Source organism: Thunnus albacares, chromosome 1 (genome assembly GCF_914725855.1).
Source record: "Thunnus albacares chromosome 1, fThuAlb1.1, whole genome shotgun sequence".
Taxonomy (NCBI): Eukaryota; Metazoa; Chordata; class Actinopteri; order Scombriformes; family Scombridae; genus Thunnus; species Thunnus albacares.
This window is the reverse complement of record NC_058106.1, coordinates 11,387,021-11,459,109: the sequence shown is the minus strand read 5'-3', so window position 1 is coordinate 11,459,109 and position 72,089 is coordinate 11,387,021. Positions and strand designations below refer to the sequence as shown.

Below are 72,089 nucleotides of genomic sequence, written 5' to 3'. Positions count from 1 at the left end.
CTGGAGGACAATCTGCAGCTCACAAACACACTAACTACCTGCTCTCCACATGTTCAGAGTCACATCTATCATGCATGTTTTAATAATCAATGCTGTGTGTTGCATGGAAGCATCTGAGCAATTGAAAATATATTGTTATCAATTTGAAAAAGTGTTGTCATAAAGTGCTATGAGCTTTAAGTGGTTAGAAATTAAGGAATTAAGTTTTTATTGCACCATAACCAGTGTACATCACAGTTTCATAACTGCTGCTGCCATGGAAACAAGTACAACAGAGTGGTTTGACCTCACAGCTGTCAACATTTACTAATTTGTAAGTCATGTTAACAAGCTAAGGTTGGGCTGATTATTAACTAAAAGGAGGAAGCGCACATTTGTTTTGGAGCTCAGTGGATCTGATGTTCAGCAAAACATGTTGGAGTCAAACAAATGAACTGCTCATTCAACTGTTCTGTAGTGCTGCTCTCTTTCACTCAGTAATAATTTTGTGGGAAAGATAAGAACAATGAACCTGAACAAATATTTTAAAGCAACATGCGACATCCAACAACCTCTGCACAAGCTTAACATGCAAACAACGCAGTGCTTTTCACAGGGGAAATGCTTGAGCAGTGCCAATCAACAGCAACTCTGGAGCATGTTAGAAAAGATTACAGAAGTCAAATGGCCTTTTCTTCCATTGTGACTGTTAAACTGATCTTGACAGCCAGTCATAGACGTTGCGGCTTGGCGCTGCCTTCACCGCCCACCAAATCTATAAACTAAAGCAGGAAAATCTTTGAGGTGTTGGTCTGAAAGTAGTGGCCCTGAATTTCTCCCTAATCCCACCCCCCCTCCTATTCATAAGAATCATAAAAGCCATGCCTCAGTACTGCACTGCATTATCCCCTTCTTTTTTTTAACCGTGGTGGTCATTTGTCGTGTGATTAGCGATGAAAAAACGAGCCGAATGTGAATTAAAGAGAAATAACAGCGTGGTGAATGACCTGGATGTCGGTCAGAGGGAGGAAGAGGGGGCCGGGTCTGTTCCAGGCAACCATGCTCACCAGGACCCAGACAATGGACCCCATCGGCCCTGATGCGGCTTGACAAGTGAATGACATGCTGAATGGTTGCCATGGGAACAAATGTGTTGAATTTTATGCATGCATATTCTGTTTTGATTTTTCCCCCTCCCCCTTCTTCTTTTTTCATGGCTGAGGAGATTTGACTAATGGTGTGCTGACTCTAAACAGTGCGCTAGAAAGGCTGCACAGGGAGCCCCTTTTTCCACAGCTCCACCGGACATTGTAGCCCAGCTTAATGTTAACGCCTCGGAGAGTATTAGCTTAGTGCTGCTAGAGCTCAGGAGGAGATGAGTCTGTGTGAAAAGACATCAGTGCATTAGCTCCAAGAGGAAGGGGGTTTCCAGTGCTAATGATCTAATAACAAATTCTCTGGCCCACTTTGTTGGACCTCATACCCTTTGGATTGCTGTGGATTTTTGCCACAAACAGCTGCATACTGTATGCACCATAAACAGCACTGTTGGGACTTTGTGATGCATTCCATATTTATGCTGCATCTTCCTGTTAAACACATCTGACTGTGCAGGTTCAGCCAGTACATGTTAATAATCATCATCTCAAATGTATATTTATGATAAATTTATATTCTGCAGGATCATCTTTTTCAACAACGCAACAATGTAATGCAAAGCAGGAACCGCTGTGGTATTTTTGCACTGCATTTCCAAGAAATTACCCGTAACTGTAACAGTATATGGAGTAGTGGAGTCTTTTGTGAAGTCTGTTTTTTTTAAATTTAATTTCATAATGGTGTTTCTGTCGGTGGTACTCTTTTATTTAACAGTTCAATGATAAATATCACAACATATAGTAACTATGGAGTTCCTCCTCTGTTGAGTTTGCATAAAACACATTACTTTTAATCCACCAGAATTTTTTCCCACTGAAAGGTCCCATCAAACACTGAGTGTGCAGTAAATGTAAAAATCTCAAAGGATAAGGCTGGTTTCATTCTATATATTTGTTATTGCTTTGTCTGTAGCAATCCGCCCCAAACCAATTTGTTTCCACTAAAATCACAAATCTCTTAAATTGGGTGATAATTATATACTTTTATTTTTAAAACAGTCAAAATAATTACCTCAAACACCTGGGCACTGTAGCTTTTAAGAAACAATAATCAAACATTAAATAATGTATTTGTTGGGGATTATTTTCAGTCATGGATGTGTGAAAGATTCAGCAACCTAACTGATCTAATCTTCTACTACTGAACTATTGATTTCAACCAGTAAATGCTGAAGTGTTTGCTGTAAAATGAGAAATGAACACAAATGTGTGTTTTGTGAAACCATTCTGTTTTAAAAATGACAGTTCCTCTTTATTCGAGTGTTGCACACAAGTGTTGAAACCCCAGAGTGTGAATGTTGGTTAATATGTAATGTATTCTGTGGCCGGTTATCAGTAGCCAGATAACCTATCTTAATACTGTGGTATTTTCAGCCTCAAAGTTTGGTTTGTTTCCATTTTACATGTCAGCACAAGGACAGAAGCTAGGTTTGGTGAAAAGCACAGATCCCCTGCCTGCACTGACTCTGGGTTAACTCATCCTGAGAACAGATTATATGCTGTGTCGGCCCTCACAAAACCCTGCTGATGAGAGAGGAGAATCATCACAATCTTCAACAATACTTCGATCAGACACCTAACACAATGAAACTGAGCATGTGTGCAAAATAGTCCTGCTACGAAATTGACATCTGAAACATTTTTCCCCCCAGCACCAATTTATCATTTTCACTCCCGGATAATAGAAAGCAATCTTTCAACCCATGATTACACTTCTCAAGAAATCATATTTCATGTAAGGTAAGACATGCTCTGCTCAGAGAATGAATATCTAAAGTGCCAATCACAGACTGTACACACTCAAAAGTCAATAATGCAAAAGGATACATGACAGTGCATCCTCTAGATTCACTGAGGAGAGAATAAATATTCTGTATCAGCAGCAAGATACACATATCACAACATAGCAGTGACCCGGGGAAAATACATGTCTATTGTTGCAGAGCATACACCTCACCATGTTATGCTCAGCCCACTTCACAGATAATGCTACAACATGACAATTTTAGCATGCTTCTGTAGATGAAACTACATCATTTGAAAATATGACATCAGCTCTACACATGCATTAACAGCTACTATTAAATGTTAAGGTCTGTAACCATTAGTATTTCTGAAATATTGATGATTGAACATCAGACAGCAATTTCTGATGTGCAACTTTCAAATCACAAGGCCTGCATTTTTAATGTTTTCCAGTGTCTTTGAAAGCTGTAGTAAGAGACAGTTTAAGTCACTGACCACCTATATGACTGGCTATAATGGCAACTGTCGCCTGCAAATGTACTCAGCTGTAGCTAATTAATGTTAATTCTGTGAGTACATTTTGGCTGTTTCCGGGTTAATGTGCTCTGTGCATGCTGGCGTCTGTATTATTTACATCTGGTCAGAGATGTTTTGTGTGGAAGAAAAAAATGCTGCTCTTTTATTTTTGATGTTTGAAAAAATAAGCAGAGAGCTTTGTCTTTTTGCTGCTAAAGCTAACATTAACATTATGTTTTTGTTATTTGTGACTATTACTGTAACTGGCCAACTATATAGCATGTTATCAGTAAATGTAACACTACTCTTGAATATCCTGATTATGTTTAAATGTTACTGAATAATGTGAAGTATGCCACTGTATCTTAATAATTTATAAATGTGAGCCAATGTAAACTGCTCATTTTTATTAGTTTACTAAGAAGTTGACTTTTCTTTAAAAGAGAAGAAGGACCTTAATAATGTTGTACAAACAACACAAGTTTGTAATTATTCATGGTAAAATAATAACTTGTATAAGACTGTGTGTACTGCAAATACAGGCCTGTAGTTAAATTAATGGAAAATGAATTGCAGTTTATATTACAGTCGCAATATTGGTCAGAAAAATTGCGATTAGATATTTTTCTCAAAATTTTCAGACCTATTTTCTAACTAAAATGTATATATTTTGCATTAGACATAGTCTGTTTGAAATGTATATAATGTATAAAGTATAAATTATATACTGCTTGTTACTTTGAAATAACTTTGTTTTACAAAATAATAATGATCTGATGTCAAGGTTAGTAATTAGACACATCCACACATTTTTTCCTTTCATTCAGTTGGTCATTTTCATCAAGTCCCTTGAGACTAGCTATTCAAATTTTGCTGCTGTATATTTAGGTATATTTCTGCAATCAAGGACTGTTTATATCCTTATTCATTACAGATGTGTGTTGTGTTTATACAGACAGAGAGGGAGATAGAGGGAAGGAGAGATAGAGAGAAATATGGGGGGAGGGGGAGGAGGAGGAGAGAACACGCCACTGAATGTCCCAAGCCATTAGAACAAGGGATATTTCTGGTTGACTGAGCAATTCATTCTCGACATGTCACATTGAATTTCTTCCATTATAAAACACTGCTGCCTTCTCCACTCCAAAGGCAGATTGCCTGCACCTATTTCACCCAGTGAAATATTGCTTCTCCCCTCAAACAATCTTTTTCATCCCAAAGTTGTGAAAAAATGTTTGAATCACTGATTAGTCTATGCTCACAGTGCACAGGATATTCTTAGGGTGTTTTGTACTTTTGCTGTCAGCACAAGCTTATACTTTATGATGGGAGTTCAACATGCAAACATGATTCCTTAAAGCACCATACATACAGTATAATGTGTGTATATCATCATCAATTGTGATGTGCCCTCATATTCACTGTTGCATGGTCCTTGCTTTTCATTCCATTTTAGGTGTCATTGATGTGATATTAGAGAGCACAGAGACAACAAGAATCAATTCGTTACTGTCAACCTGTATGGGGCTTTGGTGCTGAAGTCAGAGTTTTACACTAAATCTATCTGGTGACACACGATGTAAAGAGGACGATGGAGTCTTTTTGGCTGAGCCAGTTGTATGATCTCTCATCCTCAGCTGCATCTTGTGCTTAGCTATGGCACTTCACAAAGCCTGATACGGGAAGCCTGACTTTGCTCTGTGCCTCCGACAGTTCTGACAGACCGGCAACAGAGATTGATGTTGCCCAGATAGAAAATAGAGGAAGAATGGCAATTATGTCAGGCTAGGAGAAACATGTGTCTGTGCGCTGCAATACAAAAGGCCCTTGCTGCATTGTTATCGTTCTCAATAACCCAAGGTGTGTTTGGGAGTAAATGGATTGTCTGCAGAGAGCATTTCATCCTTTGTAACTCCTCTTCTCTTCTCTTCTCTTCTCTTCTCTTCTCTTCTCTTCTCTTCTCTTCTCTTCTCTTCTCTTCTCTTCTCTTCTCTTCTCTTCTCTTCTCTTCTCTTCTCTTCTCTTCTCTTCTCTTCTCTTCTCTTCTCTTGCGGTTTTTTAATTTCTTGTCTTACTTTTTTCTGTGTAATTTGTTTTGCAAGCATTTCCCCTTATTCAACTGTATTTTGTAATGCCTTTAATTTCAGGTGTACTGTAGATCGTAACGTTGCTGATTCAAAAGATCCAAGAGGGTAAAACTGATATGAACTATATGTAACTATAACATCTATAATTTATACTTAAGTCCAGCACTTGCAAGAATGCATACATTTGTCATATGAAGTGAACTGAATATCATGAATATCTTGAGGGATAGCCAGGCTTGAGTAATGCATCGGCTCTTTCATAATCAGCCTACGACATACAACATATGCAGGCCTTATGGCCCACATGCTCCAGACTGAAAATTATCCCAAACCTATCATTATTGTGAATCCAGATTCCAACACTCAAGAACACATATTGGACAAGCTCCAGCTTGTAGCCCATAACTGCTCTCCATAAGCCCTATTTCACATTCCAATGAAAGGTACAGCATTATAAGAAACTTCTCCATTATATACTGTATACTGATTTCATTTACTAGCACCGTGGAGCCATTCATGCTTCAGAAAACACAGCCATTTATGAAGAATTTAACGACACAGTCCAGTGCTTGTCCAATCGAATAGAGTTGGAGGGGATGAGAGAGTTTGTCAGGGCCATGGTGAGTCTACACTAATGGAAATGACAGTTTTGGAGAGAGACAGTAGAAGGGTCATGGCTCGGATCCAGCCACCCCTCTGTTTCTCTCCTATCCAAACTGGTTGCCCTCCTGAGCCTCGTCTCGCACAACTTAATACGGTGCTCTACTGGAAGCGTGAGTCAACTGAAAACACTGCATTTGTCCTGACATAATTACACTGTGGAAATCAATTTCCCTGGAAAAATATCAGTGGTGGAAATCATTAAACTGGTTGTCACCAGGCACCATCAGCAATTTGTTTTGACTAGTTATCTGACTGCTCACGTTTATTTAAGCGATCCTCTGAAGTTGTGTCGTGTTTGCTTTAGCTTACATTAGCAAATGGTTTACTTTGAAAGGTTGCGTGACATGCCATTTATTTGATGGTGGTGTATTCCTTTTTCCTCTGAATGGCAGTCTGGGAAGCAAGAGAGAAATTACGGCATGGTGGATTTGGATTGAAATTAACTGCTTGCTGCAAATCAAAGATGTGTCACTCAACCACGGACAGCCCCTAGTTAATTTATGAGTGCAGAGATGAGCCTCTTTCTCCTCCAGACTCATCAATATCAGCAAATGGCACATTTATATTCAGCCGAATATGAGGTTACATTTTGTTTTACACCTGTGTTGACATTTAATTCAAAAGACAACGGCCAAGAGGGCAAGGCTATTCTCAGACCCAGTTTAATGTATTTCAACATTCAGCCATCATAAAAATGAGTCTCGATTTTATTGTGATAATGGAAAAGTAGACTGGAAAAGTGGATTTGGAATTGGTTTGCACATAATATCTTGTGCTATAAAAATGAGATTTGCAGCCATAGGGGAAAACAAATCAAGATCCTTTCTTCAGTTATTGGACCATGGAAGAGAAAATGCAGTTATTTTAATGTAGCTGGAAAACGATGCTGTGTTCATAGTGCCCATGCACTGTGTCCATCTTGGTGCTAAGAGCATGATGTGATTGTCAGGCAAGAAACATTACACTGTACAAGCACAGTTTTGGAGGAATTAAGAAAGTAAAACATATTTTTTTTGCACAAAAAAGCTTTGCCCAACAACAGAAACGTGTGCGCATACCCAAATGAACTGGTATCTTTAAATTTGAACAGACCAGTAGATTGGAGTAGCCTGCAGTTTCAAGCCTGTAGCACTTTGTATGCAACGAGCAATATGTAGATTTAGATTTCTGTCTCAAGGCAAACAACCCTCAAGCAGTGCTGTATTTCATTTCATGCTGAGCATTCAGTTGCAGTGGGTCATAAATATTCATGAGGATTCCTCCAAACCCATGATATAAACATAAGAATATGGCCAGTGACAGGCATTAGTGAACGGTCACATTGGATCAAATAGAATAACCTGTCTTTGATGCTTCGGAGGTATCGACATTATTACTGTGATTAGAGGACATACATGAGGCAGAATAGGACTTGTTAAAACATCTTTCCCCTCGTCATGCCTGCTTCTGAATCAGTTTTGCCATAAGCAAGCTAGAGTTCAAATGTGCTGGGATGATTAGAGCTATCTGTGCTAATGGCCATAAACTAAAACATAAAGTACATGTAGTAATTACTGACTACCACTGACTTCAAAAAGTCTTTAACTCCAACTTGAACCTCATTCAGAAAGAGTCTTCTTCTCTTTGACAAAAAAGTCAGGTATTTTTGTTGTCAGTTGTATACATTGCTTGTCACACATGTCAGTACTAGCCCAGGGATTACATTCATATTGGCCGTACAACAAGAAGCAGTGTATCCTGTGGCAAGGTAGAAGGTAAAGGTATGGAGGTGGTGACTGAAGGTATTGCACCTCTGACTCATGCAGTAGACAGGACCTGCAATCAGTATTTGCCCTTTTATTAACAGTAACTAACCCCAAACCTAATCATGATCTTTCTCTAACCTTCATCCTACTTTAGTTACCTTATGTAGATATTGTAGAAAGTGAGAATTATGAAAACCTTGGCATTGGTTGCAAAGAATATTCATATTCCAGGTTTTTAAAGAATTATCTGATATCAATGTTTTTGTCATGTTGGTCAGTACAAATTTTTATAGTGTTTTGGTGGACCAGAGCTGGAGCTCCAAAGTGTGGCTAAGCTATGCAAAAGACAATAATGCAGTGAAATATAATCTCTCTCTCTATTTGCATCCTGTTGGCCTTCTACTGTCCACCATCAAAGGCAAAAATGTCAGAGAAAATACTTCAATAGAAATTGAATCAATCTGCAAAAATAACTTCCTGCAATAGAGGAAGTCTATCTAACATTACAAAGCATTTTGCTGCTGCACAGCATACAAATGCAATGTTTTGATGTTCCCAGTCACATTCATGATGTCCCAGAATCAGCTAATGGTATTATTAGCAAGTCCAGGTCAAGTAGACACAAGTGTAAAGGAATATTGTGTGCACCATGAAAATGAAAGCTGTTTTCTTTACAGTATGTTACCTTTTTACCTAAAAGATTTGCAAAAGACAAAATGACTTATGACAAATGACTGTTTATGCCAACCTATGTCTGTTGAATATAAAATTGTTTTTTTGCTTTCATAATAGTTTGGTTTCTTTTCTAACTCAAATAATACAACAAAGTTCAGGACTAAATAACAATGTTAATAACCACACTCATTAAGCAGAATTGGCACTGAAATCAGGATTGATAAAAATTTAAGAATCCCATTTGACATCAAACATCATGTGCATTGAGTCACACTGCATGTATTTACATACATGTCATTTTCTTATTCACTCCATACCTTCACAGTGTTTTGACACTCACACTGTGCTGAGAATAGGTTATAATCTGTGTGACAGATGACAGTTTCCCTTTTCTTTGTGTGATAAGGTGACAATTACCCTGTGAACAATGTAATTTACATGTGAAGCAAAACAAAGCGCTGCTTCTTCTCTGTTAAGAGCATAAGACAAACAAAAAGAAGTTTGCCCCAACATGTTACAGAATAACTGATTGCATTCTACAAATAAGAGCCCAGAGCTATTCATCATCACGCATTGAATGTTCATTACAAAAAACTCATTACACTGGACCATTTAGAATATGTACAGTGCTATGGGAGACATTTATAATATTTTCTCATGAGCAAACCTTTCTGGAATAACAGATGTCCTGTCAAAATCTACAGTAATTAATGTTTTTTGTGGCATACTCTCTGCACTGAATAAATATTTTAAAAGACAGCAACAACACATGGAGATTCAAACCTCTGCATAACATGCGCTTTCATTAAAGCCATGATTGTTAAATCACCATTTAAGACAAATAATAAAATAACAGAAAAGCCCTACATCACAATTTATATGGGACTGATAATGAAGTTCATTTAGTTTAATGCAGTTTAGTTTAATTTCACCCAAATCACAAAAAACACAATATATACTACATATACCATATATACCACAATATATGTCATGTTATTTACCAAGGTTTTGAGATCTCTGCCTCTGAGATGTCACCTGCCACACCAAAACAATGGAGCTTAAGGGAATTTGGTTATGTTGCTCATATCATTTGACATTTGAAAAATTCAGCAGCACTATACTGCATCTTTCCAAAAACAATGTCTCGTTTTTTCTGAATATTAGACCTTGTTGTCTACAGTTTCCACAAACTTTTACATTCAGTTGAAAATAGTACCCAGTGAAATCTGCTGACAGTGAGATGGATGCAAATTCAGACTCGAGCTGATCTCTGCTCTGTAGCTGCTCAGCATGACGACCCATTTAAGACTCTCTCTCTCCCTCTCTATGCTGTTTTAAATCAGCAAGTTAGTAAATTTGAGTGAAGCACAGACTTGATTCAGTACAAATGTGCCACACAAAAATGTAGACACAAGATACCTCCAGTAACTCCATTATGAATAGCAGTCAGTTTATATGTTGTTTTTTGTGACGACTATCTTCTAATTATGTAATATTTTGGAAATTCATGTAGTGCATGCTGTGTAATTTAGATTTATGACTAACCACAAAATCTGCAATTATTTATTAGCTAATAGTTTTACTATTATTAATACAGTATCTATACACACAGCCTGTATGTTTGTAAGCCTCATTAATTAGATGAGTCAGTGTGGCAGCATGTGTTTTTATGTTGCTCTTTTTACAGTGTTGACATGGATAAATTTAATACAAATTAAACATGAAACTCTGAAAACCTGAGGAAATCTGAAATTATTAAAAGAAAACTGAAGCATATAATGTAATTACTCCCCGGGTTTAAGGGAACGTCAATCAAGGGCATATCTTGGAATCACTTAATGGGATATTGAAATATCCTCTTCCAGCATGTGGCACGGAAGGCAAGCACTAATTAGTATGAATGACGAGTGCTAAGATGACTAATGCTGCCGAGGACAGGCTTTAATTGAGAATAATATAATGAAGTGTCCTGCTGATTTGTCAGTATGCAGTCCTTGTTCCTTATTGGTCCACACAGGCCTAAGACTAGCAATAAAATAGCCAGCAGTATGTCCAGCAGCTAAAAGGCTTTTTTCCCCTCCTTAGTGCACAGGTGTCATTCATTATTTTTTCATTTGGGACACAAGCAAAGCATTTAATTTTGTGTGCAACTCTTGAAGAAGGTAACCAAATTTATTTACTGATTAAATTGTCTTTGCTTTATTGGCATGTTTCAATTCCACACACAATATGCATAATAAGTAGGAAGAAGGCCCAAAATAAAATCTACCGCTGATGTTTTGCAGATAACATTTGCTACGGTGTACCAACCAGTAGTACGCCAGCAACCAGCAACCTGAGTACAACATGTCCATGAATTCAAAACAAACAGTAGCTTAGGGCATTAATTGTATTACAAATTTTGATATGCAAAAAGAAACGCAGATATGATTCACCAGTGAGCATGTTACCGTAAACCCAGAAAGGATAAAAGGAAGCTAGTTTACCTTTAATGTCTAATCTCCCTCATCATTACTGAGAAGTGTAATATAAGAAATGGGCCCCAAGGGCTCGACATAAAATGCAAACATGGTGGTTGGAGGGAGGGAAGTGTGGGTGGTGGGTGGAAGGAGTTTGGCTAAATCCATTTGCAGGATGTAATATAAGATGTTAGGTGCTGTATGTAGCATGCAGCATCAGTACTAGGCATTTATAGATTGTCAAATACAACATTGCCTCAGTTGTGATGTCAGTAGAGTGGCCAGTACCAGTCCTGACATCTGATTATCAAAACAGTTGTTGACCTAGACTTGTACAGTAGCAGTACAGTTTTAGCCACTGCTTTATTTCTATCTAGCTACCAGTAGGACTAAAAGCTCCAGCAGGTTGTTATGTATAGCTATATACCAAAACACCTTAGGTCTCCATAGCTTCAACTACTGTAGCAGCAGCACAGCAGTGAGTTTCTGAACTTTATAGTAATGGCGGATACACTCTTGGCTGCAGACAAATAAAGATGCTTGAAGGAAATGTGTTTTTCTTTAAATACTGAAACATACAACATATGCTTACTGTATGCCCTTGGGCTGATTCAGCTCACAGAACTGGCCTGAGCTATTTGATCACTGCAGTTTTGATGCATGCTTGTAAACAAACAAATTCAGCTTTTCACCATCTCAGATGTTACAGTTTTAGTGAATCCAAATCCATAAAAACTGAGCTACATGGTATATTAGACTGAGACCTCATCTTTGAGCAAAACTCTCATAAACAACAGAGCTCTTCTCCTCTTGTGATCATGTTGTAATGATTATCATTACTTAAAGAATCTATCTGAGAGGGAAACGGAAGGATAAGGCTGATGTGTAATGACTGAAACCCTTTTTCAACAGAAATACTTGTTCTCTGACCTATTAAACAAGTTATCACTGCTGTAACACCATTGATTAGTTTTTTTTTGTATTGCTCTTTCTTTTAGCCTTACACTTCAATGAAAAGCGATGAGCATATTATCATATTTTTATATAGGACACATCTTCATTACAGCGATAGAAGTTGAAAGCAAGTTTTGTAATGATTAGCTGTGAGGTTTGGAGCGTGTTATCCCCTCATGTTTTCAGTGTCTAGCTGAAGGCCACTGTCTATCTGTGACAGGGTGTGTGTGTGTGTGTCTCTGTGTGTGTGTGTGTGTGTGTGTGTGTGCGTGCGTGCGTGTGTTTTAAGTCTCAGTGGAGTGGCTGTTCACTAACACTCCACAGAAACGGCCATGTAGTCTTACAACTATGCCCATTTTAGTCTTCTAATGGCTTGTATGATGTTTGTCTGAGAGGAGTACACTTCATGCTCTGAATGTCTCGGTTGTGTCATGCTTCTTGTAAAACAAGGCACACATTTCTTTGCAAAAAAAAAAAAAATGAATACCCTTCAGAGGGAAAAGATATGAATAATGTTTTTCTGTGGAACAAAAATTGTACTTATACAGGAAGTTAATTAACCATCTTACATGGTTGACTGAATAGCAACAGTAAGGGAATTTGCGAGGCCTCTGCATGTCAAGGTGAAGCTCTTCCTTCGTGTTGTCAGCGCTGTTCAGATTTCTGATGCTCAAAGCAAAGGACAAAGCAAAAGCGGCTGTGACACAAGCAGATGTAAAACCAGTTCAGTGTAATTTTTCTCAGTATTTGCCGACATTATAAATTCAAGCACAGCGTACTCAAATGCACGCTTGCTTCAAAAATTGAACAGAATATAAAGCTGAGACCTAAAAGTAGCTTCACCTGCCAAGATATTCTCAGCTAAAATGGCTAGTTTTTTTCTTACTCCTACTTTAAGTTCTGCTTTGCATCTATGAAAGAAAAAATCCTACACAATTTGCCACCATTTATGTATGAATAACTTCCTATTTTCTTTTTATATTACTTACTGATTACTGAATTATGTTTGATGTTGATAAACATCATTTAGCTGTAGCATGCATATTTTCTGCATGAGTGATGGTGATAGCAATCATAGCACCGAGAATTACAAGTAGCTGTAAGATTGCAAATGTTTGTTTTTTACTGTATGACACCAACACCACATTGTCTTTGGTGGAACTTGTGACAAACATCTGTCAGCACTTATTTGTGAAGGTGTTGCACATTGACAGAATCACACACTCAACATGAAGGGGATCGTACAGTAAATAAAGATTATTAGGTTAATTAATTATTTTGCATTTATTACTCTTTTGTACCTCCGTATAATTACTCTGCACTGCTTTAATTGAATCTGAGCAGGAGCCAGCCGAAGATAATTTGTTTTCATGTTACCAAATGGTTCCAGTGTTGCCAGGCTGAGAGGAAATGACATATGGTAGAAAAACATAATTCATCTGGCTGAGACTCTGATACCCAACCATCAGAAAGGAAATTAATTCTGCTGTCTGGCTGCACAGCCAAACAACATTAAAAACAGGAATAAATAACAACAGCAACCAAAATACACACACTACACTCGTGTTGTATTGAAAACCAAACATCCAATAACCAGGCTGAATTGGGGATGTAGTGGAGCTTGCTTATCTGATATGTGGTGTGTGGGAGACTGCGTGGGGTTTTTTATGTGTCTGTATGTGCAAGAGTGAATGAGATTTGATTGGGTGGGCGTATCGGTGTGTGTAGTATGTGAAGGCATTGCTTCGTTATGCATGCAAGACCCACTATCAAACGGGAACATGACGAAAAAGGGTTTGCATATGCATCAATGTGTCCATAATTACAAAGTAGATTTCTTGGCAACTATTATGGATTGTTGACCATCTCTAAGCGAGCACTGGAGAGTGTTCAAATGAGGATTATCTACTCCAGCACAGCACAGCAGAGTTTAGCACTGTATGTCATTGATTAAGCTCACACATATTACATGCCAGCACACATCCCACTTGCATAGTGTCTTCTTCTGTCTCATAACAAGTGCTTAAAAGCACCCTCATCTTGGAAATACAAACACACATACTATCTGAATATGTAAAGAAATACTGTATGGTTTATTCCTTATAGTTAAAATGAATATACAACATCAATTTATTAGTCGGAGTGTTTAGTATAAGTTTGAGATATTGATGCTGAATTTGATGGTATCACCCTTTTCACCCTTTTAGAGTTCAATAGACACTCTGGACCACAGGCAAGGATGTCTTGCTAAGGTAAGTGATGTAATTATCTTGCAAAGGAAGATACAGAGGTTATCGCTCTGAATGGTTTCTAAAGTTTCAAGCATCACTGAACCCACCTGTAAAGATGGCTGTAAAAATAGCAGTATGGCACTTGTGACCTATTATTTTATATCTGCGGGCTTCAGATAATAATTATTAGAGTTTAGGGGCAAGGCTAATTTGACCTTAAAAGCACAGACTGTAACAGGACAAAACAAGTAGTAGAAGTCATTTTTATTTAATGAAGGAAAATGTAGTCACAATTGAACGTAATTTAGCCACAGGTATTGTGTGTTTAACACCGGCTGTAAGAGTAAAAAGCATATCAGGATACAAACACACTCTCAATTCATATGGTGATAGCAGATGTAAACAAGTCCATCAAACCTCCACACCTAAAATAATGAGTCCTGGATGATTGCGTATTTAATGAAATGGTACAAAGCATAAAAACAATATGCCAAAGCATGTGTTAGAGGTATATAAATGGAAATTGTGATGTCTTAGTGCAATCCCTGTAAACAAAAGATATATATATATATATATATATATAGTATAGTATAGTATATATATATTTGAACTCTGTGATTGTCATAGGGCAGGAGGTACAATTTAAGAAGCAACATCAAAGGCAGCCTGATTACTTACAATTGTATTCAATTAACTGTGAATTGCAAATTATTTCATACTCATATAGGCGCTGGTACTTCCTGCTGACAATTAATAGGAGGTGAGACTGAAGCTGTAACATCACAGATGCAGGGATATGAGAATTTGTATCACTAAACAGCAGATGTTCACTTCAACAGAATATGCCAACCTAGGCTATACAAAGATACATTCTGACATATTCCAAAGCAGAGATTTAGTTGTAAATAAAGAAAATGTGACATTTGCAGAAAAATATGGCATAACTTCATGTGTGCTCATGGCCAATAGCATTGATTTTCATGTTTATTCTCACCTCTCTTCTGACCACTCTGGAGAGCTGAATGTGGTGGGTGAATAAAAAAGATTCCTTTTGTATACTTACCATACAACTGGGTTGTGAGCAGTAAATCCACCAATCCTCGATGTATTCATCTCTGTATTAGAAACATTCTGATTGCTCACAATTTTGAATCAATGTGGTGATTTGCGATAGAAATTCACATAACAGTTAATGCTTTAAAATGCACAGGCAATAAAAAAGATTGTGCAGTACAATGATAAAATTATAATAGGCTTTTTTTCATTGCAGGCATTTTGACATGCCATAGCAGGAGACACAAAGGTGTAATTAATAACATTAACTATTGCTGCACTCTATTCAGGTGTGTCCGTTTGAGGGCTCTGGTATTGTGCATGTTGTCTCACTGGTATGGCTTAATGTTACACAGCTTTCATTAATGTTATTAATTACACCCCTGCTTTTCCTGTCAGATCAAAATGTCTGCAGTGAAAAGGGCTATACTATATATAGATTTTGAGTGGATTATCACTTTAAAGTTCTACTAATGAACTATTCATCTCATCTGATGTTCACACAATATACCTCAGTTACACAACACTGATACTGGTGTACTGTTCAATTTTAGTACAGTTTTTTGTGGCCTATTTCTGAAAACTCCTCAGTACACAGTAACCTATTTCCCAACACAATGTCAAATATTTCTTACTGTACACTGTTTGATTTGCATGGCTTAGCATAATATTGCTTTATGACTTTCCTTTTACACAAACCTTTCAATGGTTTCACTGGTAAACAATAGTGTGTTTTTTATTTGTTTTCAGACATACTGTATAGTACAGCTACCTATAAACCTGATCACACAGACTTACAGTTGGTGGGCTTGTGGATCCCTGGTGTACACCCTTTCTCTCCCAATGCTGTGAGGAACTTCTGCTCAAAATAATGTCTCTGATCTGGCTGTCTGGAAATAACAGTTTTTCAGCAGCCATCTAAAAGTAACACTTGCACAATCTTGTCTTGTTTCTGACTCAGAAACTGAGATGAAAACTGAGAAGTGCGCTGGGAGAATTGTACACAGACCTCATGTTACATTTAAAGTAGGGTGGTGAAGTGAACTGGGTTGAGGCAGGTGGCCAGGGATAGGAAGTGGGAAGAGCATGAATCTCGTCTGGTTGAAGGGTGTTGAGGGTTTATGTTTGGCAAATTGATAGCTTTTTGTTTTTGCTCTGTGTCTGCTGTAATCGGTGATCATTCGATGATGTTTTCGTTCATGTCAGAAGGTGATATTTGAGGGATGACATCACACATTTTAACCCCATTAGAAATGGCTCTCAAGGTGTGGATGGCACTTAAGCCACAGGCCATTTTTTCAGTACCAAACTCTGCAAATGAAAGGTGAATAGTGAAAATTTTATCTTGGTACCATATGTTATTTATGTTTTGGATGCTTAAACTTAAAACCTTCAAAATGTGGTTTCAAATCTTAAGTATTCCTCTCTAACATTAAATAATGTGCAAGCTAAAGTTAAGAGTCTAACACTCAAAAACTCAGCTTTGCTTCATCATGACTGTGTAGGTGTGTTTCAATAAGATTTGACAACCCCACAACTGTAATTTTCATTTAAATTCTGAATCGTGATTGGTCCATAGAAATATGTGACATCACCTTTTTCTGAATCCTGCATACCTCAAACCATTGAGAAGAGCACAGACAAAACAAAAAAATACAGAAGATCTTTCCTGTAAAAATAACCAAAACTGTTCAAACTTTGGCTGAAAATTGTATGTTCATTTAGGATCCCATCTTTCACACAGCTTATTCACACTAATAAGCTGATTAAGAAAACGGATTTACATGACCTTTAATAATATGTTAACGCTATAGAGCTGGCAGATCAGAAAACACACATAAAAGTCCATTTGGGTTAGTCTGTTAAACTGACAAACTAACATTTTGGTATGAGGACAGTCATGAAGTTCACAAAATAGTTTCATTTCCCAAATAATACAGTCAGAATAACAAGAACAGGATGTATTGTTTCCTCAGTGGCCTCTAAGCACCACTGCCTCCACCCCATCCATTAGCTGTGGTACTTTCGCATATTTTTCTTTTTCCTAATTTTTTCATAATAACCAAATAGCCTATTAAAATTGCATTTAACCATTATTTTTGTATGGAGCCAGGGAACATTTCTAACTGACATCTGGTTTGTGGAGACAGACTGTAACATTAAAACTTCAAGCAGTAGATGGCCGAATCTGAATGATTACATTGTACTACTGTGAATAAAACTATGAACTAGCTATGTATAACTAGTGAAAGTGCAGATACTATAAATTAAAGAGCAAATGTTGCTGACATTAAGACTAGATAATTAGAGGCAGGAGCCCAGGTGAGGTTTAACATCTTTAAATAAAATAACAGTAGCAATTAGCAAACACCCACAACTCGCCAAATGAAAACACAGATGACTGTCAGTAATAGTGCTAGTGTTACTTGGTAACAGGGATATGTGCAGCTAGAGGCAGAGAAAAGGCAGTGTGGTGCAACTTGGCTTTTTCAGTTTTCTAAAAACAATAATGCAACCAAACTAACAAACGAAAAGCGTTGTCTTTGTAATACAATTAAAAAACAGGATTTACTGCAGGATCAGTAACTCTAACAAACTGTAGAAACCTTGTTCTTTTTCACTCTTCTTTCAAGTTTTTAGTTAATAATTTGTTTTATCTCTGAAATAAAATTGGCTAACTCTACAATGTGGTAGATACGATCGATCCTCAGAATCGCAATCAGAATCAGCTTAACTGGCCAAGTATCTTTTAACTCACAAGGAATTTGTCTCCAGTGGCTCTCAATGTTCTCACATACAAGATACACATACACAAGACATACAGCTAAACAAGTACAGCAGGCTAACAGAAATAAGCAGAAATAAACATAAAGCAATTATGTGCAGGCATGTAAGTGGAAAATGAAGAAAAAAATAAATATAAAAAATAAATAAAATAAAAAGCATATACACACACACAACAATGAACAACATACATAAAATGTCTATAAACACGTCAAACTGTCACTGTTAACTATGTATACAGTAGTGCAAATAGTTTGGTTAATGTAATAAGTTACATTTGGATATACAGTGAGTTATGAACATTATATACATGTAGATATATACACATTTCCTCTGGTATATACAGTCATTTACAACAGTTTGTACATGTTTATTGCACAGTTTGAAATGTATGGAGATAAGAAAAAGACTGAAGAGCAACAGAAACAACTGAAGTTTTTTTAGGTCAGAATCTCAGCTGTCATATAAACACATGCAGACACTCTCCCTCCACACATGGTATGTTGGCAGTTTAGCTGTTTGAAGTGAATAAACAGCAAAAACATCCCAGTGGTCAAATTCACATAAAAAAGACAAGGAGAAAATTTGCCTGGTATAGGGTATAATCTGAATTCACTTGAGATGTTGTACACTTGAATTTGAAATGCACATTATTAAACACTGAAACAAACACAGTATGAGTTTCTATACAATCCTCTTCTGTTTCTCTGGAGAAAAAAATAACATAGGCCAAGCTCCTTGTTAGCATGGTAAAGACGAAAAAATCGTAAAAATGGAGTGAAATTTAAATATCCTTTGGCTTTTACCTATTACTGAAAATGGAACAGTCATGATGTGATTGAAAGAACATAGACTGAAACAACCATTTGGCATTGACATGTACGTTGTAGTATCATTTTAAAGTGCTTACACAGAACATAGAAAGGGATACTGTGGTAACATGTTGATTACAGATGAGGATTATATATAATAAAATACACACAGACATGCAAAATAACTGTATATATAATTTTTAATTACTTACAGAGTAAGGTAATTGCAATTAATTATCATATACCAACAGGTCACATGGACTTAAATGCAGTGTTTTCATGGGAGTGGCTTAGTGTGTTTGGGGAGTGGCTGGCTTGTTCACACATTCTGCCTTGTTCACTACGATAGGCAGAGCCGAGAGCTGAACTGGGATACTCAGTGTAGTACATACATCATATTCACTAATTGCACCATCTGTGGAGTGTTGTTGTGCTTGTTTTACAAACCCTCCAAACGCTGTACAGTATTTAGCAGATGGGCTCATGCGGCCAGTGAGCTACTTCTGACTCAAACTGCTTCACCAGCTAGTTTTCTAAGTTGGAGAAATAAACTTCTCAGACAGAGACGCGCGGCGGAGGATACGGACGCAGAGTAGCGCAGTGTTTTGACGTGCGGACTTACTTTGCGGTTATCATTACCACTTTATCACAGTCTTCATTTTTTTTCTTCCTTTTTTCCTGCATCTGAAGGGGGAGGAAAAGGAGGTGGACCCACGCTCAGTCGCCGGTCTCGTGGCTTCTTTGTATACAGCAGCAGCTGTGTGTAAATGCATGGGCACACAGCGCCTGCTGCTCCTTGAGGGACAGCTTATTGGGCTCAGTCCAACCTTCATGTGTGCTTGCTCAGAAATGAAGCGGCTCAACCAGGCGTAGAAGAGGAATATCGAAACTTTACCTAAACCTGTTTTCTTCGCCACCCCAGTATCTCATTCACCCCAACAAAGCCTGGGTCAGTTTCACCGCCTCTCTTTCTCCGTCTCCCTCTGTGCGCTTGGATTGTAAACGGCAGAAACAAATTGAGCTCCGTGCAGAGTAGGCTACAGCTACAGCTGCGCGGCTCCCTCACACACACATCATGGATGTAAGATTTTATCCGACTGCCGGTGGAAATTCTATTCCAGGAGATCCACCAAACCTGGATTTTGCCCACTGTTTGGGCTACTACAACTTCAACAAGGTGAGAAACTCCTCTGTTTTCGCGGTGTAGTCTTGTATGCCCACGTTGGTGCCGAAATCTCACCAGTGCGCCGTAACCCCGGGCTAATCTAGCTTTAATTAATGCAAATCTGTTCAAAATTAAGTACATTTAAAACTAGTGGTATGTTCATTTTCATAGTTGCCTCCACTTGTTTCCTCCCGACTTAAACCACTAATCATTGCTGTCTTTCTGGAGTTGCTTAATTAATCCCCCCCTCCTCCCCTCACACACACATACACACACACACACACATACACACACACACACACACACAGACACACACACAGCAACAAACTTTGCTGTCGTTTATTAGTGATGATAGCACAAGTGTAGTGACACTGTGCTACTTTACAGCCTCGTTGCACTGCCAAACTCTCACCAGAGTGATGTGATTCACAGTCATGGGCGCTGTTGGCTATACAGTTTCATGTTCTTGAACATCAGTGGTGGATCATTGCATCAGCACCCTACAATCTTGCATTAGAATGTGATAAAAGTAAGATACAGTGTATCAAGTGTCAAATAAAGCGCTCTGCTGGACTGTGATCATGTTTAATGACTCTCATGATGCAGTCAAATAGCATGTTATAGAAGCACTTGTCTGTCCTTTGGCATGTAGATGTGGTAGTGTGTTATTTTTTATCTAAATGGACAACAACATAAAAGCCATTCTCACAAATTATAGGGTATTTAACTAGCTTCAATACACCAGGATTGCTGTTGATAAGTTCAGTACTTGCAGATATGATTGAAAATGAACACTTATTATCTGGAAACAACTTCACAGCTTACACACACACACACACACACACACACACACACAAAGAGAAATAACGTATATTTAATGTTTAGTATGAATGTGCTCATTATCAGCATTGCGCTGCATTGTGAACTTATCTTATACATGGCAACAGTAAACCTTCAGACTGTCATACTAATTAGTCCCTCCAGGATATCACAGAGTATTTTTTGTGATTGCGGCCAAAAATGCTTGATTTTGCAGTAGCTTTTCTCAAAATTTATTGTGTTTTATGTGCTTTTTTGTGGTACAATTGTGGGAATTAGGAAAAATTGCAAGCAAAGGAAAATAGTGTGGTTTTGGTTTAAAAAACCAAAAAAACCCCAAACAAACAAAAAAAAACTACCAATGAAGAGTCATATGTAATCACTTCTGGCGCGCTGCAATGACGTAAATTACCATGACTTGAAATGTGACACTTGGTCCAAGTCACAAGGAGTCTGTTGATATGGCCATTTCATGCGGAAAAGTTGCAGTAATTTAGCAAATTTGCAAGCTCTTGCGTTAATATTTGCAATCACAAAATCACAGTTTTTTAGGGGGGACTATTTAATGTGGAGGAATCGCAGGAATTTAGCAAAATTGCAAGCTGCTGCAAATATTCTGGAGATTGGTTGAATTTGCATATTGCGATCGCAAGATAAACACCACTACAAAAATGAGCTACAATTTGAAATATCAAGAACACTAAAGAACACTATGAAAGTAGATTAACTTTATAAATTAACTTTACATAAATTAACTAAGTGAACAAAAATAAATAAATACATTTTGCTGAGGACCAGTCTACATATTAAGTAAGTAAACAAAATTACTGTATTTAGTAGTGGCTGGGGCCTTTATTTACCTCAACTGCAGAGGGCACCAGGCTTTATTGAAAGCAGGCTTATATTAGAGAGAGGCCTTTATTTCTAATTCCCTCTATTTGATAAGCACATTTGCTCATATTTTAGTATGAAGCCTCCTTGTTTTCTGATCTGCTGCTGTTTGCTCTGTTAAATTTTTGTACAGCTTTACTGGTAATTACAGTAATCCGCACCAGAGACTTCTGCTGGCTTAGCCGGCTAACTTCCGGTTAGCTCTCTGCTAACTTGAATGGGGATAAAATAATTTAATTGTGCGACTCTTCTAGACTTTCCCAAGGTTATTGGACCAAATAGATCAAATTCTGATAGTGAAACAAGTCATTTTGGGGGGTTGTGTGAGTTTTATTACATTACTAACATAATGAGAGATCAACAGCCTGCGTCTGCAGTGGTGGCATCGGGTTGGTTGGAATGGCGAGGACACAGAAGACGGAACTATGTCTTGATACTATGGACATCTGTGTTGCGGTTTTGCTCTCAGTTTCAGAACCTTTACACACCTACTTAATATTGTTTATAAATTGTTTTATTCACTTCCCAGCACTGTTTCTAAGTTGGAAATGTCATTAACATTCTTGAGGTATGACAAGTTTATTAACTCCCTAACGTCATGTAAAACACAGTTGATGGTTTGTGATATGTTGTCAGTGATGTAACACTTGAACTGTTGGACCCCTAGATCCATCAGCAGCTTGACTCCCATTTTCTCCAGTAAGAGGGAATATCACTGTGACAGAAAAAATTACACAACTACTGCATGCTGTTTTTATAAAGTCTAAACAAAGGTACCCACACCCCTCCTCACACACACATACACACGCACAAACTACCCCCTCCCAAATTATTCAGCCTCATAGTGCAGCCCTGTTTGCCCTTGCAATCTGATGCTGCTCAAAACAGTTACCAGGTTTGTCTCACTGTTTCATCAGCTCTTTGTCATGTGGCCAAGTTGTCATATGTGCCCAATTTCATCATGTCTTCATCAGCCTTGAGAAATTTTAACTACATTGCTTTGAATTGGTGTAAGAGTTGAAGTGCGATTTTATTCCTGCTCATAAATTCCCCAGGTCAAGTGAAATTTTCCATCTGTAACAGTAATTGGCCACAATGCAAAAGGAGGCAGGGCGGGAGAAGGAGGGTTGTGAGAAGGTGCTTATCCAGTATCTCTACCAGCTATGTTGGAGAGGGAGTGGGAGAAGGAGGGAGAGCGAGCACAAAGCATGCATTTCATGCTAATTACAATGCCTTTCCGTGGCGAACAAATAGCCTCTTTTGCATGCATCTTTCAAATAAGCCTCCGATTTATTTGAATCAACTCGTTGAAAGGTAGCACAATGGAGAGCAGTTAGTCATCCAAAAGATGCGTCATGCTTACAAGTCAGACAGAACTGAAGTATTACTTCTTTAATCTATTTATAAGCTGTCACAGCATCTTTGCAAACAGCAAAACTTTCACTTGATTCACAGTTTTTATTTGAAACAGGCAATACCCTCTCAAAAAGCTGGCACAGGAAATGTTCAATTTTAATGACAACAGAGGCAGAAGGACCCAGAGGCACTTTGAAACATCAGAGATTCTTTTAAATTTACAGAAAAATCCAAACGAGTGGCACAGACTTAATTAGGTGCTGCAGTCATGACTAATGAAGCTTCCTGTTTTTTGGCACTGAGATGAAGAAGAAACAGTGCTGCTGAAGAGAAACATGCCGCAACCTCACACAGCCGAATAAGGCTTATAAAATATATTAAGCAAGAAAAATTACCTACTATAACCTGGTTCTCCCTTCATCAACACTGTTCTTAAAGATGTGTAGGTTTATTACTGTGATATCATTTGTAAACATGTAATGCAGAGTGTTCAGGTGTGTGACAAGGCTGTCACAGCAGGGTCCGTTTCTCTTAAACTACCTTGACTTGAGGTTGAACACGTATCAGCTATGCTCAAGGGCATTAACCTGCCAAGGCCCCTTTTTTTCACTGATTGCTTGTTACTTTGAGAACTGAGCAGTTGTGTTGTTTTCAATTTACCTGTGATAACGACTCTTGCTTTTATTGGCTCTTTGGCTTGTGTTGAGAACACCTGGTTGTAGTCAGTAAAATTTATAAGACCTGCCTTTTTAAAGTTTGGAAAACTTTAAATGAATACATGGGTTTATGTATTTATGCATCTAGTTTTCATTTTTCTAATTTTTCATTTTGGTAATGCCAGTGATGTGAGACATTTAAAGTTATGTGTTTTTTTCTGGGCAAGCTCTTCAGTCATGCACTGTGTTAACCAAAGACAAGGAGCTGTTTGGATTTGTCTGGTTTTGGTATTTGTAAAAGTCAAATGTGATTGACTTTAATGGTTTCATGAAAGGGACCCAGTCTTATTCCCATATTTATGGCCATCTGGTCTTTTTTTGGTCTAAGGTTTAATAATGTTTCAGATACAGTATCTATTTAGTGTAGGCTTTCATTACCTCCAGGCGCAGAGGGACTGAAATTACCAACAGATGTTAATACAAACTCTTTACCTTCACTGGTGCTAACGTTTGAGGTTTATTCGAAAAACTAATTCCAGCACCACCAAGACTCATAATTCTTTGTAGTCAGGAGTTGACCTGACATCAGATTTTTTTAATGGCACTAATGTAGGGCTACAAATAAAATGTCAGAAAATGGTGAAAAATGTTGATCACCATTTCCCAAAGTCCAAGATGCAACCTCAAATTTCTTGTTTTGTCTCGACCAACAGTCCACAAAGATATTCAGTTTACCATCATAGAAGACTAAAGACACCAGAAAATATTCCAATTTAAGAAGCTGGAACCAGAGATTTTTGGCATTTTTTCCTAAAAAATGACTCAAAACAATTAATCGATCATCAAAACAGTTGGCGATTAATTTTCTGTCGATCAACTAATCATTGCAGCTCTACGCTAATGTAGAGACATATGAACACACATATAGATACATACCTTCATAGCACATGTAGATGAAAATGTGCTAACTAAAATAAAAAAAAGCAACATACAACTTTTGTGCACTTTTGTGATGCAACAGGCTAGAAGTCATTATTAACTTCTAAACTGACAGCTTCTTTTGACTTTAATACAACAACAAGGAAAAGTTACTCGATGACAAATCTTCCATTGCTGCACATAATGTACTTTTGAAGCACTCTTTGAGAATGTGTATATACTCTGTATTTTATTATCCACTCACCTTTGATATGAAAGTGTAACTGCTGTAAAGACAGTGATTAGGAAGTTGTTCAGACTGTTCGACTTAACATGATGATGAATGGCTGCAGCTGCAATTATCAGAGGATTTTATTGAGCCTGTAAAATGCACTGTAGGTGAAACAGAAGCCTGCTCATGGTTGATGTGGCTGCTACTGACCCATGTATATGTAAAGAAACCAAAAGTAACAAAGACTGAAGGAACTGAGGGAAGTGAATTACTGTACTTTCTCAGCAGCAAACTCTCTGGGCAATAACCTTTCATTGTGTCCAAACCACAGTGGGCCAGGCTTCTTTTGTCTCTGCCGTCCCTGCTGTTTTACAGGGAGGGAAGGGGTTAACACTCTGCTCAACCAGGGGGCCTTGTGCATCTCTCCAGTGTACACAGCTGGTGCCATTTCATCACACACATTCTAAACATATCCAAACACTACTTTAAATGTGTGTGTGTGTGTGTGTGTGCGGTGCTGGTGTGTGTTGGGGTGGGGGGAGTGTAACCTCAGAGGTTGTCTGCTTTGTCAAGCTTAACAGTTGATGGATATGACTCCAAGGTACATGTTAAATGTTAAAAATGTCACAAGAAGTGAATAGCTGATGTGTTTTGCTGAGTCTTTTAATTGTAGCTTGTCAGGAGATGTAGTGCAACAGATTTATTAAACACCTAATTTTCCCACTGAGATTAGAGAGTGTTATTTTTAGTCTGCCTGCTCCAAGACACACTATACTTGGAGTTCCTGCCACTAAGAATGACTGCTCTGTCTGACTGTTCTGTGATCTGCCACACTACACGTATGCCTACACAGAGCAGATGTTCACATTTAGTTAATGCATGGCTCTCTACTTCCTGCATGATGTCGTAGCATGGATGTCTGCTGAACAAAGCTGATGATTGTTGCTATGATAGTATGAGAGAGTCATATTGCTGGAAACTATATGTTTATGAAAACTTGCTTTTAAGGGATTCACAGTGATTTTTTTCTAAAGAAAATATCCACACCAGAGCTGTAACGGCCTCATATTAAACCATGAGCCTGATAGTTTCTGATTGCTGTGGCACCGCATTTTCACAGCTGTCACTCTTTACTTTGTTGATCATGTTGAGACGTTGACATATGGCATGTATGCATGCGCACACACACCAACTAAGTCCCTCAGAATTTGTTTCAACTCATTTCTACTTGTATTACCTGTATAATGTGTTGATTCGAACCAACAGTCTGAACCTGTGGGAGACATAAGACCAGATTGTCTGCTTTGTTTATGAGGTGAATATGACAAAGGCTCTGAAATCTTAGACAGACATAGACCATTACCCAGATCAGCACTCGTAAAGGCCTTCTCTAATCCTGCCATCACTGCTCATAAATCCACTTCATTACATCTCCTCGTGCATTACTCAGTGTGGTTCATTTAAGCAGACCTCACACTCTTAAAACTGTTTCTCATCTGGTGGGCTGTGGACTAAAAGGGCATCATGTGTCATTCTGGCATAGCTGTAGACAAAGTATATATGTATATGTGATCTCATGACCATGTAAAGCCAGTAAAGAATGCTTAGGCTACATGTTGTATGTCTTCATAGAGAAGGCTACCATTTGTGCATACATTATTCTTTTTTCCTTGAGGATAACCTCTGGCAGTGCTATTCCCTACAGAGCTTTACAGGTCCACACTGAACAAAACACCCTGCTTCTTCTTGTAGCTTGTAGCTATTGTTTCAAAAACATCTCTTTCAGTGATACAAAGTTGTAGCATTTAGTGTTGTTATTTAAATGTCCTATAAATGGTTTACTTGAGTTAAAGAGGACTTGAATATCAAAACATAAGTTTTCTTCCAGATTGCTTTAAGAGCTATTTCATCAGATTCACAATAGTGAGTTTATGCAGTACAATGCAATCTGCTACGCAAATGAAAATTACTCCTTCCCTTATTATTTCTTTTCTCCAAAATATGTAATTATTTGCTGCTTCATTACAGTGCAAATGAAACATGACACAGTAATAATTCTAATGTTTAATTTATTTTGATGATGATTAAACCATGTATAACCTCACTCACTTAAATTGCAGTTGTGTAACAGAACAAAAACGTTTTGTTTTGTTTTTTTTCTTTTGTGAGGAGATACACAGTCACAGAAGCTAAGTCATGGTTCCACACAGAAAATGAACTTTCCTATAAGAAAGTTGTTAACCTTACCTGCAGGTCCTTATAAAGGAGGAAAAGTCAGCGAGGGGTTGAGTTTTAGTTTGAGGATTTGATGATCTTTAGATAAGACCGAGATACTACTTGACTCAAGTACCACAAACACTTCAGAAACTAGAGTTTCGCAAAGCTGTATATACTGACATGAAAAATATTAAATCTACTGTGGGTTTGTTTATCTTGTAAGTTCAAAGGTAAAATTAACCTTCTGTAGGCGTTTTGAAGGAGTCTTCTCATTTTTTGGTGAATACTGTGCCCCTTTTGTGCCCCACGAGAGATATTTTTCCACCATGATAAACCGTTTTAATCTGGTTTTGGCTCACTACATCTTTGACAGCCTCAACCTTGCTGACTTATTAAAAGTAAGGGAAAAACTCCCTGTGCCCCCAGAAACTGCTTTTACCGTGAATTAAGCAGTTTTCAAAAGGACCAGTCAATCACTTCTGGTTGGCTGATTCAATAAGTGTTGTGTCCCTATAGTGGTTAGCCTCACCGTTAAGTCACATTCATTTTTAAAGCTTTCCAGAGAGGCAGCCATTCCATGTTTCATAGATCTAATGTCCAATTCTCTTAATGGGCTCACAGACTGTATCAAAACATTCAGCTGTTTTCCTTTTAACCTGACTTGCTTGATTTAAGCCCTCAGCTCTTTTCAAGGAGCATAGGCCACTGACAAATGTCCTCCATCTCACACAGTTATGAGTAATATTTTTAGGCTGGACCAGTTGAATTCACTGCTGCTATCTCTGTATTAGACTTCTTTCCTCCAGCTGTCCCTGCTATTTACTTTTAAGTCAGTTTCCAATCGGGTAAAAGCAGAATATAGCATTTTCAAAATTGAGATATTATTCCTCTAACAGATAAATTACTCCTGTCAACTAAACAGAAATTGTTGGCTGAGTGCAGGATTTCTTTCTAAAGCAGCCTACACATAGAAATATTAGTCACTGTTCCAACAATTGTTCATGTGTCAGGTTGAGTGAGAATTTCTCTCTCATTAAGAGTGTATGGGCGGCAGGTGTGTGTAGTATTACATGTTACGCAGTGTGATTAATCCACCCTCTTTCACCTGCCCCCCTCCCACATCACACATTCCCATAATGCAGTGTGTTACCAGGTTGCACTAAAAGGACTGACTATAGTAGCAGGTGTGCAAATATCCCTCAGACCTGTTGGACAAACAGCTTAAATAATGGAGGTAAATAAAACTTTTGTTTGAATGGTCGAATAGACGGCATGTTGGAACACACTGCTGCAGTGTTCAAAGAAGACTAACTTTAAGTAAAACTTGTTTATCACACAGAATAACATGTTGGCACCACTTTGTCAAATGTTTTAAAATAGTTGAGCCTTTTCTATTCCAATAACAGAAGTACATTTTGACATTTGTGTTTTATTTTTCATCTTTAGCAACAAGGTAAGGTAATAAAATGAAATAATGAGAAGATGTTTGGCAAAAGTTTGATTTTTGATTTTAAAAAATAGACTCATGTATTTGCTGCTAAGGTGAAAAAAATAATCTTGGTTACTGTTTTGTCCCCGTTCTGCATGCTTCTGTTCACCCTGGTGAGTTTTCCCATGAATATCTTCTAGTTGTCACTGATTGTCGAACGCTCCCTCTCAAACATAATGTCTGTTTGTGGCAGCAGGGTAGTATTAACGTCTATCTGAGCAGTTACTGCCATAGCAATAATACTGCTGCCTATAAACCTACTTCACCCTCTAAATGAGATTTAATAGTTGCCTAGAATTGGAAATCTGCCATCTCACCCTGCCACAGTTTGATTGGATCTTTTAAATACGTGCGTTAGACTGGTAAGAATATTCTATTGCATGAATACAGTGTTTTTCCTTTTAAAAATATCCTTTGCCATAATTCATGTTAAGTTTGAATGATATCAAGATATCAAGAAAGTTTGCTGATGGAGGGTTGTCTAGCTATAAATTGTGTTGAACAAGTTTATTTAAAACAATCACTCATCCCCAATTTATGTCTTTTTTATTTTTTGTTTGTTGTGTCCAATATAAAAAATGTATTGTGTTGATAAAAGAAACACAACCTTGGCAGCATTTGTTTCCTACTATTTGCCAGTGCATATTCGTTGTGTATGAACATATTTTCTAGGAAACAGTGTTTATGATGACTGTGACATCATTCTTACATCATTCTTTGAACTTTAATTGTCCAACAGTTGCCTTCACTTGAATGATCAAAGCTCTCAACATGTCACTGAAATATCACTTTGAGAATTCTTTGTCAGATTTACCGTTTGATGAAAATCCTCCAGTATTCATGAATCTATCCAGCTTTCATTCAGTTACATGATTAAAAGGAACAATGGACATTGCCTCAGTAAAAACTCCAGCCACATAATAAGGGTCCAGTCCCTGAAACCTCAACTGGGATTATGAATAGGGTCCATGAAATTCTTGAGCCGACTTCTGATATTTCAGGAGTTGAAGCTGAGCCTCATTCACAGCATGTCCTTGTTTATTGTGATGTGTGTGTTTCTGCTGGCTTGTGAACTCTTGCATGTGGTCATAGTGTGGGATGGCAGAAGTAGAAACAAGATCAAGGTCTGCAGGCTTCAGCATTGGCAGGGTTTCCCTCACTGGATTGCCACTGACAATTCTTTCAAATGACATTCCTTCCAAGGAAACTGATCTAGTTCCTCGTCTTTGGAGGTTCTGACTCCCGGTGTAACTTTTCAAATACCTGCACAGCCTAGGAAAAGGGATCTCTCTCTCTTTTTTAATAGGCCTCAGTACATTTGTGTCTTACCCGCTGATAAACAAGAAGAGAAGCTGAATGATTACACTGTTTCAAAGGCATTACAGGCAGCTGATTAAAGTGTTAGGCCGGAGTTATCCAAGGTTAACCGTCCATAATGAAACACTTTGAAAATAATGATACGCTGCATGGTTTTATGAAGGCTTGTGGCTGCTCAGCTCAGCAGTGGTGACCTTCAGCAGTTCCACGAGCTAATCGGAGCGATCCCGCGGCACCCCTGTAGATCCGAGACTCCATTAGCTTCTGATATGCATCTAGGAGAGCAGACCTCGTACAAGGTCTTTCTCTGATGCTGTTGTTGTGGCATTAAGGTCGCTGACCATCTTCTATTCCAACTCTCATCATGAGGCATGCCCGCCACCACATGTGGCACCACAGGCCAAAATGAAGTTGTTAGAAAAGAGCGTTTTTTACATTATGATCAATCAGCTGCTTGTCCAGAGAAACTTATAATGAGTTAAAACTAAAAGAAACTTCAGTTCTGAGATCAACAACATAACACAGTAACAGCTATGGTGCATTTGAAACCAGGTTGCGTAACAAAAATAATCATTTGAACAAGGTTACATCACTTGAGAGTTTTTGTGTTATTGCAGGGCATGTGGCCTGTTATCAAAAACAGCTGCGTATTGTAAACCTGGGTAGTCTGGATTACACTCTTGCCAGTTATTAAGCTTCATATTGAAAACTGGCTGCTATCCATGCCATACGATTACTAAGTAATACCTATTTAGAAACAGAAACAACAGTATTAGCTTTGGCTAACAAATGTAATATCTTTGGGGTGTTATAGTACATATTCAACACTGCCTGAAATATATGTTAATCTTTATGAAAAGTGTTTGCCTCTTATTACTAAAGAACAAAAAAAGGAGGTTTTGAGATAATGAGACTGTAACACATCTTTTTAGTTTTATTCTTATGAATAAAACAGACATCATATTTCCTCTTACTGGGTTTGTTCATATACTCTCACAGATATACTTCCACAGGTCTGACAGGCATATTGCTAAATGACAAATATGTAAACTTTGGCTCATGGAATTATGTTGGTTTGGTGTTATCAATAATTACTCATTCAACAGTCAGTAAATTGTGTTAAAATACAATCAGTTGTGAAATAGCATTCTTTAGTATTCTAAGTATTTTGCTGAATTGTGTTATTTTCTGCTGTATGGGGGATATGGGGGATGCATGGAACTATATAAATAGATGTATTATCCTGTTGGCATGCTGAACATATTGAGAGAAAATCCTATCAGCTTTAGTTGATTGAGCAGTGAAGTGTCAACAAATTTAGCTGAACATGTTATAAATATGCACCCAGCTTACAGTAAGATTCCCAGTCCAAGCATAGCCACTGGTTTCTGTTTGATTGTTTTGTGGTGGAGAGATGACAAGTAAAGAGACAGCTCTATGTTCAGCTTCAGTATTAGTGTGTATTGATATTTTCAGAAGAATACATGCCTTACAGGAACTAATTAACAAATAAGAATAATTGCCCGGTTCTTTCATTCATCACCACAGTCTCTCATAACAGGCAAGCTTCAAGCAGAAACAACAAAGTAGTACATAAATCAAAGTAGTTTCCTTTGCCAAGCCAGAACCCCCTGGGAGGTACCTTGGTGCTTAATTAAAATCCAGAAGGATCATGTTTTAAGTGTAGGTGAGCGAGCACTGAATAACAATGACAAATCATGCCCCAGAGCATTAGTGGTGTGTTTTGGAAAAGAATAACAGCATATCTTCTTTTTTCTGCGCAATATAAATGAGATTTAATGTGGAAAAAAAAGCTGTTTTCAGAGCATTGTGGCACATGGGCTGTGGTAAATATAGCCTTTCCTGGCTGCAGAACCTGCCAAAACCAGGACTGACATATTAATCTCATAATTACCCATACAGGATTATAATGAAACAGCTCATTATTAGACATTATTTGATGGCTTACCCTTTTCAGTGCACTGTTTATCATCCCCTGTTAAGCCCTGCAATCCCTCACATGTGCCAGCCACAGAATATATCCATACTTTTGAAATATTGTCACAGGTCATCACTTACCAAAATACTGTAGATTTGATGTGACATGTGACATGAAAGCTATACCTCAGGAGAAATGTTCCCTCAGCAATTTAAAATAACAAGACCCCATATGGCGAATACAAAATAAATTAGCTTTTAAGATAATAGGTCGCTGTGGTTGGCAAAATAACTCTAAAGATAATAACCAAAGATAGAATCCGTAGATTAAAAAGATGCCAAATGATTAAGTTCATAAAATATTTTTGCAGAATGCCAATGTAGCATTATTAAGACTTCATATCTTTTAGAATAAAAGAGGTAGTGGCACACAGACATTCACATGAACTTTCTCTATATTCTATGTATTGTGGGATGTCAGAGGCCATGGTAGCAGTCCTTAGGGCTATTGTTGTCCCTGATCTTTGAGTTGCTAGATCTGACAACTCTGAAGTGACCAGGCCAACCATCACTGACTGGTCTCTGGGCCACAGCCAGGGATACTGTGCTAAATCATCCGATGAAACACAACGTGGAATCACATTTTTCAGGGACGGCAATCGAAATATAAACTGTCCTACATACTGCTGTTTCTGCAAGCGTCAAAATTCTGGTGTGCACTGGCTTTTAGGAGAAGCTAAAAAAAGAAAAGTACATTAAAAAGGGAATGTGTGTAGTTATCAGCAGAAAAAAACCTCTCCCAAGTCAAATCCCCTCAATTACAGAGCTCTGGAGAGCTATCCCCAAGCAACCCTTCCATTGGCTAATCAGTCACAGCAAATTGCAGTGGTGAATATTTCAGACTCGACAGATTTGAATAAAGACATCATGATTATTTCACTGTTGTACTATACCCTCGAATAATTTTTAGAGGCCTTCAACTGGAGCCAGCATAAACTGCATAACTCCTGATTTAAGACGGGGAAAAAGTCGAGGGGAAAAAAGCAAACACAGGGGCTGTCAGTCAATGTGGCAAGCTAATTGGGTCGATCTCTTTAGCGAAGATGAATGAAGAGATTAACTCTCCCTATGTGTCCAGTGAATCTCCCCCTCTGGCTCCAGGTAAATTAGCTGATGACAAGTTGACAGTGGGAATTCTGTTTTTCACTCCAACTTAAAGCTGCAGTCAGTATTACCAGCACGGCGCCCCCTGTTGAAATAACTGATTTTCTCATGACAGGCTTTGTTTATCTATTGATTAATTGGATTAGTGACATTTGGGTTTCAGAGTTTATTGACTGAATGCACCTGACTGACATGGGAAAACCTCTTACATGTATTTTAGTCTGTTAAAGGTTACTGTAAAATTAAAACTGTACATCTACATTTATTGCTGTAAATAAACACACATCCCTTAAATCTATCATATAGTATCTACTCAGTTCTTCGCTATGGCTTCTTTTAAATGGTTGATGAGCAGTTCAATGTGAAATCCTCCCGTCTGCATATGTACAACAGGGTGCCAGGAGATCTGGGCTACAATACCACATGTTCTGATGCTCTCTGCAGACTGTATATATATATATATATATATATATATATATATATATATATTATACTCACAGAGAATTGAAGAAGCGGGTCAAACATGAGCCTAATGAAGACAAATGAAGAGTGATGGGAGAACATGTGCACAGGAAGGTGTGAGTGCAGAGCAGACTGTGCCTTGCTCTCATTTATTTTAGCAAAGAAACTCACAGCATGGTCCTAAAATAGAGGTCAAGGCTCAAATACAGAAAATGTCAGTGACCCCCTTTTTTAGCTGCCTGTACTGGAGTAATGGGAAAAAAGTGCTCTGAAGGGAACTGTGGTCAGAGGAGGAAATCAATACAGCTGTAAAGGGGGCTTGTACAAATACAATGTATCCGATTGTTTTCAATTGTAAAGAGACAGATTCAGGGTTATTTGCTAGTACACTCAAGAACATGTCCACTGTAGCTACATCTACATGACTAATGGTTCTGCAAATTATTTTGATTTATAATCATAAGTTTATTTTTTTTGAAATTTCAGTGTGTATATTCTGTGCATGGCAGTGTAAGTTTTGTGTGACAAGCTGAAATTACTGGAATGGATTTTCACTACTTTGTGTGATATGATCAATAGGGAAATTGAGTCTTGGAAAAATGGTCACAGTTGATTGGCCATGCACTGACAAGTATCATCAACAAAAGAGAAGAATTTTTGCATAGAGCTGAGCACTTTGCTAACATACCTTGTTCTCTTAAAAAAGCACTGCTTCAACACACAGCAGACCTCCAGGTTTCTGTGTGCCTTTCATCTCCAACCTGTCGTTTTACACAGAGGAGAGGAATCATTTTTTTGCGTTATGACTAAAAGATGTGTAGAGTGTCTTTGTTCTGAATCTCTTTAAATGTCAGTGCAATGATATGGAATCAAAGTTGAAGCTTAGTGTTTGTAATTATTCAAAGCTGGTATCTTAATCTCGCACTGCTTTTGAAGTAGGAAATGTTAAAGTGACATTTTGAGTTTAAATACTGTTAAAAACATTAGCGAGGCACTTAGTCTGATGATTCCTGTCACAAGAAAAACAATGTCTGCGACTCAACAGCCGTCAGGTTTGCTAATGATGTCCTGGTGTGCTGTCAATCTACCAGATGAACGGACAATAGTATGCCAAGGAGAAGAATGCTTGAAATAGCTAATTGCTTCTTAGAGTCTGCTCAACCATTCTGTAACTACTATGTGTTCACAGATGTCTTTTCCAGCTGCTATTTCATTATAGAACTCAAAGACATTACAGAAGCAATGCACTGCTTTCTTTATGAGCCTCTGTTGTTGCACATCAAGTCATAATGATACATTGTTGCAACCACAGTGGGAGGAAAAAAAGGCACGTACAGAAACAGCTCAAAGTAACATCCATATCTGTGCATTTTCATTATTTCACCTAATTTGCCCCAGTCATTCCACTAATCTCCGCCAACTTGTTGATTGTCAGTTTGGAGACACATTTCTGGAGAGGAGCTGGAGAGTATTTGCAGCCGGACCTCTGTCAGTAGCGCCAAGCAACACAGCCACAAATTGGAATGTGGTACAGCTCTGGGAAAGCAGCCAAGATTTAAATTAGACAATAACCTCTGCTCTCTCTATATTGCCTCTCTTTTCCAGCTGCAGGCCTAGCCATTTGTTTAATACAGTCAGCCCTGTAGTATATAATAGACTGATATATGAGTCACCGCTCAGCAGTTTGTGTTTTTCAGATTTATAGAGATTGAACAACTGGTCGGTTTGTGCTCATTGTGGGTTTATGGTAAGAATAACAGAAAAGACACAGGTTGCACACCAACTTGGAAAGTACTGTCACAGCACATACTGAAAGGAAGAGGCAAAGAGACTTTGACGAAACATCCAACTGACTGCATACATAACTACATATGAGAATTTGGCTGTATACTTTTTAAAAAGTATTTTTGTAAAGATAGAAGTAGTTTTGATCATTTCTTGTGTTTTTTCAAATATCTCAGCCCCTAGAAAGAGTATTTTTCATGTTGTAGACTGTTTATTTCTGGAAGTTAATGATAATTTGTTTCAGATACCATTGAACCAAGCTAGCCACTGGGCAACGTTGTTCAAAAGAATGCTTTACTTTGTATTAAGGCTCGTAATGGGCTGAATACCTCAATGTATCTTCTCTTAATGTTGTTGCTTTGAAAACACTGGGCTTTTGTACCTGTACTGTAAATGGGCAACATGCATTGTTTTTACTCATAAAATCCAATATTTACTTCCTGTGCCATTACTTGATAGGAACTAGTGGGTCCATCACTAAAAGCTCTTGACTGTGCACTTTCCCAAAGCCGGTTATAATGAGTGTATTAGCCAGTAACAGCACACTGGGAATAGAAAAATGCATCTGTGCTGCAAGAGCAATAAGAGAGGACTTCACTCCCAGCAGCTTTCAATAGAGCTTTATATGAATCCAAGTCCCAGAGCTCATAGCCATCCATCCGACAAACCAAGAGAAGTAGCACAACCGTCACCATTAGTGCCACCAAAAACAAACCCATTTCCAGTGGCAGAAAGCTGTTTCTCTCCTGTATGACATTTAACCATGTAATTTTTAGTTATTAGCCTCCTTAACCCCACAGCACCCTTCTGCTCTGTAGTGGAAGAATGGCAAGCGCAGCAAAGCGAGCTCGGTTAAAATCCACACCTCTGATACCATCTTGAGTTGGAGTTGCTTCAAAGCTGCTGAGAGTAAACAGCCTTGAGACATGGCTTAGCAGTAAAAGCAAGACAACACCACCAAGCCAAGCCTCTCTCATGTTTCTTCCTCAAGAGCTGTGTGTCCATGCAACAGCAGCCATTGTGAGAAAGCTACACCATGTTTCTGAGGCCCTCTCCATCGCCTAAGCTCCTTTGTGGCTGTGGGCCAATGGCTTTGCACCCCACCAGATCAAAGATGGAACCCCATTTAGCTTGCGCTTTCTTTTAGGATTTGCTCTTGAGAGTACAGAGCAGACTCAACAGCTAGAAAAAAAAACGGGATGTTGGATGTTGACCTGCATAGTGTTGAGACTACTGGGCTCAGGCTATGGGTCCATTATGACAAATGCTTAGATCATCTTTGTCTTGGCAGCATTTGCAAGTCTTAGGCCTCAGAGAAAACAGTAGCTATGGTGAACCTCAGTGTATTTTAGTTTCATTGTGCAACATGGTGGCGTTGGATGTGGCTACTTTATGCTACAAAACTATGGTGTTAATGTGTTAATGAGTTGTCACTGTGTTTACTCTTAGAATCAACACTTACACATAAAACGGGATGATAGAGAAGCCAAGGATGTAGCGTTCTTTTACAATGTCAGTTAGTTTTAACTATGCTTTTACATTGGGGGACCCAGTAATATATGGTTGAAGGTCTCAAAAATCATAGAATACTTTAGTTAACACAGTTTAGGCACCATAACATTACTGTTGTCAAGCAGGCGTTGAAGATAGCATTATTTTTTTTTTTTACTTGCTAGTTGTAAAAGATGAGGGGATTCCGATAATACAGTGTGTGCCAGAAGTTTACTTTTCTGTGAACCAATGTGTGAACTAATGCAGTAAACTCCACTAATCTCATTCTCAAATACTTTAAAAGAAATGCAGAGATCTTACAAATACTGTTTGCCCTGGTCTGCTTGTGTACACTGCGTCTGTGCTGAATATAAATTTAGCCCCAAGGAATATGCTGAACGCACAAACTATAGCTCGCCTTTTACTGTCTTTCAACACTGCCATAATGACTGGGAAGCTTGAAAAAGCATAATACGTATTTGCTGAGCTGTGAAATCGCTTAAAGTTTTTCCTTTATTTTGATAGTTAAGCTTGTCGTTTTGGTTGGATATGCAAACTTACTTTCATGCCCCGTGACAGACTGGTAATGTTCCTCTACCATGAAGAGTCATTTGAAGAACAGAGGCTCTGTTTTTGGGTTTATTCATGACTACCTACATCTTTAATTTATGATCTAAATTTCAATAGACTCTACTGACAACATCTTCTATAAGTTTAAAGGAGTACAGGCCAGGTTTCGTTTAGTATAGACACTTGAATGTCAAATGTAGCACTAAATAAAGGGAGTGTAGCAGGGAACATGGTCTTTTATTGCAAGTTAGATATCCCAGCAAGGATTTAAACTGCGCCTCCAGGTCCACATTTACTAAAGCAAAACAAGCTGCGATGACACTAGCTCGGGCCACAGCGGTCAGTGTGGTGTGAGAGAGGAGATAATCAGCACACAGCCTGAACAAAACTGTCATCAGCTTGATTCGGATCCCAGATAAGACCTAGATTTTTTTTCTCACGCTGGACCCACCGCTCTGCTGTGATGGTACTCACACTGAGAGGCAGAGGAAGAATGAGATGCTTACAACGAACTTCCATTCAATGCTACCTTATGTAGTTGAGGACTTGCAGTGCTAATAGTGGAAGACAGTGCTGGGCTGGGGGAGTAATGATTTTAGCTTTAAACTGAATTACCAATCGATTCGGCCTGCAGATCAGAACACAGCTTGGGAGCCGGCTGTGTGGACATGCTGTTTTGTGGAGTCGCTTTACAAATTGACTGCTGCACACATAGGAGGAAATATGTCTATATACAGTATGTCAGCTTGGCACTGCATGCATGATGGCCTGCTGGGTGTGAATAGGCCTTGTGAGCACCAGAGAGGCAGCTGCAGAGTGTTTATGCTGAATTGGGTTGTAAATGAGCATGTATTTGGTGAGGAGGACCTCGGGAATCAGAAGATAACTTTCCCGAGGCTACAACAGGGCCCAACCAAGACTGCAGGAAAGGAAATGGTACTGCTCTTTTGAGTCTCCAATCCCCCGCACTGAATGAGAGGCTCAAACTTGGCGGTATGCCGAGCTTTAGAGGAAATTGAATAAAATAATACATAGCAAATTACCGTGGGTTTCTCTGGATTGGAGATTGAGTTTTAACTGTGGTGTTTTCGCTGTCTTTTATGGAGACCACTGGAGAACATATTAGCACAAGTGTCATGTTCCACAGAACACATGCTAGGCTGTGATTACTGAGCTCAAGCTGAACTGTAAAAATCGCTTGTCAGCAGTTGATATGTTTCTGGAAAAGCCTGGGCTCTTGATTGAATTAGTTTGGTGGTTTTCAGTGGGGAGGAAGAATGTGTCCAATTTGCTTACCTGCTGACAGACAGCACTGATGTTGTGACTTTTTGATTGAACTATAAAAACCGAGGAGCAGACGGCTGAAGCTGATTTGAAAATGCAGATTTAAAGAAAGCTCACTTTTTTGTTCTTGAAGTTTTTTTAAATGGAAAACAGCTGTGCCATGCATCTTTCTCAGTCATTCTTTATTATTCAATGACCATTGACAAAGCCGTATTTGATGTTCAGATGAGAAGGTATTGGCCAGCGCATGTTTTTCTATTTGTATGCATGCAGAGATGGCAGCTGTGCTATCAGAGGCTCTTCAGGCGTGTATTCTGTGGATCTTGGTTGTCCAGTTCATGTTTACTGATAGGATCTGTGTGGTTACTCCATCATATTGGGGGTGAGATGGGGTCATGTTGGTGCAATATTGTGTTCGCCCCAAGGTTGAAATAATTTTGTTTGCTATAATAGCTGTAAAACACCTTATTTCCCACTGGACATTCTTTCATACAAATATTCCTGCACTGGGATTTAAAAGGTGGGGAAAAAATCAACTGTCAAAATTACACTGGTGTTAGTCCGAAAAATAAAAAGTGTGCAGTATGCATGCTGATGCTTGTGATTTAAATTCTGATTGTAACTGTTTTGTTTGATAATGAATACCTCACTATGACTCAAAGAATATCCTTAAAGTATTATCTTTACTCAGACAGACGAAAAAGAATGGCAGTACTGTGCATTTACAGCAAGAGAGAGAAATTCATATTCATCCCATTCACTGCGAGGTTGCTTGGTTTTCTGTCTGCCTGCGATCATGCAGACAGTGGAGTCTTTTCACGTTAGGATCAGGGTCTATGTAAGCTCTTAATTCTCTCCTGTTAAACAGTTATTGAAGAAATGTGCTGGTGGTGCAGAAGGAGAAATAAAAACACTGAGTGCCCAGTGTTTGCTCTGCCATGTAGCCGTGCCTGACTCATATTACAGAGCACCTTTAACCGCAAATTCACTCTGTTAATAAAAGCCTCCTTCCCCACAGCTATTTTAAAGCACTTTTTTTTTCCTATGGCTTCCCTATGGTTCCCTTCTGCCAGAAGAGGCAAAGCACAAGAAGTACATGGCTGATTTTTTTTTTTTTGGAAATGCTTTTCTTGAATGCATGTAACATCACTGCCCGGGCTGGTACTAGACATTCAAAGCAAGTTTATTGTGTTTCAGGAACAATTATTTCACAAAAATCAAGTGATTTCAGTCCCAAACATTTCATTTATGTACATCTCTGTTTTCAATGTGCCTTTCCGTGCACACGCATGGTTGTTTGGTCCCTTTCATGGCCACCGCAGCTCTCTTCTAGCTCGTCACATCATTTAAATTACAGAGCCTTCATTGTCTGTGCTGACCCATTTTACTGCGGTCCCTTACCGTCAGCTGCGTGGTCCCTCCAATCACACTTAATTTCATCTGGCATTTGACTCAATCGGCACTGCCACGAACATGAACACCAAATGCCCCTTCCCCCCCCTCCCACCCAAAAAAATGAATTGGGAATAACAATAACAATCTCCACTCCCTACTCTGGTTGTCCACCGAGGGCTCTGGCCTGGGCTGTGCCGAGACATTGTACAGTTTTAATGGTGAAGATTGATACCGGTGGCTGGGGACATTTCTTGGGATGTTAGTCACAGTTCTCTTTGGAATTGGAACTGCTCTTTAAGGGCCCTGGAAACACAATAAAACGTGACTCACACAGACAGAGCCCAGGGAATTTCACACCACTAATTAGCACTTGGACTTAACTTGATTGTGTTTCCTCTAATGAAGCTAATGTGATCCAGATCAATGTCTGTGCTTACAGTATGTAATTCAACCATACCTCTCAGTGTGATGTTTGTTTTAATGACACATGGCTTCCTGACGTATAAACAATTACATGCTTGTGAAATTGTCATGCACATTAACCAGTGGTGCGTAATGTGGCAAGTAATTGAGTTGAAAATGTGTGACTATTAATGCCACCAAGACATTTGCACGGAATCTGACACAAAGCTACGCCGCTTACAGAAACCTTTCTCAGTGTGCTTCCTCCCATGCAACAGGCTGAAAAGTATATTAAAAGTAGCTTTAAGATTTCAGATCCGTCTGTATTCTCAGGGAACTATTTACAATGAAGTGCAATTGTATGCTCACTCTTGAAAATCGTATTCATATCCGGGGAGACACGGGGATAGAAGAAACAGAGACAGCACTGCTCTATCTCCCCCCACAATCAGAACAATGTTCCTAGTGCTTGAATAGAGAGGGATATCTCTGAGACTTCAATTTGTTATCTAAAAGAAGAAGAGGGAAGGAGTAACACTTCCAAGATAAGCCCAGCATAAGGTTAATTATCAGCCGAGTGGCTGACGTAACCAAGCCATGTCATGTCTCAAAGTTACACACAGCTGGGAAGTGAAGAAGTACTACCTATTGACAGATGTTTCTCACTTGAGGGCCATGTGGGCCTTTGTGTGTATGGGTCTTATAAGCAAACATGTAAATCCCGTTGCTCGAGTCAGATATAGTTTAGTGGGGCAGCTCCAGGTAAGATGGCACTGGAGGCCTAGAGAGTGCAAACCACCTGCTTCAGCAACTGCTAGCAGAGCTTGTGGCTCCCTTTCTCATTGGTGCGTAACACTGTTAACATTGCTGCTGATTCCCCACTCTCTCTCCAGGGCATAGACTAATTAATGGATACCATTCGCAGTTGATTAGCAGCAGTTCTTTCGGTAATTACATTCGCATACTAACCACTCAGAAGAATAGGAGAAGAGAAAAAAACACAAAGGGCTAGAAAATATATTAATGCACTTCTCAGTTCGCTCTGATCTTAATTTGTTTCCACTATTGTTTGGCCTCTGCTAAGATAAGAAGCTATTTCTCTCTCTCTCTCTCCTTCCCCATGTCTATTGGAGTTCTTCATCACTCATAATGTTTTAAGAGAGTGACTTTGTAATAAACACACAAAAGAGATTACTGCAGAGCTTTGTTGAAAATAGGGAGAGTGTTCTCAGTGGAACCTCATGAAAACACAACGCGCTGTGCTTCTTTCTCCTCCAAGCCGTGTAGGCTGGGTCTGCACTCCTCACTCACAGTGAGGTGCATTGTGCTCCTGGGCCCAGCTGCTGGCCCATAATTCTTCATTCTATGTCCTATTGTTCCTACCTGTCAGCATGGTTGTGTCTCCGAAGAAAGGAAGTGGCTGCCATTTTGCCAGCAGGCTATGTGTGGGTTGGGAGAGGCGGGGGATGTTGTGAAAACATGTTATTTCTTACCAAAGTACAGGGTTTTAATAGCTTATCAACTGTCTTAAACACTAATGTGTCTTCACAGTGTGGCACTTATTTCACCACCATCATTACTCTGAGACCAACTCTGATATTAACCAATAAAGGCTATGATCGCAAATCAGATTATGGATGCATGGATACACATAAAAAAAAATATGCTGATGGAATAAATTGTTTAAACCAGCTCCCATTAACCAAAAATGTACTCCACCCATATTAAAAACACTCTCCACCTCCTTATTTCCCCTCAGTATCACCACTCTCCCATAGGTTATTTAAAGTTGATAACCTGCTACTGCATCTTGATACTTGGCTTTGTGATGCAAACATATCCTTAATTGCCATCCCATAAGAGCTGAATAGCCAGACCAGATTCTCATTACCCTGGTTTGAATTGGCCTGGGCCTCTCACATGCCTCTCGTCATGTCACAATAATGGCAAAGTGGCAGAATGCACTTGTGCAAGTAGAGAAAGGGGTTAACCCAGTGTGTAAACATTCAGTGCCAAGTGTGACAATCTGTCTGAGTGACAGGTGTCCATTATGAAAGGGAGAGCTCGAGTAACACTGGATGTTATCTTGACACTAGCAAGCTGATAGTGTTTTTTGTCTTCATTCGCAGTTCCAGAATAACAACAACTACATGAACATGGCGGAGGCCAACGGTGCCCTGCTTGCTGCTGGTGATGTGAGTATTTCTTTACTTTTTCCATATTAAAATCCCCCTTTGAACATAGAAAATTAAAGTAATGAAGAGTACTTTTCAATACACATGCAGCCAAGTACAGTGAGTAAATGCGTCTTTATTGGTTTCTTACTTGTTAATACCTAAATATAGTTTTCATTTAGTTAGGCCTTTTCATAGGTGTCATTGTATAAATTGCTCTTTTTTAATATTTCTCTGTGGCTCCTGATTCACTATTCAAGGAAATAGACCGATATCATAAAGCATAAGCCCAATATTTCATAAAGCCCTCCATAATATCTACAATGATGAATTTCAGTTTCTCCATCTCTGTCACAGGTAACATTACTTTTATTGCCTGAAATGTTGCCTGCTCATTTTTTGTCCTGAGACCCACATAAGACACTAAGCCTACAGAAAGATGAGTTAGGCTCATCCTATATTGTCTTATAGTAACTTCTGAAGCTGACGCTCATCTGATCTGACTGTCTTTACCAGTAACAGCACCCAGTAACATTAAGTGATATCCCAGAAAGGTGAAGATATAACCCCCTGGTTTCGTCCTCTTTTCAAAGACATAATGAAGGAGCCCAAAGAGATTCTGTAGTCCTGTCGCTCTCACAGCCACTTTATCTGCTGACACTTATAAAAAGTGAAATGTCACCGGCAATCTGAGTCTGTGGAGCTGCTGGAATAACTCTGTGTACTGTACTGTCACGTTTAAAAGGAAGAAGGGGATAGTTTTTTTTCACTGGAGGTATATAACCGCCTCTCTGAGCCATAGTAGTCCTAACAGTGTGCTAAATTTACCCGCTTTATTCCCCCTCCACCCACTCTGCTGCCCTGTCATTAGAGAAAAGTGCACCAAAAATACCCGTCATCCTCTGTGGTTCAAACGGTCCAATCTCATCCAGTTTAGCAGGGGAGATTGATCTTGCTCCAAAACCCACAGCAAAGCGTCATTACACAGCTCCAAAATACTGAGATACATATCATTGTTAACCTTATTGTTTTCATTCATGTCAGAAGGGCAGTCAGGATGCAACTGTGACATTCAAGCTCAGGCAGCTACACAGAAGTGTTTGGAGCGTGTGGCCTCATGTTCATAAAGTGGTGGCCTCACAAAGGCACAGAGAATTCTGGAAGAAGTTTAATTTTCCCCCACATTTACGCTGAGTGGGCGCATCCTCTGTATCCACGGGCTGCTGAGGCTCACTGCAGCGGGGACCACGCCGACACAAGCTGCTTGGAGAGCGTTCAGCCCCCAGCTGTGAGGGCCCACTGTGGCAGTCAGGGAAGGGGGAAGGGGTGGGCTGAGGGGGACTCCTTGATAAAAAACAGCCCAGCTCATTTGCATTTTATCAAAAGGAACAACTGTTTCCAGTGTTAGGGCACAGATGGTATTGTGCTTAGAAAGAGAGAGAGAGACAAGAAGAAGTCTTAAGCATAGATTTTTCCTTTCAAGCAATGGAGTGTCCAAAGTATTTGTTTGTAGCAACCTGAGAAAAAGTGAGATTAAAGTGACTTCTACTTTGAATTGTGAGATTTCACACTATCTCTTCTGTAATGTTACTAATCTACTTTATTTATCAGCTTTGGGCTGAGGGTACAGTGGGAAGTCTCCCATATGAGGGCTTCATGATTTTGACAGCTAAGCTTATGTCAACACATTTGATTAGCTCTTGTTTTCAGATCAAACCAGAGGGTATTGTATAAAAAGAGGCACCCTTTATGTAGTTTACAAGGTAGAGCCCGGCCAATATATTGGTCAGCTGATATTATTGGCTGATATTGGCCTATCACAGATATATTGGTATCGGTGTATATGTTGTCCAATATGCGCTGATGTATTTTTTTTGTTTTGCAGCATTTTATGTATATTTGATCCTTTTTGTTAATTCAAGTTTACTACATATGTATATAGTTATTTATAATTATTAAATTCTCAGTGAAGTTTACTGTTTCAGTGCACTGATGCCATTTTATACAATTAAGTTTATTGTTAAACTGTAAAATATCATGTCTTTATCACATATCTTTGTCACAAGTGTTTGATAACCACATTTGAGGGATTGTTGCAAAAAATGTGTGTTTACAGCCGATATATAGAAATTGGAAGTTTTTTACTCCCTAATATTGGTATCGGCATCGACCCCAAAAATCCAGTATTGGTTGGGTCCCATTATGAAGATACACTCCCTCTTTTCTATGGAGTTACACCTCTTTCTCAAATTAGGTCTGGAAAAAATATCATTAGAAGATGTAAAAAAATAAATAGTAGGGGACAAAGGCATTGTATGACTTGGCTTTGAATTATCAATTGGATTTATACACATTTTTATTGCCTTCATAGAAAGATTCAACTAGCCTAGCTACAATGCTACAGCATGTCCTCTCTTGTACGTCGCTCTATATCCTTTCTGGATCCTGTTGCTTTAACTCTTATTTAATATACAGTATGCATATACAATAGTTATTTTTGTGCAAAAGGTCCTAAAGCTAAATGTCCATCTGTTTATATCAGGCTACTATTGGTCTGCATAACACATACTGTATAGTTAAATTGTGCATGTTTTGTGTAAGAGGCAGAATGCTTTTGCATCAGAACAGCAGACCTGCTTTGCTGTTTAAATGTCCGGTGTATCATTTACCTTATGCACTTAGAGGATGAGATAAGATGACCTTGGTGCGCCTGGTAAAGCATACATCCTAGCAGGGAAAGCTTGACTGCTTCCCTCAGGGAAAAGGATACTGTACACTGAGATTGTGTTCCACTCAGATGTATCACTTTACTCTCCCAATCAAATTAGAGACGTGTAATGAACTATAAATATGTAGAAATGGACTACAAATGATCCAAATTTGAAATAATGTTGATTAGGGGTGCCATGGTTGATGTTGTCATTTGAGTAGCTGCACTCTGCCTGTCTAGATATTTGAAACAGGATCCTCAATCCTGCCTCTATTGATTCTGAGGCCTATTATATGCAGTAATTGCATGCTGCTGCCTTTAACATGTCTTGGTTATTGCATCTGTGAATTGCATTACTACGTTTATTGAAGGACTGGGAATATTGCCTGAAAAGCTTTTTCTTGCTCTTTGTCCTGATATTGAAAGAGCACCGTGGCAGCACAGGGACATAACATCGTAAGAGAAAATTCACTGATAAACATCTTCTAGTCATCTCCCTGTGTGTGTATTGTTGTAAACATTGTTGTGGGGTTTCATTTATTATATATGGAGTTAAACAATGTGCATACTGTATATAAACAAACAGATACTATTTACCACAGAGATAAAGTTCTGTTGTCCTTTTACTATTTTCTCAGTATTTTGTCTTTACATCAGTAACAGTACATTTTATTTTGCATTAACTGTACTTAATGCACTACTGTACACAAACAAGTCATTATTAGATGTTATCCGTAATCCTACAATATACTTATTTGCAAACTAAGCTCAGTATAGGGAGTATGTGGATGTCATTAAAGCATATTTTTTTAAATATAATTGACTTATCTGATTTTATATACTTATCTGGAAGTAGATAAACCCCACACTTTAATTTTAATTTGATTTCTCAGTTTGCAGTGCAGTATAGTTGATCCAGGTTTACCACTTCCAATCAGCACTGAGGACTGCAGATTTCCCAAACACCTGCTCAGGATGCTCGTGCTGGTTACATCAGACCTCTCTGTAACAAGCCCTGCTCTGCCCTCATACCACTGAACCCAGTGGCTGCCAATGGAAACACACACACACACACACACACACACACACACACACACACTACTCTCACTCTCTCTCTGTTGTGTCTCTCTGTCCCTTGCCCACCCCTTAACATGTACATGCCTGCACATCCCAAGCCAGCATCTGGCTTGGCACTTGGCTCTGCTGAGCCTTTCAGAACAATTCAAATGGATAATCAGGCTGGTGATGCGAAGAAAGTGGATTGTGCATCTCTTAATCTCCAATCAGAGCCCCCTAAGCTGCTCCTGGTGCAGAATTAGACTGGCTTTATGTGAAATGACACCAGACAGTGTGCAACACTGTAACACTCTGTGGGTTCCAGTAGGATCTGGCACCTCTTCCCTGGGGAGACAGCCTTTCTTCGTGGACAGCTGACATCTTCCATACCCCCTACAAATGAGACACTAACGCCATGTCTCCATTATCAGTGCCCCTGGTGCAGATGTTAATTTGTATCATCATTAACAAAAAGAGGCAATGTACACAAGCCTAGTCTTTGATACTGATCTTGCGCCATCTTCCCTCCCCCACTGTATTTTTTTTTCTTTATCTCTCCCCCACTTCAATGCTGTTGAACAGACACTAAACACAAGCATTCCTGCTCCCCATGTACATGTCTGTGTTTCACTTAAAGGTCACGGTGATGCTTGTACTGCTCTCTTACAAAAGTGGAGTTCACCTCAGCCAACCTTCTACCTTGACGTTTGTCTTGAGTCTCTTGGTTGGCTCTGTAATTCATGTCACAATGCACCAGACTATAGGATACAATGGCCTATACAATCTCAGAACCCATCGACTATCTTCTGACCACGATTTAGCCTCTGAGGGCAACAGCCAATGTTTCAGGGCTTCTGGTGTAGCTGCTGGCTAAACCGGATATCTGGGCCAAGACTTCCTCTTCCATGCACTGATCATTGTTTACAGTCCAATTAGCATCCTGAGATGTGAGAATGGACTGTACTACGACTGTATTTTTTCACAAGTAGCCAGTTTACACTCAGTGTAACAGTTTGAAACCACTGCAACAGCTTTGTTTAAGGTATTTGCTTGACAAACACTAGCTTGCATTTAACGTTAACTTGCTTGCTGACAGAGTTTGGCAAAAGTTTGATATACCAGGTATGACCAATGACATGTTCGCTGCTAGCCAAACAAAATCTCAAACAATGGCCAGAGGATGCAGTTGTCCTGGTGATCAGTCCACTTGTCCCTATAATGGAAGAGTGGGTCAAAATCCTGAATGACATGGGCATACCTGCCGCATGTGCATCGAAGAACCAAAATAAAGATGAAGACATTGCCAAGGGACTCTTGTCCATCGTTCGGCAAATGATAAGTGGAGAAAGATTTTGCAAATTGATTTTTGCAAACGTCTTGCGGGGATGGCTGTGGATGAGGTCCATACTGTTGTTCAGTGGTAAGTCTCATCGTCATTATTCTCTTACGTTTATTTAGCCTCCTTTAAGAGACCCAGCTAGCAATAGCCATAATTTCAACAGCCAGGCTAGATATAGCCCTGATTTAGTCCAATTCTAGACAAACTTGTCTTCAAACTTAAATTGGTTCAATGTAGTTTTTGCCTACACAGCTTGTGAGATTCATGATATCATGTAAGCAAAGTAAACAATAAATACACAGTGTTGGTATCATTTCATTTGATTAGACATCTACTAAACTTTCACTTTCAGCCCAAATTTAGCCATGTTTTAGCCTAGCTGACAGGTCTATGTATAGACAACTATCAAATATCTTGTAAATGCAAAATTGCTTGCTGGGGAGAAGCATTCACATCAAATGTGTGCTAAAAGTTCCTGTCTAAGTTTAATAACACTGGCATTTTATTGTCCTCCATCCCCACATTTAGCCTGCTTCACATGTTGCATCACCTGATGACTCCTGGCCAGTGGTTTTCAAACTGGGGTCCAGGGACAGACAGGTCCTTGAGAGGGTTGTAGGAGGTCCCCAGCAAAAGGGGTAATAGAATATTTTAACTTTTATGCCATTTTTTGGAATTTGGAACAACAAAGAAACTAATAAAGATATTGAAGTTTTATCATTGATTTACTGTAAAGACTTATTTTTTATCTTCACACCTAACAATAAAAATTTGCTCAGAAGGTTTCCTTAAGACAAAATCCTCTCTAATAGAGGTCCATGGTCTATTATGCATCTATTGTGGGGGTCCTTGACATGAAACAGTTTGGGAACCCCTGGTCTAGGCTACAATGAAGTGGTTTATACACCTTTACTAATTCTACTCAAAACAAAGGGGTGTTATAGTGTTATATAATAGTCAATTAACTTTTTTGACACTGTTTGCCAATATTGACATTTATCATTGGTATTATTTTGTTACAGTGCTCCTTTCAGAGAGTGCTGTGGATGTGTGGCAGAACTACGCTCCATACTTCCAGCAGCATTCCCTATATTGGCAATCACAGCGACAGCATCTCTGGCAACAAGGCAGAGTGTGATTAAGCACCTGGGTATGCAGGACAGCATTGAAATTGTGAAAAGCCTGGATGGTCCCAACATTTGCCTCACCATAAAGAAGGTGTCCTCTGACCCTACAGAGACATTTTCATGGTTGGTCAGGGAGCTGGAGTCAAAAGGGCCTCATACAGAGAAGACTGTTATTTACTGCAAATCTCTTGATGACTATGGAAGACTCTACTGTGAAGTGCTTGAAGACAAGTCAGTATATCCTGTTGGGGCTGCTGACAACTCCGAAAACTGGCTTGTGGACATGTACTATTCTGAAACAGACAGTGAAATCAAGCAACACATCACAAATTCCCTCACTGATCCCTAATCTGTCCTATGCGTTGTCATCGCTACCTCTGCTCTTGGGATGGGTGTGTCCACCACATTGTGAACTATGGCCCTCCTAAAGATCTTGAGGCATTGACTGTATGCAGGCCTATGGCAGAGCAGGGACAGATAATGCACAAACACATTCCCTTATTCTCTTCCATGGTTTACAGGTGCTGGGGATCTCTGCAAAGATGAAGCAGAATGTCACCAATACAACTGAATGCAGGAGGGTCACATTGTTGGATCTGTTTGATACAGAGAAACTGGACCCTGGCTCCCCTGCACATTCATGTTGCGACATATGTGCACAACGTTGCAACTGTAACCCTTGCTGTGATGGCAATGCAAGTGAAATTGACAACATGCCTATTGTCATCAGACAAAGGGAGTTCAGTAATGAGCAGAGGAGAGCCATCCACATTCTGTTGGAGGACAAGAGAGAACTGCTAACACATGACGGAGTCCATGGAAAACTGAGCATTTACTGCACCTCCACTGAAAATAGGAACATCACAACAGAAATAATCCTAGAAGTGACAGGAGCAAGTCACATTCTATTCACAGTGGAGGATATTCTCTGTAACGTACAAGTAGAGAGTCATGAAGAAGCACATGTTATTTTTGATGTTTTATCTGAGGTGTTTCAGAGCAGTGAATCTGACCGGGAGGAGGATGATGAAGCATTTTTCCAACTCAAGGCATTTGGAGACCTTGCCCTCTGACTCAGCAAACAAACAAACACAAGGTTCAATGTAAAGAGACAAGTGGAATGACACAGTGTCCTAAACCAGTGCAGTATCACTTACTTGACCACAGAGATGAGCATCTCAGGAAAATTGGCACTTTAATTATTTGCTTTTTAACAAATATAAAACACACTGAAGGACAAAAAAATCAGAAAACTTGCCTAATGTAACCCTGTAGGCCTAGTGCAATATATTTGATGTGAGGTAGCTTTGTTTCAATGTGCAATATAATGACAGAGTGCATGTTTATTAGTGCAAGTTATTTGGATTGACTAAAGCGTTATTTAGGCTACTTCTTAATTTAAACATCTTAAAAGTTGCTGCAGCATTAATGTGAAATAGTTTAATGTGCAATATATGTCTGAACTGCAGTCAAACTTTTTTTTTTGTTAATTTTGAATGTAAAAACTTTTCACTTTCAATAAATGACACCTTTGTTGTAAATCAGATGGTACTTCCTCTTGTTTCTGTTAATCCAGTTCACAAAATCATCCAATTTGATCCTGTGCAGGGGGTGATCTGCTGTTTTGGGAAATGTGTGTTGAATCTCACTTACTTGTGAGAGAACATTTGTTGCTCATATAGAAACCAAACCATAATCATAATGTCATTCTGCCGATATACAGCTTTGTGTCTCTGTGACACACTAACTTTAACAGATCTATTATTAGATCTGCCCTGATTCACCCTTTCACAATGTTACACCACAGGAAACCTACTTACTGGTACCTCAGCAAATAGTATCTATAGCAGAGCAAGAGCAAAAAAATTGTAAGTGAAGTGTTTCCTTCCTAAAAAAGCATTGTTGCAAAGGCTTATGTGGATAAATGTAGCAAACGTATTCCGGACTGTGCTGTGTATTTGACTGTACCGGACAAGGCTGAGATTTTCTGTCACAGAAGTTATAATAGTGTGCCAGATTTTTCAGATTGCTGCATGATATGATACAGATGAGACCGAGACCACAAGGTTTAGGTCTCAAGGCTGGTTTGTAGATTGACCCTGCCCCACAGGGGAAGTTGGAAAAGATAAATGAACCCTGTGAAGATGGAGGACCTGTGGTCCTGTCTGTGTGCTACTGGAACTTTTCGTCCATGACTCATGACAGTTTTGTTTTATTAACTTTCTAAACACGTTGTGTTTTGATTCACATGCTGCTGAACAGGCATTATTGTGAACTAAGTTCCAGAGGTTTTTGAGTGGACTGAAGCATAATATGACAGCAGAGGACTCATAGTAAATGGTTCCTACTGAAGGTGCTCATGATTTATTCTGTACTCTGCAAGCCAGGGGCCAGGGCTGTGATGAATATGACCTTAGCTCCTTCTGAAAGGAGAACTGATTCTCTAGCTGTGAAACAAGCATTGAAAAGTGAAACAGTGGTAGGGAGCAGGAAGAGAGAAAGAAAGGCGGGGATGAAAACTCTATTAGCTGCCTCTGCCAGTGGAATTCATCAGTGCTTGTCAAGACAGCTGCCCTGAGTAGGCAATGAATTAGTTTCAAGTGTCTGTGTGCTAAAGCAAGCAAGGGGAACATTAATACTCCCTAATCAAGGGCTATGTTGGCATATTCCCTCCGTTGTCTCCCGTCTGTTATTCCATCCCCTACTGGAGACAGAGAGACAGAGCCAAGCAAGACGGGGAAGACAAGCTTGATTAGCTCTGTTGTTGTTGTAGGTAGCTCTACTGGAAGGTCATGCAACTCTTAATATCAGGTTTATAGGTTTGAGGTTAGTACAACTTCACCTCTATTCAGCTTAGGAGTTCAATTCCCATTGGACAAGCCATGCTGAAACTGCATGGTACAGTATGATGTTTTACATGTGACTAAACGCTGTAATGTTGTCACATTTTGTTAAGAATGAGCAAGCGAAGAGTGTGAGAAAAACCAGCTCCCCTTTCAAAGAAGCTGGGTTTATCTCAAAAAGTGATGCAGGATCATCTCCAGGACTCAACAATCCCTCTGAAAATGAAATGCAGGTGTGTGAAAAGGTGAATCGACATGCAGGAGACTCATCGGTGCCTTGCTCGAATTGGTTTAAATGCCTATTTACCCTCATTTTGTCCTCTGGGCCAATTATTTTCATGCCAGGATTGCTTGAGAATTTTCAGGTAGTGGAGACAGCTCTTAAACAGTGCTGTAAAAGTGACGCATGGCAAAGAAAGTAGTGTTTGAGATCGACCTCTGAAGCACTTAGTTTTTGTATTTTCCAATAGTCTCTCAATGCAGAGCCAGCTTTGTTTTAATCTTTATTTCCAAGACATGCTGTTAAACATTTCTTATAGTGCTAGGAGTTTAACATGATTTTGCACTATGCTATTATGCCTTCAGGCACCCAAGTGCTAGAAGTTAAAATAATTTCATTTTTGGTAAGAGATCCATGCTTTGAAGAGGTTTTCAGTAATTTAACAGCAGCAAGCCAAGTCTAGCACCTTAGATATCGTGGTGTTTGGCCCTGTGTTCAGCTTCATTTATGTGGACCTGCAGTGTGGTCATTGTGAGGATATGAATATATTGGCTTTCCAGAGAGTAGCTTAATGCAATGTGCGGATGAAAACAAGACCCAAGTAGGTGAACAGTCCCATCTCCAAGAAGGCACATAAGCAAATTAAGTGTGACCAAAAGCTTTAATTCGAAAGGCAGAAGGATTAGGCTGTTTGATGAGCAGATTTAAGGGTGCAGGCAAGGGGAACAAAAAGAAACACTTCTGGCCAAGCGTAATAATCTTTGAAAATGTTCTTTAAACCCATCTCCCTGTGACGTGTATTTTCACTGCACTTCAACCCAACATCTTCCATCCCTAAGATTAAGGGCTTTTATCATGTATCCTCTCTCTCCCATGATTGCTGCTTGATATTTTTGCTTTTGACGTCTTTTTCTGCACTTGCCTTTTTTTTCCTTCTTTTCCTCAAAGTGGACTTTAATAGGTTTAGGAAATGTTACATCTTAGTGCACTTACAGACAAGTGTATTACCACTCTACTAAAACACTCCCTCTCTTAAACAAAGTTGTCTGATTTAATCCCTGAAGGTTTCCTTCCTGCATGTAAGATAAAGCCCACCTCTGTGAATGCTTCCTGGCTGTTTTGTGTTGCTGGATTTCATGGCTTTCCTCTTCTTCCCTTTTTTTTTATAGACATTTCATACGCCAAGCTTGGGCGACGAGGAATTTGAGATTCCTCCCATCACACCTCCACCTGAGACGGAATCTGGCCTGGGCCTATCGGAAGTGGATTCACCTTTCCCAGCAATGCCAGAGCCTCCAGCCCAGCACAGGGGTCATTTAATCCCTCAGTTCCCCCCTCAGAGCCTGGATCTGCCCTCTATTACCATCTCACGCAACATGATGGACCAGGAAGGGATGTCTGTCAACAATGGCCAACCTGTGGTGAGTACTGCTATGCATACGCACCTTTTAATAACAAAGTCTATTTATTTTCTGCCATGTGAGCTGATCACGGCCGCTTCTTATCCTCATTTGTCAACACAAAGAAATCCTACGCTAGCACCGCCACAGTTGTAGCAGCAACTCCAGATGTGGTTTCTGAGGGTGTAGCCGCTGTAAGAGATATGATTTAGTAATATATACTACTGGATACTCCTGATATCAGAAGCGTACAGTTCTTAAATGAGCTCTTTTACTGAACCATAATGTCACCTTCACAGTTTTTGTAAGCCTCCTGTTGTCAGTGCATCTGGCACAGCATCTGGCCTTGTTTACCACACAGGAGGTATATGATCACATTGAGTAAATGTCATGATATTATGTTACTTACTGTGAGGATTTTTTTTTTTTTAAAAAAAGCACACAGACCGTGGATGATCCCCTCTGTAAGGTGAGCAGATGTGAATAGATCACAGGTGTCAGAGTACAAAGCGCATTCAGCCCCAGAAGGACAGTGAAAATGGGACCCAAAAGTGCCACAGTTTCACATGCTCATATATAATTCATGTTGCCTCTAGAAACCTTTTTTTTCTACTGTAAATGCTGATCCATGCTTCTGTCCAGTGTCACACGAGGTCTTGAAAAAAAGAAACGGCGCTTTGTTTGGAGTTGAAGTTCAGCTCTGTGTGTGTGCAGAAAACCTTTGTGATTGAGAATTATAGTGAGAACATGATGAACATAGTTTTAGCTTAATCCTCCTTTCCTCTGATATGGATGGTCAAACATGCAACAGTAGACTGAGTAATCACTCTCTTTATGTTTATACTGTTATGTGCTATAGATTGTGAGATTGTTGTCTCGGGGTGGAAAGGCATTTTCAAATGCCACAATCATAGAAGCATTGAGGAGGAAAAATGGAAATGTCACTGGCTGACTAGTTGTCTTACAGACCTATTACAAAAATGGAAGATTCATTTAGGAGAAAAGAAATGAAAGGACAAAGGCATGAGCGGAGAGATGATGATATTGATGCTGAATTTGCTTCGTGAACCACAAAACACATTGCGCTGAGAAGAGGTGCCATGACCATTTTAACTGTGTGAATAAATGAAATGTGTTTTAGACTCCCCCCACCCCCCACCCTCCTTCTCTCCAACACATTTGTTGAATCACACCGATATTACAGATATTTATTTACATTCCATATGTGAAGGGGCTATAAAATTTTACAGCTCTCTTTCCTGCTTCCATGCTTCTGGCATGTAAAATAATTGCAGCTTTTAAAATATATCTGCTGCATACAGTAAGTGAGCCCCAGAAGGCTTTTGCCTAAAGAATTTTCATTTCATGGTCAGTTAAGCTTTCTACATCTGGAAGAAACGGAACCTTGACACAATTACATTCCTGACTGTTCTCACGACTTGCTGGAGGATTAGATTTGATTCTCAAACATTATTCCTCTTTAACACCATTTGCATGGCTCATGTCTCTGATTGTGTGGAGACTCTATTAAAAACTGAGGGGAGAATGTGGGTTTCTGCTCCTTGCCTCGTGGCATTGTCGTCAGCACACTACTCACTTGTTATCAGTCATCACACATTGTACTGCAGGACGGCTTGTGGTGGCCCTTCATTTTTCCTGTAAATGGGATTGATCCCCAAAAGTCTAGTGACAATGCCTATAGAAATTCTATTCATCTACGGTTTTATCACAGCCTTGAAAAGAGAACGCAACTTTAAATGAGATAAGTAACAGTGCTGTTCTCAGTGCATTCTATATACAGAGACAATGATTTACGAAGGCCCTAAGAGGGGTGTTTTGTCATTTTTGTCAGCACACTGATAAAGGAATGACAACCTTATATACATGATTACATTCTGTGTTATTTGTTATGGCTGCAGGGGCAAACAAATAAACCGTGCACTATTGCAATTACATTTTTCATCAAGCCACCATGCTCATATTTCCCAAACACTTGTCTTGGTTTTCTTCCTCCATACTAGCTTACTGGTGGAGAATATTTAGTGTCTGCAAAAGCCTGTCCCTTATCAGAACTTAATGAGAAACCCAACCAGTGAATATACCTGAGCTATTTTCAAAAGCTTCTTCCATGTCATTGCATTGCCAAGTGTTCTGCTAATTCTTCTCCCATAATGTTCAGCGTATGTCTTGCAAATTGGCCACAGATGCCGGGCTTCTACAAAGAGAAATACATTTTCTCAGCTGCAATGTGCCTGGCAAGCCCTGAATCTGAAGTCATTATTTATTTAATCTGCTCTCCTAACAAGCTTCTGACTCTCATTTTTGTCTCCCAGCATGTGTCCTCCTGATTTGTGATTGAGTCTCAATAGTGCCAAATAGTACTGGAGTTAGAGCTGCCAGTATTGCTTTATTCACAATTTCTTCTCGATTTTCTCCCTGCCGCACAGCAAGGGTCTTTGGGTTCTATTTCAAAAAACACCTGGTGCCTTCACCACGTTTTAGGTTTTTCTTGACACATGCAAGCATGTACTGAAATGGGCTCTGTGTCCTCCATGATTGAATTCGAAACCGACAGTAGTAAACTTGTTGTATTAGATGTTAGAATCAATATTTAGGAGATATGAGGCCTGCCGTCTTATTACATTTACCACTATGTGGTGATGTATTTTAAATTTTTCATTACCAGCTAGCTGTTTCACATGCCATTAGCTTTACAGCAGCAAAGATATGCTAATATCCAATATAAAATAGTGTGTTTAGATCATGCAAGATGAAACTGAGGCTGAAAAAGCCATTTGTAGTTTGTTGTTCACATGATTTGATATGCCTTGATATTGTGTAGATTGCCAGTGAATATAATACCCTTGGTTTTGACTGGTCAAAAACCACTATATCCTGAATCAAATGGAAAATGTGAGCACTGTTGCAGAAAGCATGTTTTTCTACACTTCCCTCTTATCTACCTTCCAAGCCAAGAAGCACTGACATGAGTTGTACATCAATTTAAGAGAGTGGATTTTTTTTTCGCTCCGTTTCTTTTTTCTTCTCTCCCTCGACAGACAGCTATTGTGACATATTGGGTCAGTCAGAAATGAAAGATATTCATGCAGGCATGCAATACTTGTAATGAAGTCTCAGCTTGACCTTCTGCATGATTGATTCTGTAATTTACTTTTCTCAGGCAGCTCTCAAAATGAAGTGATGTCATGTTGGACAAGTTTTAAATACCCATAATGCATCAGGAGAAATGGTGGAGGGGGGTATGGGTCAGTGGCCGTACTGGACCAAGGGGAGGGAACCTACTGGCCCCTCAGTCTGAGGTGTGGAGGAGAGAGAGAGAGAGATTTGTTTTTAAGTGGGGGTTAGAGGTTGGGAAGATAGATGGACTGAGTTTGCACACCACAGAGAGAGAAAGAGAGAGAAGTGTGTTTGACTGAGACAGGGCAGGGGAAAGAAAACAATTTATCTTCATGCTATTATAGCCTTTACCGGCATTCAAAATTCCATTTTTCTCATTTGGCTTAAGCACAGACTTCAGCAGCTTGCTGAAAATGGAGGAAAAAAATAAAACGATGTACCCGTTTAGAAGCCGAGTAAAGGAATATGTGCAGAGCACTGATAAACTATCTTTAATAGGACTGACCTTTCATGCTGGCGAAAGTTACTGGGGGATTCATCCTTATAATTACCATATAGATGATTTTACCCCTCTCCTGCCATGGAACATTTCCAAGAGCTCTGGCATTGATTGAATGGAAATTGAACTTGTTAACATTCTTTTCAGCCTGTTACAGCTTAGTACATGGTGCCACTGTTCATAAATTCTCCCCAAATTCTGATTTTCAGTATCTTAAAGAACAGACTCGAGCTTGCTTTCATTGACATCAGTGTTGAGATTTTTATCACCGCACTTGGTGAATGCATAATGTTGCATTTTGAGTCCAGCTGCTGTGTTTATTGGCCAATGTTTATTGTGGAAAGGGTTTCACACATTGTCAATCGTGTTTGGTTTTTTTTCCATCTGCTAGTTTTCAGACTGCTTAATGTGGCTCTGTTTGGAGTGTTTGCGGTGTTAAAAGCGGATGAGGCCAACAACAATGTACAAAACAAGCTATTTTTTTTTCCTTTTTGCAGCATATTGTTGACAGCATTATGTTGTGGCCAGCTTTTTCAGCTTTCACATTAAAAGCAATACAATAGGGAATACTACAGACTGAATTTACATTAAAAAACCCTTTATTGATTATGGAGTAGATTTCAGCTTGTTAGTGTTTGATGTGCAAACACATGCACACACAGACAACACACCTACACACACACACAGAAACCTGACTAAGGAGGGCACATCTGGCCACTGTGTACTCAAGATAAGGACTTATTTGCAGATTTACGATGACTATCAAAATATCTAGTTAGATGTCTGCTGTGACTGCTGACAATACTGCAATCAAAATGCAAATGAGAAGGCAGAGGGAATAAATAAACATTCCAGTAACAGATTTATATTCACAATCAAGGCAACTGTTACTTAAGATGATTTCTTTTGCTAGTGTGTTATTAGCTGTTATCTTTCAAATTAGACATGTACTAAAGCTGGTGTTTCTCTGATGCAAAGAGAAAAATACTATTGCTACAATATCTGGTAAAATAAGACATTTAGCAGACTGTTGAATGTGATATGATTAAGTGTTGGATATTTAACTGTGGTCATCAGTGCCTGTTTTTTTTTTTTTAAATGCACAACATCCAAAGGCCATTTTGAAGAAATCACCATATTCCAAACAAATGGCAGAACGGGCCATTGCTCTAAGTCAAAACTGCATCATTGGGATTGAGCAAAAGTGTTATTATACAGATGGCCACGACTAATGAGCTCAGTGTGTGCATCTTTGATGTTCGCAGCGAGCAGAGAGCAAACTGCGAGCCATCGTGTTCTCAGTAATGAAGATGACAATAGCACTTGGAACATGGTGGGTTGCAGATATGTAAATCACAGTCATTTGGTCATGGGCTTGTTTATTTCAGCTTTTATTTCAGAGAAAACTGAGAGCTTCCATATTTGAAGAATCGTCACAATACGTCTTCAATTTCTTCCCCCACCTTTGCTTCACCTTTGCAGAATCTTCCTTGCACATGTAAATATAAATCCGCTCGCACTTCATAGATTGTATTTATGATAAGCAGTAGACATGGCATATGAGAAAGAAATGGATTGTAGATCCAATATGTTTCTGTCTGAAATGGTGTTACAATATTGTTTTTGAAGACAGGCATTCATAAGGTTCTTTCAATAAAGCCAGGTGCGTGGGTTTATGATGTGTTGATGTTGGGAGAGATTGAGTTTGTGCTGCTGAATACCAGATGGATGTACCGAGGGAGAACAAATCACCTTTTCTGTTGTGTTCACGTCCCCTTCTCTGTTCCATGTCAGCTCTGCTGGCTCTCTGATCAGTCTTCCCTCTAGGGAGCTGGCAGTCCTTGTAATTTCATCCTCGCCACAATCAATGCAAACATGTTGCTTGCACCTTCTCTAAGACTCTTTCAAGAACCTAATGTTTTACCAGGAAAAGTAAAAGAGATTTTGAAAATGTTATTACATTATACCCTGGATGGTAGAGGGGAGGGGACCTGTCCAAAGCTCTTAAGCTTCATACCTTCAGCCAGTTGATTTATGGAGTTGATTATAGAGAAGTATTTTTTTCCACTCTTTGGCAGTCAAACATGATCTATGAAAGGCGCCTCTTTCACAGAGTTATAACCTTAAAGTTACATTACATCAAAATGTATAGAGCTCCTCAGGCTGCTGGGCCCCTCAAACTAAACTGACATGTAGGTGCATGCATACAAACTGCGACTTGAACAGTCTTTTTATTGTGGCATTTGAAGTTATGTACCACAGTGCAGGGAACTGAGTCCACTGTTACCCTCCAGGGACTGGGCAGTCAAAAGCTGTGTCACAGATTTCCATACAATAGAGTTTTGAAATGAATCAAGTGAGCTGTGTAGCCATCTATTACTGGCTTATAAAGTTAGGTCCTCGGGTGTCAAGATAATTTATCATGGCCTGTAACCAAGACATTTAAGACCCAGGACATCATGACATGTGATCTGCCACATAACAATCCACAGAATCCAATGACCCGATTTTCTCTCTAGTAAAAGGATACAGCTTCATAAGCTTCATACACTGGACAGCAGGGTGTCACAGTGAGCGCAGAGACAGATCTTTCAACTGGAAAAATCAGGTGCAAATCTGTGCAGCTCGCCCTACTGAAGTTATTGTATTATTATTTTATTACTATCATAACAACCCCCCACTTTTATGTCATTTTTATAGAATGTTGGACCGGGCCATCTTCGCCAGTACCCATCCAACCCAGCCATGGTGATGAAGTCCATCATCAGCATGAACAGCCCCAATGGGATGCTATCACGGAATCAGCTGACCACCATCAACCAGTCCCAACTCAACGCACAGTTGAGCCTAAACATGGCAGGACCCAACATCGCCCATACTTCCCCATCACCACCTGCCAGCAAGTCCGCCACTCCCTCTCCCTCCAGCTCCATCAACGAAGACGACCAGGACGATGGCAACAGGGTGAGCAAAGAGTTAGAAATGATTTGGATGCAGTGCAAGCCATATGGTGGACATTTTTATTAGAAGCACCTCGCTTTACAGTGAACAGCTGTGCCTACATTTACAACAAATGTATTCACTGATTAATGATTCAGGGGATTAACTGCTCATGTGAGGGACATTTTTGTGAATTTCTTTATCTTAGTGAGATTATTGCAATCATTGCAGGTCATTGGAGAGAAGCGACCAGCCCCAATAGATGCCACAAAGAAGCCCAAGACTCCTAAGAAGAAGAAGAAGAAGGATCCCAATGAGCCTCAGAAGCCGGTATCAGCTTATGCCCTGTTCTTCAGAGACACACAGGCCGCTATCAAGGGTCAGAACCCCAACGCCACCTTTGGAGAAGTGTCCAAGATTGTGGCATCCATGTGGGACGGCCTGGGAGAGGAGCAGAAACAGGTACAGCAAAATTTGATTATTTAAACTGTAGATTCATTCAGCTGCAGCTATATTCTGGCAAGAAACTAACACATAAAACATAGGTGTATATAATGTATTCTGGCTTATGTGATAAAAATTGTTGCTATTTAAAAATAAGCTTTATTTGTACATTCACGAGTACCTTTGTGTCATCACAGGTTTACAAAAGCAAAACAGAAGCTGCTAAGAAAGATTATTTAAAGGCCCTTGCCGCATACCGTGCTAGCCTGGTTTCCAAGGTGAGAAACTGTTTCTCCTCTTTACCTGAAAAATGTGTGAATATGAATGAAACATGAATTAAATGACTAAGAATTCTTTGTATTATATGACACACTGTGAAGTTATAGACAGCTCTGTTGTAAATATAAAATAACCAAAGCAATTCGAGGTCTAACTTTAAAATACATTTTCTCCATCCAGGCTGCAGCAGAATCAGCTGAGGCCCAGACTATCCGCTCAGTACAGCAGACCTTGGCCTCCACCAGCCTGTCCCCAGGCCTGGTTCTGCCTTCACCCCTCAACCAGCACCCTTCCATGCCATCAGCTGCCCAGGCTCTCCAACAAGCCCTGCCACGGGCCATTGCCCCAAAACCTCTGCAGATGAGACTAGGAGGCAGTCAGATCGTGACCTCGGTTACAGTTTCCCACCAAAACATGCCCTCCGGGATGCCTCCACAGCTGCTTGGCCAGATGGGCGCTGGAGGCGCCATGGTTGCAGGTGCCCAGTCCACAGCGGTGTCTCAGATGAGCCCACCCATGCAGCCAGTGCAGCAGCATGCAATGCAGCAGCTCCAGCAGCAGCAACAGCAGCAGCAAATGCAACAGCACCTCCAGCACCATCAGATGCAGCAGCAGCAGATGCATCACCAGCAGATCCAGCAGCAGATGCAGCATCAGCATTTCCAGCACCATCTCCAGCAACAGCTGCAGCAGCACCACATGCAGCAGCAGCAGCAGCAGCAGCAGCAGCAACAGCAGCAGCAGCAGATGCAGCTGCAACATATGCAGATGCAGCATCAGCTGCATCAGCAGCAAATCCAACATCTCCAGCAGCAACAACAGCAGCAGCAGCAGCAGCAGCAGCAGCAGCACCAATCCCAGTGTTCCCCACCCCAGCACTCTCCTGGTACACCCCATTCAGTGGGAGGCTCTGCATCGCTCGGTAGCCCCCAGCCGGCTCCACAGCAGCAACCACACCCCTCCCAAATCCAGGCCCATGCCCAGGTCCTGTCCCAGGTCAGCATTTACTGAGCCAAATGGAAATCCTATCTCAAAGAACAGGAATAGAATAAAAGCATCATTCCACGTTGCTTTTCTAAGTTGCACTTAAGAAGTGTGTAAGATTTAGAATGTTATACAAAGAACTTGTCCATTGTTATAGACGGATATGCACTCGGGTGTACAGGGGGTAAACATGTTTGCTGGGTTTTTGTCTATAAAATAGGCTGAGCTATGACAGAAGCCTGTTAGCAGGAGCGCCCAGTGATTGTTTATTTGTTTGTTTGTGAGGTCTTTCAATTGTCAATTTAAACTGACTGGGCACACAATATGTTGAAAGACGTGTGTCTTTCACTGTTTTATTTAACAATAAAGCTTTATTTATGAGGCCAGAGTTGTCAGTTCAGCGCAGCGAAAGAACATTTTGAATGCATTTCAACAAAAGGATTTTTATCAGCTCTCGCCTGGACTGAATGACTCACAGGATCCTTGCTGGAAACCAGTAACCCACACATCAGTCTTTGTTCCCACACTGGCCAGTATATAGCAAGACTTTCTTTCCTCCAACCTTTCTCTTTCACCCATCATTCTCTCAGATTTAACTGTTCAACAATGCCGTTGGGGAAATCGTTGATCAAATCATCACACGTTGGAAGCCGAGTGATATTTGAACACATTTAAACCATGTCACAAATGCAGACAATGTCTTGAAGAGTAAGGGGAACTGAAAGTAAAAGGTCTTGGGACGCAGATCTCTGGATGAATGACTGAACAGACTGAGACAGAAACTGCCATAAATCATTTATGTCATCACATCATCATCAAACTGTAGCTGTAATCTGCTGTACATGATTTGTAGAGTGGGGAGAGATGAGACCTCCTTTATCCAGTAATCTACCCTCCAGATGATTTGCCCAAAAGCGTGTAACTGGCACCCCCAAAAATTATTCTTTAATCTATTTGTTTTTACTTCAGATGTTTAACAATTAAATTATGTTTTTATTTTGTGTAACAAAGGGGATATTTTATGGTAAATACAAATTTCAGGATCAAGGCAGATGGTCTGGGGATTGATGTATTTTTACTCTGCTCCTTGATACCGTCATTGTTTTAAAAAAGGAAAAAGAAAAACTAGCAGAGCCAGTTTGTTGCACTGCCAAAGCCAACAGAAAAGGCATCGGAGGTATTTTTGCCAGCTGTACAGAAGTCCCTGAAAAAAAAAAGAAAATGTTGTACATTTTTCATATCACCTGTTGTAAAGTTTTAATATGTGAGGCTTTAATTAAAACATTGTTAAACGACCTGTGGATTGCTATATCACATAGTGCATTTCTGCTCTTTTATACTTTTTTATGAGTTACAATAGCAGCGATTAATTTTGTTTGTATTTTGCTTACAAACCCACTGCTTTTGAAAACTGTCCATAGAATAAATGCATATCGGTATGGAGTTCTTGAAAAGTTGTTTTCAGCTCACAATAGGAACCGTGATTTAATGTTTGAGTTTTGCTCGGCCATGAAGACGAATCCAGAGACATTCCATCACTAATATGATAGTAGCCATAATTTTGTATGAAGTATTATATATTTCTTTGTGTCTCTGTTCAGAATTAAACTATCAATCACAAATATTTATTTGAAGGAACTGGTTTATTTCAAGTTATGTCAGCCATAATTTCTATGAGGTATTTCTTCACCTTGTTAGCTATTGATCATAAACCACTGATAAATATTAATAGAACTCAGTTCTTTACAAGATATAAGAAATAAATTTGTATGTTTTCTATGGAGTAATTCTATAAGAGAAAAAGATACTTTGCAGGGATATAAGACCATTCATGTTGGCATTATTATAGTGTGTGCTGTTTCTCAATGATTTGAATGGAAATCCATTGTAACTGTGTGTAAAGACAGTGTTGATACTGGACAAGGTCAGCATGTAACTGGTACTTGTCTCAATAACAGTCCCCTTCTCACACACCAGTGCATTGGATTCTGCCTCTTTCTTACTCCCTTCAAAATCGCTTCATTTCCAAGACATCCCCAGGGGTTTGCTGAGCTCCCTTGAATAATATGGTGAGCGGGGGAGGGAAGGCAGGCAAACAATAATTATCATATCTTCACAATAGGCTGTGAATCCACTAGCCCAGAGAAGGGCCTTTTTTTCCAAAGGCAGCTGAGACATTTTAAACATGGGTTAACGTTAGTTACAAATTAGGAGAGTGAATCCGCTCCTGTGCTTCTGTGATAGCAGTTTGATAGAATTTTCAAATTTTGGTTTGTTTTCAATTAGTTAGTTTTAGGAGAGCATTTGTAATTTGGGCCGAGGCTTGCCGCTGCTGGTGCTGCGGTGATTGGCTCTTCAGCTCGGTATGGAAACGATGCCCATTTCTCTGCCGTGATTAATTGCAGCATCTGTCCTGTCAGAAGCCTGAGTGAAGAGGTCTGCAGGAAAACTGCAAATAAGCACTGGCAACAGTCTTAAAGTGCTTATGATGAAATGAAAATTAAAAACAGCAAGTGCTGTGCATGACCTGAATCTCAATACAGGGGGAGAAGAAGAGAATGTGAGAGCGGGTGTCCATGGATACCAAACACATGCTTTAAAAACACACAGTAATGAGGCTCTGGGAAATCGCTGTTATTATTCTGAACAGATTCACAGCAGAGCCCATTAATAATGCATGGAGCTCCTTGTTATTCCATAACCCCTCAGTACTGCGGTCACTGTGTGTACAAATATCTCACAGCCAGGGTTGGAGTTATGGGACTCTGCAATAAAAAGGTTACAGATATTTTCAAAACACTGCTATACACACACACATAATTTACAAGGATAATACACTACTCCTCCCATAATGGGGATTGGTTTAATTTGAATAGGTGAATAAATAAATATCACCTGCTTAATGCGGTATGCTCTGCAGTATCTGCTTGATAAATATATTTTTTCACAGTGTGACATGATATGATCATAGAAGCATGAAGCAATCAATAGCCGTGCTCGTCTTTCTTTCTGTCCTCATCATTAACTAACACTGATGAAATGCATTAAGGGCACTGTGACATTAATATGTCATTTGAGTAATGCAATCATGAGGTGACCTAATTGTCCTCCTCCTCCCCACTGAGGTCAGTTGCTCGGCAGTATGCCAAAGATGACTAAGGAGTCAGATGTGGAAGCTAAGGGATTCTGTATTTTAATGATTTATTTGGTTCTTTTGTTGTTTTCCCGTTCAGCGCACAGATACAATGTGAGCATAACAAAGGCCCTGCTGACACTGACCATCTGACCATCAGACCAACGCTGCAGCCAATCTCACAGTCTGGACTCAGGTCGCAGATGCAGGACCTGCCTCTCTGCTCTGACAATAAACTTTGTCTCCTTAAGAAAAAGGAAAAAAAAACCTCTCTGCTGATAAGACCTGGTCCAGGGGAGTGCAGAGACAGTTGACCCTACAAGTCCAATGCCAAGCCTTGCTTATAGGGAAGAATTAGGCCTCCAGTCAAATGGCTGACCACGTTTCAGGAATTCTTGACCTTGCAATGAAGAACTTCTCGGAGAACTATTGACCTCTGAGATGAATAGTGAACTTTGTTTGGGGGCTGTTGGCTGACTGGTCTGTTGACATCCCTGACCAATGGTAACGTTTGTTTAGAGAACTTTTGACCTGTCAGACCAAAGCAGCGCCACAGACGATGCCTCCAAGCAAAGTTAATTGTATATTCAGGGGGGGCTATTATAAATATTATGATACCCTAGCACAACCCTTTTGACAATCTTATCTAAATCTTTGAATTATGACGTTATCTCTTAACTCTTAATAAAAACAAAAACATTGATCATTTTTCTGAATTATAAAATTGCTCTGCTAAATTCCCTACAATAAATATAAATTATCTGTGCTGCAGAAAATACAAGCTCAAACACAAATAATCACATATGCACTCTCTTGCTTTATCTCCCTCTAACCTTCTCTCTGTCTTTCAGAATCACATGCATGCACACACAACGTGCAAACTCACACATACACATATATATTCCATCCTTGGATTTCTCTGAAATGATGTTGCCTTGGTGACACAGTGATTCAGCCTTTAGGTTTATCCCCCCTTTTGCTGAATTATGTTACATTGAGGCTGATCTGCCAGTCTTTTGACCTCGGTTAGTCAGTGCACTGGCTCCACTATCATAATTCTGATACAGCTTTGCTAATGTACAGCAAATCGGTGATCTGTGAACGTATACTTCAATGATTGATACTCCAGTTAGATCTTTCATATCGCCGGAGGAAGTGGTGCTGCTGTTTATAGCTGCAAATAATCATCTTTCCTCAAAGTAATTAATGATTAACAGTATGTAATCATAATCAATGTAGCACTGAAATAGCTAATGTTAAAACACACTTTTGAATCTTGCAACCCACTCAGTGAACGAAACAAGATCTGATGTTGAGATTAACCAACCTGCCTTATAATGATTTAAAAAATCTTGATTTAAAATCTTGCATGAGTCTTACATACTTGCAATCAGGAATTCAAATGATATTATATTTCATGCTAATACCATTGCCCTTTAAATATATAATATATTTGAGCATGTATTGTCATCAATCAATCAATCAATCTTTATTTATATAGCGCCATATCACAACAGAAGTCATCTCAAGGCACTTTTCACATAGAGCAGGTCAAGACCGTACTCTTTAATTTACAGAGACCCAACAGTTCCCCCATGAGCAAGCACTTGGCGACAGCGGTAAGGAAAAACTCCCCAGAGTGCAGATGAACACACGCTAGACTGAGTGCAGATAAGGAAACCACTATTATCCTGCTGTCAGCGTCATAAAGGTCATGGAATAAACATCTAAAGCCCAAAGAAAAACTGTTTATTGGAAGCAGTTGTCACCATAACAATAACATGAGTGAGCATATGAGGAGCTGGTTTGTTTCAGATTATTATGGTTAGCTCAGTATTTTATTGTGCATTGTCAGTATTTAGCAGACCAAATGCATCTGGAGCATTTATTCTCCATTGAGTTATATAGTCGCTCTAAAAAAATTGCGCAGCAAGCTGTCAGTGATTTGAGAAAGCTTTCTTTATTGTGACAGATCATCATGCCCCAGAGGTTGACAGATGTCCCTGTGTTGCATGGAAACGATAGCAGTTTCTTTTTATTTGGACTTATTTGGTTTAAGAATTTAAAATCCAGCATGCTCTCCCCCCACTGCCACTTTCCGATTTATTTCATCAGTATTATATAGGCTTTGTGTTCAGCAGAGGATCCCAACTCTGAAATTGCCTTTTATTGCAACTTACTTAGCCTGTTAATATAGGCTATTACAGAGCCAACATGTTTCTATGGCAACAAAACTGATAAAGTGTACCAGGAGACTAGAGTGATAGATTACACGTGCACGCTGTGTCACATCCAATTAACTCAAACTGACTGTACACCACATTATGCCACGACTTGCAGGAAAATCAATAAATATGGACGGTACCCAACAAGGTTCCCCCTCTGTTTCTTTCTTTCATCCCTCACGATGGCAGCGAAGCCAAGACAGATCATGCCACTAGGATGTCCCTGCTGCTACAAGAGGCAGGTGCTGTGTAGACACCATTCAAAACTTGGCCTATTCAGTCCAACTCCTCTAACGCTCCATTCATGCATAGCAAAACACCATCTGCTCCTGTTTTGCCCGGAGCAATCACAGCTGACCAAAAAAAAAAAAAAAGAAAAAAAGAAAAAGAAATCCATGATAACAGCTGTTGCCAAACAAAAGCCAAACAAAGGGGGTAGGAAAAGGTTAGAGACAAGTTAGACACCAAAAATTACTCATTGGAAAGGGCGAAGGAAAACATTTACTCTTGGTAATAGTCAGGGAAGTGGGATGCCATCCAGCAGGGTGATGGGGAAGGGGTTAAATGTGAGGCACTCAATCTGTGTGTCTGGCAGACTTAAAACAGTACAGGATCAGGTGATAATAGATTCAAGCTGAGGATGATTCTTTTCACAGTCAATTCTCAGGGTGCAAGAGCAGAGGCAAATGAGCCATAGAGTCTCCTCACAGTATATGACTGCTGACTGAAGTGCATACAGATGCAGGAAGATACTGTACATAGAGGCCATCCAGGAACAGTGTACTGTTACTGCTCTTTATATTGTGCCTATTGGTATTATATTTTCTTATTAATTGTTAGAAAATAGAAAAAGCCCAATGTGACTGATTCATTTTCCTATCATATACAACTAACAAAACCAGCAATGATTTACTCCTGAGAGATTATTTTTGCTTGAACAATTAATCAATTATGACAACTGTTGCTGATTATTTTCTATCAATCGACTAATCAACGATTAGCTGCGAACAATCAACGAACAGCTGCACTGTTTTAGTCTGTTGACAGCAGACTGTTGAAGACAATGCAAAGTAGGTCAAACTTGGTATAGAAATATGTTCTTTATCTAACTTATAATAGGTTTTGAATGCATATACGTAATTAAAGGGCAGATTATACAGAAAATTTGAAATAATAATTCACAAAGAGGAATATTTTAATGACAATAATTTATGATACATGCTGTATTGGGGAACAAATAACACTAATACCAGCCAGTGATAAAAATTAACATGGGTTGAAGTAAAGGGCAAAATGCATGTGCTGTTGCTTCAGTGAGGCTTATAGTTTCTGCTCTCCCTTGCAACACACTGCATTGTGGTGTGATTGGCACCGGTTCCTCGACAATGTGAGGCCTAGCTTGATCTAATGTATGGCCGCTGACCTGGGGGAGGGGCCGCAAGCGAAGGTGAAAGACCGAACAGCTTGCATGCCTCCAGACCTCAGCTGCCCATACAGACGGCGAGCTATAAAACCACTGTTTGAGCAACACAGAAGTGTCACGGCAGCCGTATACAACGCTGACAGGAGCTCAAAGGCACCCAATACAGGATACAGTGGTTGAGCAGTGGCCTGAGGGGGAGCAAAGTTAAACTGGAGGAAGGAGAAGAAGCAGAGGAGGGGTGGTATCGGTAAATGATGATGATCTTACCCATTGTCCCCATGGGGATAATTAAGTTTTATCTTATCGTACCTTATGCTGACTATGAACAGACCTGGATCTAATTGCATTTTCACATAATTCATAACATTTAAATAATTCCTCAACTTCACAGTACCAGATGGTCGGGTGTGTTTTCTGCCCATAAAACAAGAGAATATGTGCAAGAAGCTTCAGACAATCATAGGAAACCACTTGAAATGAGTAGAAAATAATGAGTGAAATGAGTCGAGTATGTTTCTGTGATGTGATTTATAACTTGTAGCTGACATTACCTGAATTTCCAGATGCTATGGAACTCTGGGAAGAAGCATAATAAATGCTGGAAATGATTTGCAAATGTATTTTTAACCAATTTGACTACGAAACATGCAAATCTTGGTTGGACCTTGATGCAGCGAGAGATGTCATAGGCGGAGCTTTATTTATAAACAGAAGCTCATGTGGCAGTTGATCAGTCAATTTGCCTAACAAATGACTCACCAACACATCTTCAGCTGGCTGCACACGATGGCCTCTTTGTTTGTAACACGATTTTAAGCAACCTGGAACCAAAACAAAAATGAACTAAATGTAAAAATGAGCGACACATAATGCCTGGGGAAAGAGCAGACAGCTGCTCTTTAAGGTCACGTCCTGAGCTATGAACCTGGCTGAGCAGTTTACACGACAGCATGGATGCCTGGACAGTGTACAGTAGACTTGTAATGAAGAGGGGAGAGACAGGACAGAAGACAGGCTCCAGCCTCATGCCATTAGAGGTGATTTGTCTGCCAAACTGATTCCAGTCCCAGTAGTTTTATCAGTTTAATGCCCAGGCAGCGTTCATTATTTCTTTGCCGGGAGGGTCAGCCTCTCTTCAGCAGAACAAGTGTGGGTTGTGTTTCTGTCAAAGAGGGAGGGGGGTTAGTGCTTGACCCGCAAAGCCATTCAGCTCTCAGAGTGATCCATTGTTTGGGTCCTCTCTTTGTTCAATGCCTGCAGAGAGAGAAGGGGCCGGCTACAGGGGAGGGAAGGAGCAGAGCTGGGGTCTCGCTGGGTGCCAGGGGTCTGCACTTACCCTCAACACATTCTCACCTACAGTCCTTTCAGTCCTAAAAGGCCACACAGCCTAATGTTTATGATGTGTATCAGTGTTTTGGCATACACACACACACACACACACACACACACACACACACACACACACACTGAAGACACTGTACTTCAGACCTACACCACATGTCAGAAATTTCTTTATGCAGCTGAAATATTTAAAATATTATTTCTGAGCATTCAAGCAGGCAAGATAATGAGGTCAAGTCAGTGTTTTTCTCACCATGAGACCACTTAAAGGGCATTAAAGTGCTTGGAAAAGCAGATTGATCTCACTGATGTACAAGCTTTGTATAAAAAACTGGAAGGTTCTGTGTAAGTTAAGAACATTAGTATCCGATTGCAAGCAAATTGCAAAGACATTAACACGGAGGAACTATGGAAAGGAGAGGGAGGGTCAGACCTTTTGGTTGGTCCAAATCTACTGTAGTCAGGTTTCGGACTGACAGTGATCCAAACAGTTGGTTTCAATATTTTACTGTCATGTCTGTCACTGCAGAGTTGAATTTGACTCCTTTTTTGGTGATGCCTGTAGTGCTGAGTACACATTGTTGTTGTGTTTCTGCCGTCAATCATTCAACAAAGGGGCAAATTAATAGATGGATGCAAATGGATAATAAATTACAATTAAAGCAGTCAGTGGGCTGAGTGTTGTATTATTGAGGAGTGGTAATCAGACTAGTACTGATCATTCAGCCATTTGTGGCCACATTTTAAAGATTATGTTCTGCAGCCACTGGAAAAAAAATAGTGTCAGGTAATCAAGTTTACAGTTCCTCCTGTGGTGTGAATCTCGGGTGAGACATTACCATCATTTTTATCTCCATTTGCTAGACCCCAATAAAGCTTTAGGTTCAGTCTAGTACTACTTAGCTATTTAGTTTGATATAAAAACACCATAAACAATTTAAGTACAAGCCAAAAGACATCACTCTGCATTTAGACATTGATCACACAATCATGCCAGGTGCTATTATGACAAACCACAATGGTTTGCATTACATTCATTTGGAAGAGGCTGACGATTGTTAATAAACACTACTAGCATATAATTACAAATACATATAAATGTTTGGCAGTGTTTTTATTAATAGTAGTAGTAGTAGTAAGAGTCTGGGATTTCTAAATCAGTTTGCATTCTACAGTTAATTATTGATTACAGAAACAAGTGAGTCAATTTCAGAAGTTTCCCACTTACAGCCTCATCTCAGCCAATGTCAATGCCAGATATGTGTATGCAGCCTATTATCCTCTTTTGCACACTGAAGTAGCACTATCTCCTCTCATATAACCTCCTCAGTGTTTGTTTTCAAGGCACTGTGTCTCGAGCAAGTTCACTGCAGCCGTATTGATGACAACAGATCAGACAGACTGCTGAACTTGTTATATCAGACAAACTTCAGTTGTTGTGGCTCATTAAAAGATGGAGGTTAATAGCAGCAGACAGAGCTACACAAAGTCACATCACTGTGTAGCTTTTTAGGACTGCACAAAAAAAAGGATGAATTGATTATTGCTGTTATTTTAAGAGATGTGCAGGGGACATACATGGGCTGAACCAAGCTGTAAAGTGTGAATCCCCAGCCAATACTGAGTAACTAGATTAAATTTTATTTTATTTAAGAGGACAAGTTGTTTAGTTAAAACTATTATACTACCAGCACTGTCCTGTCTTAATTATCTTTATTGTTAAATTAAAGTTATTGAGATTAAGATTTTCATGAAATCAAATGCTATTTTTGATAGTAGCTATGGTCAGTAATTACATTCTGTAATTACCATAATAGTTTTTATTGTTAGTGGCAGAGTCTGCTATTCCTGCAAGGGATTCAAATTACCCACCTACGCACAAGGGATTGACAGGAAACAATGCAGCATGTAATCCAGTGTAATTTTATCTTTTGAATATCAACCTGACTGGTTACTGTTCACTTTCTACAGCCATATCAGTGCCATATTGAGTTACTGCTAATGTAAACCAAACATTTCCTATTTCTGTTGCTTCACATTAAAGCACTTACAGGAAAACCAATGTATATGTCACCATTATTGTACTGACAGTGATCATCAAAAATGTGTCTACAACACAAGACAATGGTCATTTTTGCCATTTTGTCAACAACACATCAGTTTTAAATATTGCAGGGAGTGATAGAACAAGAAGGAACAGCCATGAACTGGTAGATGAAGATGAAGCATTGCAGGTGACAGGCTGCACACCTCCAACTCCTCACCAAGGTCACCAGCTCCTTTTAACTGTGCTCTGCTGCTGTGTGGAAAACTACTTGCCCTGTGTGCAGCATGAAATTAGAACAAGTTTGCTCATGGCATGATGGAAAAAGGCAAATTATTGATTGACTTCTTTATTCAAA

At 39.5% G+C, this 72,089-nt stretch overlaps 1 protein-coding gene across 1 annotated transcript; it reads left to right on the top strand.

The window, feature by feature from the left end:
- Nucleotides 1-19,117: 19,117 nt before the first annotated feature.
- tox3 (TOX high mobility group box family member 3) lies at nucleotides 19,118-63,189 on the top strand. The gene is made up of 7 exons (XM_044329788.1): nucleotides 19,118-20,038; nucleotides 42,542-42,607; nucleotides 53,051-53,302; nucleotides 59,619-59,882; nucleotides 60,090-60,320; nucleotides 60,500-60,580; nucleotides 60,762-63,189. Exons 1-7 carry the CDS (start codon nucleotides 19,937-19,939, stop codon nucleotides 61,590-61,592), a joined length of 1,827 nt encoding a protein of 608 aa, XP_044185723.1. The 5' UTR covers nucleotides 19,118-19,936; the 3' UTR covers nucleotides 61,593-63,189.
- The last annotated feature ends 8,900 nt before the right edge of the window (nucleotides 63,190-72,089 follow it).

Coding starts and splice junctions, on each gene's coding strand:
- tox3 (XM_044329788.1), top strand. CDS start 19,937: ATGGATGTAAGATTTTATCCGACTGCCGGTGGAAATTCTATTCCAGGA. Junction 53,303..59,618: donor TCAACAATGGCCAACCTGTG/GTGAGTACTGCT, acceptor TCATTTTTATAG/AATGTTGGACCGGGCCATCT. Junction 59,883..60,089: donor ACCAGGACGATGGCAACAGG/GTGAGCAAAGAG, acceptor CAATCATTGCAG/GTCATTGGAGAGAAGCGACC.